Source organism: Sarcophilus harrisii, chromosome 2 (genome assembly GCF_902635505.1).
Source record: "Sarcophilus harrisii chromosome 2, mSarHar1.11, whole genome shotgun sequence".
NCBI classification, from domain to species: Eukaryota; Metazoa; Chordata; class Mammalia; order Dasyuromorphia; family Dasyuridae; genus Sarcophilus; species Sarcophilus harrisii.
This window is the reverse complement of record NC_045427.1, coordinates 169,143,774-169,215,862: the sequence shown is the minus strand read 5'-3', so window position 1 is coordinate 169,215,862 and position 72,089 is coordinate 169,143,774. Positions and strand designations below refer to the sequence as shown.

General features: G+C 35.9%; 1 protein-coding gene, 1 long non-coding RNA gene and 1 pseudogene across 2 annotated transcripts; 1 reads left to right on the top strand and 2 right to left on the bottom strand.

The window, feature by feature from the left end:
- Positions 1–16,454: 16,454 nt before the first annotated feature.
- Positions 16,455–36,567, bottom strand: LOC116421105. The gene is made up of 4 exons (XR_004231422.1): positions 36,538–36,567; positions 20,727–20,881; positions 18,892–19,068; positions 16,455–16,671 (listed from the first exon to the last, which is right to left on the bottom strand). It is a non-coding gene; the product is annotated as an uncharacterized LOC116421105 (long non-coding RNA).
- A 9,168-nt stretch (positions 36,568–45,735) lies between these two features.
- Positions 45,736–47,090, top strand: LOC100922267 (annotated as a pseudogene).
- A 4,629-nt stretch (positions 47,091–51,719) lies between these two features.
- LOC105749056 (neutrophil antibiotic peptide NP-1-like) lies at positions 51,720–54,127 on the bottom strand. The gene is made up of 2 exons (XM_012539922.2): positions 53,866–54,127; positions 51,720–51,924 (listed from the first exon to the last, which is right to left on the bottom strand). The coding sequence occupies exons 1-2, from the start codon at positions 54,035–54,037 to the stop codon at positions 51,812–51,814; spliced, it is 285 nt and encodes a 94-aa protein (XP_012395376.1). The 5' UTR covers positions 54,038–54,127; the 3' UTR covers positions 51,720–51,811.
- Between the last annotated feature and the right edge of the window lie 17,962 nt (positions 54,128–72,089).

The window sequence follows — 72,089 nt, the reverse complement described above, 5'->3', positions numbered from 1 at the left end:
AAAAATGTGCTTTCATGAAGACAATTTCTTCTACTGATATATATGCTTTCTTGATCTGGCAATTTGTTATTTATTTTGAATTCTCCCTGATGTTTTGCTGGGCACATAACAATGTTCTCTTTTGTTTTGCTTTATTTTGTTTTGTAATAATAATAATAAAGAAATTTTCAAATAGACTCTAAAATCATTCCTTGTAGACATCAAGAGATTACTGTTTGATTGGAACAGTGAACCTGTGAGATCATTCCAATCCAGGATATGTTTCTATAATTTCATGGATTTTTCATGGATATCTATATTTTTAATATAAGTGGAAGAAAATCCACTTCCAGCAAAAATTTGTGAAAAGTTTTAATATTAGTTTTTCCATCATTTGTTTTGGAAAATTCCATTCAAATCAATTAAACCTTTGTGACAAGAGTGTGTTTTTGAGTGTTTAATAGTCAACTCTCAGGACATGTTTTTTACATTTAATCTTTATCATTAACATTTTCTTCATCACTTGCTAGAGTCTAAAAGATAGAACAGAGCTTAATTTTGGTAATGATTCTCAACTTCAAATTGTAATTGTTCACACTTAAAATTTAATAATTGGTTCCCATGAACCTTGGCTCTAGTATATGCCTGCTTTAGAGAATCTCTTGCCTTCAATTTAATGTGGTGGATAGCTTAAGTGCTATAAAGAACAATTAAGTAGAAATTAGAAGATTTAGGTTCTCATTTCTTTTCTTTAATCTTAGACAATTTATTGCATCTTTCTGACTCCCATGGCTTGTTCTGAGAAATCAAGTAAGTTCATGGGTTCGAAAATTCAAAATCTGGAGTTGGATGAGATCTTAAAGGTTATCTAATCCAATGTCACATTTTACAAATTAGGAAAAAGAAGTCTTCTAGACTTTCTCATGGTAAGAAAATTGATAAGAAACAATGTTGGGATATAAAACTTAACTTTTCTGACTCCATGTTAATAAATTTAAAATGAACAGTAAACTATAAAATTTGACACAGATTGAAAAGATTATTTTTTCTTCTTCTTTTGGGAAAGTGTCATTTTGAGTAGGTGATCAAATTCACAATGTAAAAGAAAAAAAAATTAAAAGAAAAAGGTAAGTGTCAAGATTGAGTTTGCCAAATAGGAGAGGGAGTAATATGGTTAAAGCATTTCCCATTTGGTTGTGGCTGGCAGAACATTGTGCTTGGAGTATGAAAATCTAGTAGAAGGAAGAGGGAGGTTTGGGGAAAATAGCAAGCTTAGAAAGAAAAATGTTGATGACTGGTACATAAAAGGGAAAAATGAGAAATAACATTGGGTTTGAATCCTATCTCTAGACTTACTAGTTATGTGACCAGAGATCCATTATTTAACATTTCTGAGTCTCAATCACTTTATCTGAAATATGGAGGTGATCTGATACAATAGGAAGAGTGATGGATTTGAAATCTGGAGGTTAGGGTTGAATTCCCATTGTGCCAAGTATTATCCATGTGATTTTGAGCTAATACTTCATGGAGTTCATTTTCCTATTCTATCAAATTGGGAATCACACTGGATGATGTCTAAGTTCTATTATCTGACTTAAATGGGGATCTTCACCTGCTTCTTTGTGAGAAAAGGGCATTCAATATCTTTATCCAAAGGATTAGGGAAAGAGTCTCTGACCAGAAAGGCCAAGATTTCTAAGGGAGAATAAAATGTCAATGGTCCACTGAGATACCTAGTAAACTTTAGAATGATAGGACTTCCAGAAAATAGCTTGTATAGTGGCCACACAAACACAAATCTCAAAGGATGGTATTTTAATTGTATGAATAGAATTCAGAAGAGTGGCAAATCAATAAGTAGATTCCCAAGGAAATCCAGATAAATCCACATTGCTCATTGCTCTAAAAATCTTAGGGAAAGCAGCAAATAATGTATCTTTGGAGATTCTGTAAACAATGGCCTCTCCTCATTTCCACTGGACAGATTCTTGTGCAGGTACAGCGTAGGAAGGTTAGCTTTCTATTTTGCCCTGTGTGAAAGGAAAAGTTTGTCACTGTCATCTTGAAATTCAGCCCAACCGTTCCTAATTTAGCTCCACACAACTGTGGAGCTTGCTGCCTGAGGTGCCTTATCATAATGTATGGTGCACAGAGGGACTGAGGTATAGTAGATGGAGTCCTGGAGAGTTCAGATTCCACCTAAGATATTTATCAAGCTTTGTGAATTTGTTTAAATCACATAGTCTCAAGTTCCTCATCTTAAAACTGAAGGCATTGGACTAGAAAAATTTTAGGCTTTCTTCTAGCTCTAAATCACTTATCTATGATTATTAAATATTTGATGATTGATTGGTTATCTTGAGTCTGTTCACAGACTATCGAAAGGCCCAGATAATAATACTGACAACTCACCTACCCATTAATATTTTCCAAAGCCATTATGTGTCAAACAACCCTTTATACACCTAGATAGAAGTCAGCTCACTGGCCTGACCCCTATTCACGTTTCCTTTTCTGTAATCTTATTGGAGATATCAAAGATGATGTTGGCAGACTTCTCTGAAAGTCAAGGTTCTGGAAATTCTTTGGTCATCAGGACATTTAGGGAAGTTTCCCTGTAGGATAGCATCCTTGTTGAAGGTTTTCCTAAGAATAGGACTTTGAAAGCTCTTAGAGCTCAATGGGCTGAATCTTAACAAAGCAAATCCTGAATCCAGAATTTCTGATACCAGATTCCATTTTCCTCAAGTTGTATGTTGCTACTCTACAAGATGCATTATTTCATGTGTGGAATAACAGGAGGAAATGACTCTCAAGGAAGTTGGGATTGAGAATGTTCCCAACTATCTATATTACCTTGATCATATACTGGGCCCTAAGATAGGAGTATGGTATGCAGTCCCAGTACAACCTCATGGTAGCACAGTCCAGGCCCAACCCCAGCAGTTAGTAAAGGAGGGACAAAATCTCACTGAGGAAAATAATAGAAGCATAGTATTAAGACTATTGGGAGGAAGTGGAGCCAAGATAGTAGAGAAAAGGCAGGAACTTACTCAACCTCTCCCCCAAACTGCTCCACATTCCTTCAAATAATGATTTTAAACAAATTTTAGAGCATCAGAACATCTCAAAGGATGGAGTACAACATTTTCCAGATGAAGACAACTTAGAAGGTGAGCAGAGAAGGTCTGCAACATCACCAAGGGCGTCCAGCATGCAACTGTGATGCAAGCCATGACAGCACAGCCCTGGGCCCAGACCCGGTCCCTGATGCAGTACTGGCCTGAGTCCAACTTTTGGCTGCTGGTGGCTTCCAGACCTCTCAGTCCAAAGATACCAAAGAGTACCTAGAAGGTCAGCAGAAAAAGTCTGTGCAACCAGGGCAGGAGCCCAGCATGCAATTTTAGCATGGACTACATCAACATAGTCCCAACCCTATCCTGGCCCCCAGCATCAGTGAGGTGAGACCTCTGAATCAGCAGCAGTTCTGGAGGCTTTTGGACCATTTAGCCAGGGGACACAAGAAAGAAGGTCTTAGAAGGTCAGTAGAGAGGATCTGTGGCAACAGGATGAGAGTATGGTATGCAGTCCCAGTATAACCCATGGTAGCACAGCCCAGGCCCCAACCCCAGCAGTTAGTAAAGGAGGTACAAAATCTCATTGAGGAAAATAATTCTTTAAAAAATAGAAGTGAAAGCCAGCTAGATGGCACAGTGGATAGAGCATCGACCCTGAAGTCAGGAAGAACTGAGCTCAAATCTGATCTCAGACACTTAAACACTTCCTAGCTATATGACCTTGGGCAAGTCACTTAACCCCAATTGCAAAAGGAAGGAAAGGAAGGAAGGAAGAAAGAAAGAAAAGAAGGAAGTAAGAGAAAGAAAAGTAAAATTGAACAAATGGAATTTAATGACTTTAGTAAAAATCAAGATACAAAAAAGCAAAACCAAAAAAGAAAATAACAGTAAAAAAAAAAAAAATAGTGAAATGGAAAAAAAAAATCCACAAAACAGAACAACTCTTAAAAACTCAATTAGAACATCCAGTCATTCTGGAGAGCAATTTGGAACTATGCTCAAAAAGTTACCAAACTCTGCATACCCTTTGATCCAGCAGTGTTATTACTGGGCTTATATCCCAAAGAGATTTTAAAGAAGGGAAAAAGAACTCTATATGCAAGAATGTTGTGGTACCCTTCTTTGTAGTGGCCAGAAACTGGAAACTGAGTAGATGCCCATCAGTTGGAGAATGGCTGAATAAATTGTGGTATATGAATATTATGGAATATTATTGTTCTGTAAGAAATGACCAGCAGGATGATTTCAGAAAGGCCTGGAGAGACTTACACGAACTGATGCTGAATGAAATGAGCAGAACCAGGAGATCATTATATACTTCAACAACAATATTATATGATGATCAATTCTGATGGACGTGACCTTCTTCAACAATGAGATGAACAAATCAGTTCCAATAGAGGAGTAATGAACTGAACCAGCTACACTCAGTGAAAGAACTCTGGGAGATGACTGTGAACCACTACATAGAATTCCCAATCCCTCTATTTATGTCCACCTGAATTTTTGATTTCCTTCACAGGCTAATAGTACACTATTTCAAAGTCCGATTCTTTTTGTACAGCAAAATAACTGTTTGGACATGTATACTTATAGTGTATTTAATTTATACTTTAAAATATTTACCATGTGTTGGTCAAGCTGCCATCTGGTGGAGAGAATAGGGGAAGGAGGGGAAAAAATGGAACAAAAGGTTTGGCAATTATCAATGCTGTAAAATTACCCATGCATATAACTTGTAAATAAAAAGCTATAATTAAAAAAAAAAAAGAATCAGAGTACCAAAAGGAGAAGTGAGGGCAAAATAAGGGGAAGTTCAGAATGAACACTGAGGAAAGGATCCTTCATTGAGGCATTAGAAGATTTTTGTAAACCTTGGAGAGGTGTGTTGAATAGGAAGCTAGACTGTGAAAAACTGAGTGGATAATGAGCAATGTGGGAAATGGAAGGACCAATTTTTATAAAAATATCCATTTTCAGGATAGAGAAGATACAAGTGTTTTTTTGTTTATGTTTTTGTTTTTTGTTTTTTTTTTTTTGTATAATAGGAAGAGACAGTGTATAAAGTTCTCTATGTCCTTTCATAAGGTGGAGACCAGAAATGAACAAAATATTACATGTGTGAACGGTACTTCACTTGCATAAAAAAAAAATTAACTACATCAGGAAAAAAATCTAGCAATTCCAAGGTTTTTATGGATGACTTGCTCTCTGAATAATGTAAAGGAAATTACCTAGGGTTTTTCTGTTTAATCTGAAAGATCAGTCCCAACTACATAGGAAGCAAATGCTCAGGCAGATGGGGAACAAGCATAAAATAAACAAATGAGAATTTGGCAAATATATAGATGGATCTATGAGATCAGAAGGATATCAAAGCAGGCTTGGTAGAAAATGAATGACATCAGACCCACCTGTTTCCAGGAACTCTTTATCTTTCTCTTCTTTGTGGATTTCAGGCTCTGATCCTGCTTGCAGAGGTCTGGTATAAATAAAGGATCCATTTTTTTCTGCTCACTAGAGACAAGCAGGCTGCTGCTATTTTATTGGAGATTCTGAAGCACCTGGAATCTTCAAGCCATGAAGACATGCTTTCTTTTCATAGTGTTTGTCTTCTTGACCATCCAGGTCCAGGCTCAGATAAGAGAACTGCTGCTGACTCAGGAAGAGGCTATGCCTGAGAACCAATTTCCTGAAACAAAAGGTTCCGATATAATGGCTTCAGGTAAGAAAAGGATACTGACATGGAGTGGGAAGAGCACCAGGGACAGAACAAGGACAGGGAACTTAGGTTATAGTCTCAAATGGGTCACCAAGTATCTACTGGACTTCGTTCAAGTCCTCTTCTTATTTTGGGCTTTGTTTATTTTCTTTTTTTCTTTTGGTCAAATGATGGGCTGGAACAAATAATTTGTGAGATCCTACCAGTTTTGTCATTCTTTCTACAGCCTATATTTTGAAACTTACCAGATCTACACAAAAGTCAGACTGATGTCTATGAAAAGTTGTTTCCTAGTCCATGTAAAAAGCCAAAGGGAAAAAGAAACAATCCCACATTATTAAGGAAATTCTCAGGCTGTAGAATGAGAATTGAAATATTCAAGAGGAGATGAAGCACAAGAGGATGTGGGTGGAAGTGGTAGGCAAGACTGGGACAGTTGGGTTCTTTCTGAGAACATCAGAAACATGGTCTGTTTGCATGTAACAAAATCAAGAAAAGAAGAGCTGAGTCAGAGTCAGTGATCATAAAGGTCACTGAGATATGGAGGGATATCTTGGCAATATTGGCAAGCAAACTCATTGGGATCAAATGAGAAGACCCAAGTTGAAGCTCTTCTCTGATATTGATTGACCAAGTGACATTGGAAAAATCATTTGTTAGTTCTGTTTCTCTCCTAGTTTTGGGCCTAGGGGTACAGCTGAAGTAGGTGACACATCAGAGAATGATATGGATATTCCATATTGCAAAGCATATCTGTGCTTAAACCTTGGTGCCTAGCATACTGAAGAGTACATTTGGATCTAAATGAAATCTCCCTATGGAAGAAGAGCAGAACCTGGGATGGTGCCATTTAATGAAGAGTTTTAGGGACCAGAAATAGTTCGTATTTGTTCCTAGTTATAGAGCTGCAACTATAGAGTATCCCTGGAGGTTATTACAAGGGAGGTAGAGGGTAGCATGGTCATACCTGCATATTAGGAAGAACACCAAAATGGGAGTAGAGGATGAACTGAAGTAGGAAGAGAACTGAAGTAGGGAGACCAACTAAGAACTTATTATAGGAGAACTGAGAGCCTGCCCTGGGTATGTGGTTTGACAATGGAGACAAATTGATATAGATATATTATAGAGATAGAAATGGCAAGATTTTTAAGTTTATTGGATACATGAGGATAGTAAAAGTAAGTAGCAAAGGATAATATAGATTTGAATATGGATAACCAGGAGGATGGTAGTGTCCTCATAAGAGGAATAGGGAGGATCAGAAGAGAGATGGATTTTGGGTAAAAGAGAACATGTTCTACTTTTGACATGTTGAGCTTGAGGTGCCTTTGGGATATCTAGCTCAAAACAGACAGTTGGTGATGCAGGTCTAGAACACAAAAAAGATGGTCTGGATGTATAGATCTGGAACCTAAGGAAGTTGATGAGACAATGGCTTTCCGCCTGATTATAGAACTTGTAACATTCTTATAAGAAGGACTGTAATCCTTGACATTTAGCACAAACCCTGAATTTATAACATGAATAAATTAATGTCCAATGAGGAGAGATTCTTTGCTCCCACTCACACAATTAAGGATTGTCAGGGCTGGGAGAACTCTAGTGTCTTGATTTTCATTCTAGTCCTAAAGCATTTTTACATTCTACTGTGTGTGAGACAAAGGGTATACTGGACTGGAGGAGAATCCTTCTTTCACCTTACCTGTGCCACATAATTTTGTGCCCAAGTCTGAAAAGTCTAGTACACAGATTATCAATATGATCATGTTCTCATATACATGAGAACATATCGTGTTCTCTTGGAGTGGGGGGGGACTGGTGGCATGCAGGATATCAATATGATAACTGTCCAGGTTTCTCTTGGCCATGTAAGAGAAAAAACAGAGTGAAAGAGAACATCCATTTCTGTGGGAGGTCCCTCAGGTTTTCCAGTAATGTTCATTGATTCTCTTCCTTTTCTTCAGATGCTCAGCAGAGAAAAACTGTTACCTGCTATTGTAGAATTAGCTGCCTTTTCCAGGAAACAAATTTTGGAACTTGCCAGATCAATGGTGTATATTATCCACTATGCTGTAAATAACTCAAAGAACTTCTTGAACCAACTGAAGTATTGAGAAGAGAAGAACTAATAATCCTGATAATCCCCTTTCTCTAACACAAATATAATTCTAGCATAAAGTTCATACTGTGTCTGGCTTTTGCATCTCTATGGATATGTGGATCCTCCTTTGGATTATTTCTCCATAATGATCTATGACATTGTGCCAAGTAAGAGAGTGAATACTATCTGATATAGTAAATGATACCCTAGAGTTGTTTTTTTATTTCAGGAAGTGTGATGAAATTCATGAAAAATTTATTTAGATTGTACATATCCTTTAAGCCTGAAATACCACTTCTTGGTCTATCTCTCAAGGAAATTAAAAAAGGGAAGAGAATCTATTTGTATTTTTGTAATATTTATATAAACTCTTTATGTAATGATGAATTGAAATTTGAGGAAATGCAGCCCACCAATTGGGGAATGGCTGAACAAGTTTTGCTGTATGATTGTACTGAAATATCATTTCGCTGTAAGAAACAATAAGCAGGATGATTTTGCCAACACCTGCAAGAAATTAAAACTTTGTTACTCTAAGAGAAGTAAGAATATATATATATATATATATATATATATATATATATATATATATATATATATATATATATAGACAAAGGGTGTTGATATAAGGTGATTGCTAACGGTGTTTGCCAAAAAAACAGAACAAAGACTTGAGAGAGAAAGTTGAACTGGAAGAATAAGGAAAAAGGAGAATGAATGAGCTACATCCTCTTATATAAAAGAAGAATGAAATATCTACTGTGCTGGATGTGAAAGGACAGGACACTAATGGTAGACAAAGCTAAAACCTTACTTTCATCAAAAAATAACATACATATTTAATTGGCTATAGAAATTTACATAATTGTATAAATGAGTAAAAAGAAACAGGGATAATAGAAATTGTAGAGGAAATTTTTTAAAGGAGGACATATTGGGGAATACAGTGATCAAAAGTAAAACAACTGAAAGGATAAAAAGTGGAGGCTAAGAGAGAAAGGGGGATATATAAGTAAAAAATAGTATGGAGAAAAATACACAGTTATCATGCCTACAAAAAGGAAATTGATAAACTCACCCATAAAATAGAAGCAGATAGCCAAAAAGCTTAAAAATCAAAAGTCCACAATATATTCTTTACAAGAAACATATTTGAAACAGAGAGATTCACAAGGGGTTGGAGAAGAATTTATCATGCTTCACCTGACTCAAAGAAAGTAAGGGTAGCAATCATGGTCTCAAACAAAGTGAAAATAAAAGTATGTCTAATTAAAAGAGATAAAAAAGAAAGTCATTTCTTGCTGAAAGATACCGTGACAATAAAGTCATATCAATACTAAACATATATTCATGAAATGGTATAGCATCTAAATTTTTGAAGAAGTTGAATGAGACTCAGGAACAAATACATAATAAAATTATACTAGTGGTGGACCTCATATTTCCCCTTTAAGAAGTAGATAAATCTAACCAAAAAATAAACAAGAAAAGAGTTAAGGAGGTGAACAAAATTCTGGAAAAGTCAAATATGTTACATTTCTAGAGAAAACTGAATGGGAGTAGAAAAGAATATACAGTAAATGGGACATACAAAAATTTTCACCATGTGTTAGGCAAGAAAACCTCATAATTAAATTCAGATAAGCAGAAATAGCAAATGCATCCTTTTCCAATTATAATGAAATAAAATCGTATGCAATAATAGACCATGGAAATAAAGATTTATAATAATTGGATATTAAATAATCAAATCTGTTAAAAGTTGGTCCAAAACAATACATAAACATTAGTTTCATTAAAGAAATTTACAAAAATAAGACAACATAGCAAAATTTAAGGGATGAAGCTAATGTAATGCTTTAGGGAAGATTTATATTTTTAATTGCTTACACTATTAATGTAAATGTAATGTAGAGAAAAAGCAGATCCATGATTTGGGCATGTAAGTAAAAATGTAAAAAGAACAAAATAAAAATCTCCAATTAAACATTAAATTGAAAAATCTAAAAATCAAAGGAGAGATTGTTAAAATTAAAAAATAAGAAAATGATTGAACTAATAAATAAAATTGACATTTGGTTTTATGAAAAAACAATAAAATAAATTAATCATTCTTTAAGTTGATTTTTAAAAGAAAGAAGAAAACCATATTATTAGTATTAAAAATAAAAGGGGCAAATTCAGCAATTAAGATGAAATGAAGACAATGGTTAGAGTATTTTGCCCAATTATATGCCAGTAAATTTGACAATCTAAATGAAATGGATGAATATCTACAAAAATATAAATGCCTCAGATTCACAAAATAAATATTTTGCTTAAATAATCACTTTTTGGAGAAAAAAAACTTGAGCAACTCATAGATGAACTTCACAGGAAAAAATCCCTAGTCCCTATTGGATTGACAAGTAAATTCTACCAAATACTTAGAAAATAATCAATCCCAATAAAGAAGAAAGGAAGGAAGGGGAAGAAAGAAAGAAAGAAAGAAAGAAAGAAAGAAAGAAAGAAAGAAAGAAAGAAAGAAAGAAAGAAAGAAAGAAAGAAAGAAAGAAAGAAAGAAAGAAAAACAGAGAGAGAGAAACAGAGAGAACGAGAGAGAGAGATACAGAGAGAACGAGAGAGAGAGATACAGAGAGAGAGAGAATGAAAGAAAGAAAGAGAGAAAGGGAAAAAGAGAGAAAGAGAGAGTAAGATGGAAGGAAAGAAGAAAGGAAGGAGAGAGGGAAGAAGGGAAGGAAAGAAAGAAGCAGGGAAGGAGGGAGGAAAGAAAGAAAAAAGGAAGGAGAGAAAAGGGAATGAGTGAGGGTAGAAAGGAAGGAAGAAAAGGAAGATGGGAGGAAAGGAAGAAGGAAGGAAGGAATGAAGGAAGGAAAAGAAGAAGGAAGGAGGAATGGAGGAAGGGAGGCAGGAAGGCAGGAAGGAAGGAAAGAAGAAAAGGAAGGAGGATTCTTTCCATTCAGTGGATTCTTTCCATTTCTATTTTACCTTATAGTGCCAAAATATGACAGTTTTCCTTGATAACTTCTTGAAAGTGATGTCTAAGTTCTTTTTTTTTTAATCATGGCTTGCAGATAGTCCAATAATTCTTAAATTATCTCTCCTGGATTTTTTTTCCAGGTCAGTTGTCTTTTCAGTGAGATATTTCATGTTTTCTACTATTTTTTCATTTTTTTTTTCTGCTGAGGCAATTAGGGTTAAGTGACTTACCCAGGATCACACAGCTGGGAAGTATTAAGTATCTCAGATCAGATTTGAACTCAGGTCCTCCTGACTTCAGGGCGGGTGCCCTATCCACTGCACCCCCTAGCTGCCCCCTCATTTTTAAATTTTTATTGTTACTTGAAGTCTCAAAAAGTCATTGGCTTCCATTTGCTCACTTCTAATTTTTAAGGAATTATTTTCTTCTGTGAGCTTTTATACCTCGTTTTACACTTGGTCAGTTTTGCTTTTTCACAAAACTTTCTTCTCTTTATTGGATTTTTGTTTCTCTTTAACCATTGACCTGTTCTGTTTTTTAAAGATGTTGCTTTCCTTCAGTAGTTTTTTTGTTCTTTCATTACCAAGCTATTGACTGTTTTTCATAATTTTCTTATATCATTCTCATTTCCCTTCCCAGTTTTTCCTCAGTCTTCCTTATTTGGGTTTTTTAAAATCCTTTTGAGTTCTTCCATGGTCTGGGGCCAATTCACACTTTTCTTTGAGGCTTTGGATACAGATTGTTGTCTTCTTTGGAATTTATATTTTAATCATCCCTCTCACTACAGTAAGTTTCTATAGTCATAGAAGTATGTAGTCAATATATTTTTCTGCTGTTTTCACATTTTTCTAGCCTATTTGTAGCCTAGACTTTTTACTCCATTTAAAAGTGGGATGTTATTTCCAGGGTGGCAGAAGCACTGTCCCAAACTTCAGAATATCTGTATAGCTGTTATCAGAGATAATTCTAAATATTCAGTTTTTCCAAAGAGATGTGATCTACAGAAAGGTTAGTTAAGTGCTCTCCTGCTCTGTGCTCTGGTCTGTAAGTGACCCTAAGAATTTTTTTCCCACTCTAGAACTGTGAGCAGGGTCCCTGATCCTCTGTGACCACAAGCTCTAATGTGCTCCTCTTTGCCCTGGGACTGCCATACAGAACTGTGATCCAGATCCTAGTGTGGGCAATATGAAAGAATCCTGTCCCTATGACAGTAAAAGAAACCCTATAATTACTTTCTGATCAATTGTCTGACATCCTTATCGTCTCTCCCATCTTCACTCTACTTCCCTGAACTGGTTCTTGAAGAATGAGAAGGAAGTGAATGCTTGAAACTATAGAAAAGGATATTATAGACAGAGGAAGCAATATGAGCAAAGGCATAGGAATAAAGAAGGACTGGAGCAGTACAATATAACGAGAAAAGTACAGGACTCATAGAACAGAATCGGGTCTAAAGGGGATGGGCTATATTTTCCAGAATGCTGTGAAATACAAAGCTATTAATAATTTTTAGACATTTCTAGGCCTCCATTTCTTAGAAGAAGATGTACCTATTGATTCAGGTAATTATGTCTTAGAAAGATGATAGGGGGATTTTAGACTGGAGATAGGCATTTTTAGTTCCTACTATGTGCTAGACATTATAAAGAGAGGTTTGACAAATATTATCTCATTCATTCTTCACAAAAAACCTGAAGATGAAGATGATATTTTTATCCAATTTTTTAAATTTAATGAACCTAAGGCAAATAGAGATTAAATGGCTTACTGAGGTTGGATTTGAACTCAGGTCTTCTAATTCTAAAGCCAGGCTCTAACCTCTTTGCCAAGAGCTATCTTACACAACAAAATAGGATTATAGATTTAGGACTGAAAGGACCTTAGAGACCATCTGGTCCACCCCCTCTTACAGATAAGAGAAATCCAGACTCGGAGAGGTTAAATAACTTATCCAATGGTCAGATAGCTAGGTAATGCCATAGGTGGAATTGAGAATTTCCTGACTATTTCTACCACTTACATGTATCTGAGTGAAGGTTTCAGACTTCAGAAAGATCATCTGATAATGAGGAGGGATAGACCAGTGACCTGCACTGAGAGCTAGAAGAAATGGATGCTGAGACTTGCAGACAAGAAAAAAATCCATTGTGGTAAATAAGTCTTCAAAAATGGTACAGAATAAGATAATATAACAATGATAAAAAATAAAGTCATAAGAATAAAATAGTTGACATTTACAAAGAACTTACTATGTCCCAAGTACTATGGTAACCATTTTATAATAATTAACTCATCACAACCACTCTGAGAAGTAAGTGTTACTACTATGATACAGATAAGAAAACTGAGGCAAATTAAGTGCCTGGGGGTAGATTTAAATTTAGCTATTCCTACCTTCATATATGGACCCTATTCTACGCCATCAAATTCTCCTGTCTCTTAATAAAAGGACTCTGACGTGTCTCAGACTTGGCACTCAGACTATAGAAAGTTACTGTGGTGAGAGGGATGATTACAATGACTTTGGGCATGAGGAGTTTCAGAAAGAAGTTCATTCTTAGCCTTGCTTAGCATGGCTGTCCTTCCAAACTAACCAAAAATCTTTCTTGGTGATTTTCCCCACATTTCTTCTCTCTGTGTGAGGAAGTGCAGCTAAGAGTAACTGAGTTATGGAAAGTAGGTTTCTTTGAACAATGGCTCAGGATAGATCAGGCCTTCCCCAGAGGATTTCTCATGTTATATAATGTTTAATCATAGACAAGGTATGTGCTAAAGGACCAATGGTCCACAAAGGACACTGAGTGTACAGGCAGGTGCCTCGTTAGGATAATCTCTGTTTCTAAGCCCCAGTGCCTGATCAGGCCTGGATTCTCAGATGACCTGACAAGGACTGAACAGACTATTAGAACTGCTGGGGCTGAAGAAGAATATTTCTGAAGAATGGTGTGTTTCCACTCAACATTTTGTCTTCTTTTTTGTTTTGTTTTGTTTTATTTTCCTTCTCTCTCCAAATCTCAGGCTATCCCTGTTCTTATCTATGACCTTGTGTTTGGCTCCTTCTGGAATCCCAACTATGAACATGAATATTTTACTTGGGGGAACACAAAGTATGAGTGTGGCTGTGGGAAAACTAGTTCATTTCATTTCAACAAAAAGAAAAGTGTTAACAGCCTCAACATGGAAACATGGGACTTTAAGAGATGACTTCATAAAGCTCCTATTTTGTTTCTTCAAGGAATTTGTGTCTGGAATATCTATGCTGTCAGTCATTCACTTGAGCTAATTACAAATGGGAGGAGCAGAGAGAGCATATGAACAACTGGTAAAAAAGTGGCACTTCTTCTGTTGACAATTCAAGTAGCCGTGGTAGAAAGGGAAGTATTTGTCTTTAATGGACCCTCAAGGAGATCAGTATCGAGAAGTAGAACAGCAGCTGTCCAAACTGAGAGTCTGGACACTTGGGTTCTAGTCTCTGCTCTATGATTTCCTTCCTATATAGTCATGAGCAAGTTCCTTGTCCTCTTGGAGAGGAGATTTTTGCCTCTGCAAAATGAAGAGATTAGTACACACAATCTTTGAAGTCTCTTTCAGTCCTGACAGTCTATAAAGCTATGGAAGGTTAGTGGCACAGGGGACAAGAGACTGGGCCTGGAATCAAGAAGACTTGAGTTAACATGTGACCTCAGGGCCTAGTCAAGTCACTTCACTTCTCTCTACCTGTTTCCTCAACTGCAAAATGAGAAATAATACCCCCTAGCTGATAGGATTATTGTGACAATCAAATGAAATAATTAAAAAGTATTTAGCACATTATATGATATAGAATATTTTCCCCTTATTCCTTATAAGAACAATTATTCTTAGAGGAACAATTCCCCCAGAAGGGAAGGGAAGAAGTAGCTGAATATGTACCTAGAGGCAGATGGGCAGTACAATTGACAAAGTATTGGACTTGGCACCCAAAATACCTGAATTTCAATAATGCTTTAAACTAGAGCTATATTAGCTCTGGCAAATCACTCAACAATCTCTCAGCCTCAGGTTGGTCATCTGTTAAATGAGAATGAGAATAGCCCCTATCTAATAGAGGTTCAAATATAATATAGTGTTTTATGTGTAATAGCTGTAAGAGTCAGGTGGAAAACAGAATAGGAACACAGAAATGGTATTTTAAAGAGATGATCTAGACCACCATCATGGGATAAGAAAAGAGTCTATTTTAAGAGAAGGGTAATGCAGGTCAGGAAAGCATAAGTAGAGCCTCTAGAATTGTGTGGGACAGTAGAAAAGCATCTTGTACTTTAAAAAGAAGACAAGGGCTTAAATTCCAAGTTTGATAGTGATTATCTGTGTGACCTTAGGCAAATCATTTAACTTTGCAGGGACTCAGTTTCTAGATCTGTCAAGTGAAGAAGCTGAATTTGGTGGCCAACAAGGTATCATCTAGCTTTTTATCCATGGTCTTATGCATGTAATAAAAAAAAAAAGCACATAAGCAGTCAAGTAAATGCCCAAATGAAAGTGAGACAGAGAGGAAGCTGCAATAGAAACATACCTTTAAATACCACCAGGGTATATTAATATTCAGAAGGATGGTTGGTGACCTTACCTTTTCAAAAAACAAGCTTAATGCTGCTTTTATTTAAATATGTGGTGGTAGCACACTGGTCAGACTTAGTATTGAGCTAAAAGGGGATTAAATCAGAGAAGGAAGAAGCATCTTACAAGCCTTAAGAAAGCAGGTAGGTCTTGATTATTATTCACAAGGCTACCTCAGAAAAATTTTTTGAATCCACAGAAAAAGTTCAAACAAGTATTGACAAATTATATCTGTGTTTCAGTTGATTGGGATTGAATTTGCATATTAACTCAAGACAGAAGGAGAACTTATCAACTGAAAATGGTATCTGACAAAGGCAATACTGAAGAAGAAATGAAAAACTGGATTTTTAACTTCTTGAAGTGAAGGAAATGTGGAGTTGGGGGGAAGGGAGCAAGTTATCACTCATGTTGCTTAATGGTATCTAAAAGGGAGGAATGAAAAATAATTTTGGTTTTATTCCTACCTTGGGACTAATTAATTGTGTAGTCAAAAGTCCATTATTTAATCTTTCTGGGTCTCAATTACTTTGTCTGAAATATGAAGGTGATCTGATACAATGGGAAGAGCAATGGATTTGAAATTAGGAGACTAGGGTTAGAATCCTCATTGTGCCCACCATTACATATGTGATTTTGTGCAAACATTTCTTGCCTTTGGAGTTCATTTTCTTTCTCTATGAAAGGGGGACCACACTGGCTGATATCTAAGTTCTGTCATTTTACTTATATGGGCAGCTTCACTTTCTGAGAAGAGAATATTCCATACCATAGAAATGGGGACTTGTATAATTTGATTAAAGTTTAAGAGAAATGCCTGCTATTATCTTTATCCAAAAAATTAGGGAAGGAGCCTCTGACCAGAGAGACCAAGAAATCTAATGGAGAAATAAATGAATCAATGGCCCACTGATAGACCTATTGAGCTTTAGAAGTGACAGGACTTCTAGAAATAAGCTTATACAGTGATGACACAGACACAAATCCCAAAGAATGGTATTTTAATTGCATGAATAGGGTTCCGAAGAGTGCAGAGTCAATAAGTAGATTCCCAAGGAAATCCAGATAGATCCATGTTGCTCATTGTTCTAAAAGCCTCAGGAAAAGCAGCAAATATAAGCAAACCGTAGGCAACGGCCTTTCCTCATTGTTACTGGACATTTTCTTCTGCAGGTACAGCGTTTAAGGGTTAGCTTTCTATTTTGCCCTGTGAAGAAAGATTGGGAGAGTTTGTCTTGCAATTCAGCTCAGCCACTCCAAATGTAGCTCCATACAACTGTGCTTGCTGATTAAAGTGCCTAACCATCAAGCATGATTCACAGGGTGAGTGGGGTATAATAGATGGAACCTTGGAGGATTCATATTCCACCTAAGATACTGACAACCTTTGTGACCTTGATTAAATCATATAATCATATAATATAATCTTTATATTAAATCATATAACAAATGATCTTTATTTACATATAGATCATATAAATTAAATCATAAACTTTGTACCTCAGGTTCCTCATCTTAAAAATGAAGACATTAAGCCTAGAAAATCTTTAACATCCCTTCTAGCCCTAAATCACTCATCTATAATGATTAAATATTTGATGATTAATTGACTATCCTAACAATCTAATCATAAGACTTCTGAAAGTTACAGATCATAACACAGATTGATACTTTCTAAAACAATTATATTTGCTCAGCATCCTTTTATGAACCCAGATAGAAGCTGGTTTACTGGCCTGACCCTTATTCATTTGTGACCCTGTACGCCTTCATCTGGATACTAATTCTAGCTGTTGGTGTTTAGAATTCTGGAAAGATTATAGAAGCATAGTAGCAGGATCCTCAGGTCTAAAAGATATTTTAAAGACCATTTAATTCAGCCTCCTCAGTTTCTTTATGAGGACACTGAGGCTGAAGGGGATAAAATTGTTTGTTACACAGCAAATTAATGGAAAAAATCTAAAACTACATCCTATGACCCTTGGAAGTAGGGTTGAAGGTTCTTCATGGAGTTGTATAAACCAACACTTTCCCAACAAGGATCAGGCTGTACAAAATTATACCTTTTGCTTTATTATTCTGAAGTGAAAACTGATTGGATTAAAATCTTGCTCCTCTTGGTGAGAGAAGATATGACTTTAGATTCAGGACTGGAAGGATCATGGAGACCATGTAGTCCAACTCCCTTATTTTACCAATGAGCCAGAATGAGGTTAGAGGGATTGAGTGGTTAGCCCAAGATTTCCCAGGTCTGAAATACTAGGACAGAGTACTCAAGAAATAGTGGAAAGGCTTTGGGGTAACAATGAGAATAATAAAGAGAGACAAAGAGAGATCTTCACCAGCACACAACTAAAATGGGGCATAAATCGGGATATCTATGTATGTTGTGGTGGGAGAGATAGAGACCAACTGCCCAAGTGGATTAGAAAATTCTCCCTATTTGAGGATCCGCTAAAAATTCTGTTCTTATCAATATTTCTGAGGTCAGAAACCCTGAATCCAAGTCCTGGTCCTGATGTTTCCTACCTGTTTTTTTTGGGCAACTCATTTAATTTCCTGAATCTCATGAACCACTTTTCTCACTCAAATAACTTTTGAGGTCCATTCCAACTCAAGAACAATGTCTCTATGCAGATGTGGACTCAGAACATGAAAATCCACATCTACATGCAGACTCTGATTGTGTTGAAAGAGTTGGGGAAGGATTATTTCTTGGTAATTCTTGTCTTATCTCCAGATAAAATAGGGTCATTTTTTCATTTTTATCTCTTCATCTTATACACTGAGGCCACCTTGCCTTCTCTCTATCTTTCTGTCTCTCTCTCTCTGTCTATGTATGTGTTTCTCTGTGCCTTTTTCTCATTTTCTCTTTGACTCTCTGTCTCTCTCTGTCTCTTGCTCCTCTATCTCTCTGTCTCTGTGTCTCATCTCTCTTATCTCTCTTCCTTTTTATGTGTTTCTGTCTCCTTCCATTTCTCTCTCTTTTCAATTCAGTTCTCCATTTCTCTTTCTCCTTGCCACATCTTGTGTGTGTCTCTCTCTCCATCTTTTTTTCTTCCTCTCTCATCTCCCTTCTTCTCTGTGTGTTTCTCTATCTCCTTCCATCTCTCTTTTTCACTCCCATCCTCCCTTTCTCTTTCTCCTTTCTACCTTTTGCTCTAAAGAAAGCATGTGAATGGACAATTAGGAATATTCTCCAAAGATTATAACTTTTCTAATTGAGTAGGTTTGCTCTCCAGTGGAAAAAAAAATCTGGACCCTGTGAAAACCAGTCAAAAAGAGATTAATATAAAGACCATCATTTTTTACTCTTATATGCCTGTGTGAATCCACAAGAGACGTACTTACCTTTCCCTCTATCTTGAAGGTTTAGTCATTCCTATGTCCACATTTTCCTAACTGACCTACCACAATGTTCTCTCACCTTGAGTGGACAAGAGGAAGTCTTGAGGGCCATCTTCATTCAGAATCAGTTGATCAGCTTCCCCATCCTCTTCTTCCTTCATTTCTCTTCCAGGTGCCATTTCTTCCTCCTGAAAACTGAGTCCTCTATATTCTTCTTCGTTTATGGCTGTGGCTTTTGCAGCCAAGAAGAAAATGCCTAAGAGGAGACAGAGAGTTTTCATGGTACTGGTCAGACTGGAAATTCTGAGTCACTGAATAAAAGTAGGAACTGAAGTTCTCCCAATAGTGCTGATGGAAAAGGCTCATGGCTATATTTATACAGATCTTTTAGATGTAGGACAGTGGCTCAGATGTTGACAGGAGGTAATGACTGATACCTGTCCCTTTGATGTTCCTTTGATCTGTTTCCTTGACACTTTCTAGACTTCATCTAGAAAGAACTTGTAAAAATTACTCATTCCCCATCTGGCTCCTTATCTGCTGGTAGAGCCATGTCTATGGGCTCTTTGTGCTTCCTTCTTAAGACAGATGTTGCCTCCCTTACTTCTTCCTGAAACCCAATTAGTATCTATTGTTACCAAGCTCTCTCCCTTTCCTCTTAGTTTGGCATTTGATCTATGAGAATTCATCAGTATAATATTCCCCAGAGGACCTAGTACATACTGGGGAAAGAGGACTGAATAAGGTGACAGATAGTTCTGAGCTGTGCCACTGGCCAGGGTGCTAATCAAATTGGGACACTACCTGTCTATGGTAATCAAATTTCTATCACAACAACCAAGTCAGGTAGGAGCAAAGAAGTTGTGATGTCAACTTAGAAAGTTGGGATGAATGTGTCCTGAGGTGACTTGATTTGGGACCCAATTATGATTAAGAAAAACTTTTTTTAATATTTGGGATTTTGGTATTTTGCATCCAAGATCTCTGTGAACTGCCTTCTCAGATACTTTTCATCTCCTTGCTGAATACTTTTATCTTCCTAAACTGTTATTCACTGTCTTGGACATCACATTTACCTGAGAGTGGGATTGGAATGTGTATTTAAGGGACAGATTAGTTTTTGGAAACTTCAAGCTTAGAGTCTACCAGAGACTGAAGAGCACATTGGGGTTCTTCACCTTGAAGAGTGAAGACTTTGAGTTACTCCTTCAGGCTGTTCTAGGCTTTAGCATCTTTAGATGAAAGGTCGATTGTTATACTTGTTGGTCTGCCTTGAAAAGTATGATGAGAACTGTCTAACACAGCTGATCTAAATTATTTATCATAAATACAAAGCACTGTGTTTAGAGAGTTTCAGCCTTCTGGAGCCATGTGGTCTGGTTACCTGTGATCAGAGGAGTTATAGATCAGGCCCCATTACCACAGACTTGGGAGCATGATCCACATCAATTGTACATACAGGCTGATGTTTGCCTGGGTATCTAACATGATTAAGTTTACCTCTCTACTGCTCCCCACCCGACTCTCCTGCATATTCTATAAGGAAAGGGTATAATGGATTTACTCTTGGAGTCAGGAAAACTTTATTTCAAAATCTTCTTCAGATATTTCCTAACTCTATAACCCTGAGCAAATAACATCTTCTCACTTTCCTTATTTGTAAAAAGGAGATAACAAAACTATCCCAGTATAGCTATGAAGAACACATGAGGTAATATTTGTATGATGTTTTGCAAATGTCATAATTCTCTACAAATATTAGTTTTTATTATTCCCACCTTTTAGAGTTTGCTAACTTTTGATACCATAGTGACCTCTACTTCTTACTACCACCTTACCAAATTCTACCAACCCTTTACCATCCAAATTACTTCTTAGTACCTCCCTGGAAACTTTAGCTCTACTTGGTCTCACCTTTCTTGATCTTCTGCAGGACTGAGAGTTTGGAATCTCCTTCTCACCAAAAACAAATCTTTTCATTTTTAGCTCATTAGTTTTAGTGTGTTTGGTTATGCTTCCCAACTAGATTGATGGATTGATGAGGGCAGAGCCTGTGCCTTTTAGTGTCCCTAGAATGGAAAAGGGCACAGAAAAGTGTTCAAGAATTTGACAAAGTAGTTATATTTCAGGATTTTTGATGCAGAAAAATACTTAAGACAGAATATTTTAGGATCTACCCTTCTGGGTGTATTTGGGGTGCTCAGAAAATTCTGTGTGGCTTTGACCACATTTGACTCCAAGTTGGTTTACATTAGGAGTAACTCCAGTAGGATTTCAGTCCACAACATAACTTGTACAAGTGATCCATGATCACTCAAGTATTTCCTTTTGAATTTAATCAAATAACGTAAGCCACAAAAAATATATTGTCTTTTTCTAAGTTATCCTTTACTAGAGTATTTTTTTTCCTTAAGCAGTAGCTTGAGAGGGCATCTCAATTTGGATTCGCTATAATGGAAGTAGCATTACACAAAGAAGTCAGAAGCCAAGGGTTTCAGCCTCAAGTTATACTTTTTCCGTATCACTTTTCTCATTTTAAAGCTCCCTATTTAGGTTACCTCAGTCGTGAAGGAAAAAAATGAGTCAGAACAATGAAGAAAATGAGGATATTTAGCCTGAAGAAAAGAAAACTTAGGGAAAGTATCACAACAACTAAACCACTGAACATAGGCAGGACCCATAACCAAAATGTTCTCATGATTGGATTTTCTCTTACACCCAATTTAACAACTATAAAGGGCAGGAAGTGAAAAAAAGAGGGAGTAAAATCTATAAAACTAATGAGGGAACTAATACAATTAATCATATGAGAAATGATGAAGTTCTAACAAGGATTGAGGTTACTAAATTGAGAGAAGGAGAAAGATAGGAAAAAATATTGTGAAGAGAAAATAATGAGCTTTGGTGACTGACTGAGTATGGGATTCATAAAAAGGAACAGTCAAGGATGATTTCAGGGTCATGCACCCTGAGTATATGGAAGGATTATAGAACCATCTATCAGAACATGTCTGGAGACGTTATGGATATGGCAGACTTTGTTAAAAGATATGTTTTGGACTTTTTAATTTGAAATGTCTGTAATGTTCATATAAAAATACCCAGTGTGCTACTGATAATTTAGGGATGAAATTCAATAGAGATATTTAGGTTTATATGAATAGATTTGGGAATTTCCCACCACTATTTCTTTAGAGAGATGATCAAAAGAGAGCTTATGACAACTTTGAGAGATGTTCACATTTCAGGATGGCAGAAAATTTGCATAAAAAGGGGACTTTCAGAAGTCCTTGGGTCTGAGATATACAAGTGATAAACCAAGCATCAAGGATACAAAAGGAGAAGTGAGAGCAAAGAAAGGAGGAATGGATGCTGAAAAATGTTAATCTCATTTTAAATGAAGCCTAAGGAAAAGCCAATTCATTTAGATACTAAAATGTTTATTGTGAGCTTTGGAGAACATGGTGAATTGAGTGATATCATAGGAAGATAGACTGGGGAAAATGTAGAAAAGAATGAGCAATTGAGAAATGGAGAAATAAACTTTTATAAATCTTCATTTTTCAGGGTTTTCAGGGAAGATGGGAGTGTTTTTTGGTACTAGAAAAGATAATGTATAAAGATGTCGATGTTCTTCCCATAAGATGGCAACCAGAAGTGAACAAAATGTTATGAGTGAACAATACTTCACATGGAGATTTAACTATATTTGGAACAAAAACTAGCAATTCCAAGGCTTTCATGGACAACTTGGCCTCTGAATAATGTAAAGGAAGTTGGCTGGAGTTTTTCTGTTTAACCTGAAGGATTCCTAAGATGTGTCCTGGCCATGTAGGAAGCAAATACTCAGGCAGATGGGGAACAGGCAGAGAATAAACAAATGAGATTCTGGCACATATGTGGATGGATCTATGTGATCAGAAGAACATCAAAGCAGCTTTAGGAGAGACAAGATGACATCAGACCCACCTGTTCCCAGGAAATCTTTATCTTTCCCTTTTTATGCATTTCAGGCTCTGATCCTACCCCCAGAATGCTGATATAAATAGGGGATCCGTTTTTCTCTGCTCACTAGAGACAAGCAAGCTGCTGCTATTTCACTGGTGACTCTGAAGCACCAGGAACTTTCCCATCATGAAGACCTGCTTTCTTCTCATAGCTGTTGTCTTCATGACAATCCAGGCCCAGCCTCAGAGAAGTGAAGAAGAGATGTTGTCTCAGGAAGAGATTGTGGCTGAGAACCAGTTGCCTGAAGCAGAAGGTTCTGACATAGTGGCTTCAGGTAAGAAAAGGATACTGATGTGGAATGAGAAGAGCTCTAGCCTGGGGGACAGGAGGCTTAGATTCTAGTGTCACCTGGGCCCAAAGTTGGAGAGTATTAGGGAAGAAGGGCTGGGACTGGAAAAGTGCCAGTTGGTGAAGGGTTTTAAGTAGCAGTCATGGTTTATGTTTGACCCTAGACAAACCCTAGAGACACCACCTAGGGAGCCCCTGGAGCTTACTAAGAGGGAGATAGAGGGTCCTGATCATAACCACAGGTTAGGAAGATCATGGAGAATAAATTGAAACAGGAGAGAACTGAGGCAGGGAGGCCAATGAACAGTCCAGGCAATTAGAGCCTCCACCTGGGTGTGGTGGTGATGACAGTGGAGAAAAGTTGATATAGATGTGTTATAGAGATAGAAATGGCAAGAGTTTCAGTTTATTGGACACATGAAAAGAGGAAAAGGAAGCAGTAAATGATACCATAGATTTAAATGGGGGTGACTAGGAAGAGGGTACAGCTCTCATAAGAGGAATGGGAGCATCAAAAAGAGATGGATTTAGGGTAAAAGAGAATGTATTCTACATATGATGTGTTGAGCTTGAAGTGCCTTTGGGACATCCAGCTCAAAATAGGCAGTTGCTGATGCAGGACTAGAGCACAGCAAAGAGCTTAGGCCTGAAGGCATAGATTGGGAATCACTGCATAGATTGGGAATCACTGCATAGAAATGTCTTATGATCCTAAGCGGGTTAGATGACACAGGGGCTTTCTGTCTGACTGTAGGACTTGTCAGATTGTTATAGGAAGGATTGTAATCCTTGCCATTTAGTGCAAACCCTGAATTCATAACTGAACAAAATGAAGCCCAATGATGGGAGAGACTTTGCTCCCACTCACATAATAAGGATTGTCAGGGCTACAACTCTAGTCTCTTGATTTTCATTCTAGAACTGGAGTCTTTCCTCCCTTTCCTTGTGGGTCAGGGAAAGGTGCAGTGCAAGGAGGAGAATCCTACTTTCATTTGACCTTTGCCACACAATTTTGTCCCCTAGTCTGAAAGACTGGTACAATGATTGTCACTATGACCATGTTCTCATGTATGGGCTCTTGAGTGAGGGGAAAGGTGGAATGCAGATATCAGTGTGGTAAATGTCCAGGCTTCTCTTGGCCTTGTAAAAGGGAAAACAGAGTGGAAGAGAATGCCCTCCCTGTGTGAGGTCGCTCCGACTTCCCACTCTTACTCATTGTTTCTCTTCCTTTTCTTCAGATGCTCAACAGAGAAAAATTATTACCTGCTATTGTAGAAGTATCTGCTATTTCCTGGAAAAGCTTTCTGGGACTTGCCGAATCAGTGGTATATATTACCGGCTGTGCTGTAGATAAGTCAGAGAACTTCTTGAACCAACTGAAGTATTGAGAAGACCATCACTATTAATCCTTGTAATCCCCTTTCTCTAACCCAAATACAATTCTAGCATCAAGTTCCTGCTGTGAATCTGGCTTTTGCATATTCTGTATGTGTGTCCTCCTTGAGACTATTTCTCCATAATTATCTATGAAGTTGTGCCAAGTAAGAGAGTGAGCAGTCGTTGAGATGGTGAATGATTCTCCGGAGTTGTTTCTTATTTCATGTAGGATGCTGGACTTGCAAATAAATGATACCCTCCACCCATACATACACATTTGCTCCTAATTTATCCGAATGTACAAACTACCCATCCTCTTATTTTATTAGGAATTTGTTGTATTGCTTCACCTACCCCCACTTTCCTCTATAAAGGAGAAGGGGAGTAGAAAAGTGAATGTCCTGGGATACCTATTGTAATCAACCCTAACCTGATTTCCATTTCAAGTATGGCCTTGGAATTTAAAAATAAGGAATAAACTACTCTTCACTCTCTCACATCCATTACATTCCACATATTCTCTTGATTTACAGAGATGAACTCTTTACTTATTTTATTTATTGTATTCTATCTTACTATTCAATCAATTACTGGATTTCTGTTTATTCTTTCATGAATTCCATTCCCCTCATATACCATCATGAAAATGGGATAATTAGAGGAAGAATACAATTAGACCTATAGACCTCTAGTGACCACACTTACATGTTTAAGCCTTTAATATCTATCTGGCTGAATAATCTGACAAAAAAATGGAAAATGATGCATACAAGAAGAGCTGTGGGAAAACCACTGTTGATGGAGTTTTAAACTGATCCAGCCGTTGGAGAGAACAATTTAGAATTATGCCCAAAGGACTATCAAACTATTGTATAGTTGTACTTTGATCCAGCAATTGACTATAACCTTGTGAAAGGATTTCACCACATCTCAAGCTGATCAAAGCTTCTTACTAGGCAAACCAAACAGTGAACATTTCTCCAGCACATAACCCCCAAAATGAGTGGTTAGTGTCTCCAGTGGAGATTCTTTGCTGGCATTTATGATCTTTTATTTACTGAAAAACTAAACAAAATCAAAAATACTGATTAAGCACATGTAATCTTAATAGTAGCTAATAAGAATATGGTGCTTTACAAATATCTCATTTGATCCTCAAAACAACATTGGGTCAGGATTAAGGACATATCAGACAATTTCTGTTTCTTTTGGAAAGTTCTCATTTCCTTTCCTATTTTTCTTCTGTCTTTTAAGGTCCTTTTTGAATTCTTCCAAAGGAGCCTTTTGAGTTGAAGACAATTCATATGCTCTTTGAGACTTCATATGGAGACTTTTTGCCTTTCGTTTGAGGACTGTTCTTCCTGTCTCCATAACAGCTCTTTTTTTCTTTTTTGTTTATTTTTGAAAATTGAGATCTATTCCTAGGGTAAAGGGGAAATTGTTCCTCTATCCAACAACAGGGATTTTACATTGCTCTGAGGCTGGTGCTGCCTCTTCCCTTCTGGATAGGCATGTCCAAGTCCCACTTGTTTTGCTGGGATTCAGGGGCTCACTACTTGCTTTCTGTGGCTGCACTAAAGGTCTCAATGCTAGTCTGCTGTTTAACTGGCTTCTGATCCATGACAGAGTAGCTAGCACTGCTAGTTAGACTAAGAGCCCCTCACTAGATTCTCCATGTGGTTCCTCTCTGCCCCAGACCTCCCTGCACTGTGCCTGTGTTGGGGCTCACCCCCATCACCATGCTCAAATAAGAACAGACCTTTTCTGAAGTCCTTCCAATCTATCTTCTGCTGGAAATTTGTTGCACTCCAAAGATTTGTAGGTTCTGTCACTCCAAAATCCATTCAGAGGCTTGATCTGGTGGTAATTATGAGAGAACGCAGGAAGAGCTCAGGCAAACTCCTGTCTACTCTCCACCATCTTGGTGCCCTATGACCAGTTATCCCCATCCTTTTACAAAAGATGCAGACTAAGTCAATTGCTTATGTATACCCAACTGATCAGTGCCTAAGGCCGAATTTGAAGTCAGTTCTTCCTGATTTGTGGTCTAATAATCTATGTAGTGTGCCATCTAGCTGCTTGTATGGAGGTGTTCATGCCCCAGCTAATAAATGGTCAAAGGATGTGAACAGGCAGTTTTCAGACAAAGAAATCAAAGCTATCTCATCATATGAAAAAAATGTTATAAATCACGAGTGAGAGATGCAAATTAAAACAAATCTAAGTTTCCATCTCACACCTATCAGACTGCCTCATTTGAAAAAAATAAAGGAAATGTTGGAGACTGAAGGGGATGTGGGAAAACTAGGATATTAATGCACTATTGGTGGAGTTGTGAATTTCTCCAACCATTCCAGAGAATAATTTGAAATTATGTTTAAAGGGATATCAAACTGTACATATCCTTTCATCTAACAATACCATTCATAAATCTGTGATTTAAAAAGATTTAAAGAGATTTTAAAAAGGAAGACATCCTACCTGTACAATAAAATAGGATTATAGATTTAGACTTGGAAGGACATTAGAGGCCATCTGGATCAGACCTCTCTTTTTCAGATACAGAAATCAAGACTCAGAGAGGTTAAATAACTTATCCAATGGTCAGATAGCTAGGTAATGTCATAGCATGGAAGTGAGAATTTTCTGGCTGTTTCTAACACTTGCATGTGGTCTGCATGAAAGTTTCAGACTTCAGAGGGATCATCTGATAATGAGATTTCATAGAACTTTGCACTGACCTCCAATGAGAGCTAGAAGAAATGGATGCTGAGACTAGTAGACAAGAAAGAAAAACATCATAATAGCAAATAGAGTATTGAAAAAAGGTTCCAAATAAAATAATATAACAAAAATAAAAATAAACTCATAAAGAATAAAATAGCTAACATTTATGGAGAAATTATTATGTACCAGACACTATGATAACCATTTTATATATATATTAACTCATCACAACCATTTTGAGAGTCAAGGATTCCTATTATATTATAGATGAGAAAACTGAGGCAAATTGAGGTTAATGACTTACTAGGGTCATAATAGTAACAAGTGGCTGGGGTTACATTTACATTTTGCTCTTCCTGCCTTCATATTCAGAGCCTTTTCTACCCCATAAAATTCTCCTTTCTATTAATAAAAAGACTGATGTTTCTCAGACATGGGATCCCACTATAATTATAATGACTTTGGGAATGAGGAGTTTCAGAAAGATATTCATTCTGAGCTTTGCTTAGGATAGCTGTCCTTCCAAACTAATCAAATATATTATTGGAATACTTTTTCCCAGATTTCTTCTCTCTGTGTGGGGAAGTGCATCTAAATGTCAATGAACTGTAGAAAGTAGATTTCCTTGAATAAATGGCCCAGGCTAAGTTCAGGCCTTCCCTGGAGGATCTCTCATATTATATAGTGTTTAATCATGAACAATGTATGTGCTAACGGACCAATGTCCCCTAGAAAAAACTGAGTGTTTGGCAGGGGCCTCTTTAGGATAATCTCTGTTTCTACACCCCAATGCCTGACCAGCCCTGCATTCTCAGATGACCAGATAAGAAGTGAATAGACTGTTAGAACCAAATATAGCACTAATATATTATACAACATTTTGTTTTCTTTTTGTTTGTTTGTTTTTGTTTTGTTTTGTTTTTCCTTCTCTCTCCAAATCTCAGAATATCCCTGTTCTTGTCGAGAACTTTATATTTTGCTCCTTCTGGGATCCCAACTATGTACATAAATATTTTATTTGGGGGAACACAAAGTATGAGGTTTATCACAATGTGGCTGTAGGAAAATTGGGTTCCTTTCAATTCAACACAAAGGAAAAAGTAACAGTCATAATACACAGACATGAGCCTTTAAGAGATGATTGAATACACATAATATGTTATTTCTTCAAAGAGTTTGTCCCTGGCATATATACTCCTATGTCATCAGTTAGCCATTAATTTGAACCAATTCCAAAGAGGAGCAGTAGAGAGAGCAGTTTTGTACAACTGTTAAAAAGTAGCAAGTATTTATCTTTAATGGAGCCTCAAGGAGACCTGAATCAAGAAGTAGAATGGCTGCTCTCCAAGGTGAGAGTCAGGACACAAGTGTTCTACTATCTGCTAGATATAACTTAGTTCCTATATAGTCATGAGCAAGTCTTCTCTCCTCTTTCTCCCTAAAATGAAGAGATTAGCACACACAATTTTTAAGGTCTCTTTCAGCTCTGATAATCCATAAAGTTACAGAAGCTTGATGAAGGCTAAGGTAGGTCAGGAAAGTAAAGAGAAGACCATCTAGAATTGTGTATGACAGTAAAAAACATCTTAGTCTTTAAAAAGATGACAAGGGCTCAAATTCTAGGTCTGATATTGATTACCTGTGTGTTGTTAGGCAAATTATTTAACTTTTCAGGGCTTCAGCTTCCAGATCTATCAAATGAAGGAGCTGAATCTGATGGCCTACAATATCTCTTTTACTTTTTATCTATGAAATAAGCATAACAGCAGGCATATAAAAGCCCCAAAACAGTCAGCCAGAAAGAAAGCTACAATAGAAGCCTACCTTTAAATACCACTAGGTATGTTAATGTCCAGAAGAAAGTTTAGTGATTATGGTGACAATAGCTTTTCAAAAAGCAGGCTTCCTGCTGCCTTTGTTTGAATAATAAGTGATCAGAGCTGGTCTTGAGCTAAAGGGGATTAGGTCAGAGAAAGATGCAGTTTACATGACTTAAGAAATCAGGTAGGTCTTGACATTATTCAGGACAAGCCCAAAATAATTTTTTGAATCCATAGAATAAGACCAAAGAAGTGTTCCCAAGTACTATCTGTGTTTGGAAAGTTCTACTTGTTTGAGATTGCATTAGCATATGAACTCAAGGCAGAGGTAGATGTTTCTTGTCAAGTGACAATGGTATCTGACTAAGGCAGTGCTGAGAGGAATGAAAAACCAAAAATTTTAGCTTCCTGAAATGAATGTGGATTTTAGGGCAGAGCAAGTTCTCTCTCTCTCATGTTGCTTGATGGTATATGAAAGGGAGGATGAAAAAGTATTTTGATTCTAATCTGACCTTGGGACTTATTAATTGTGTGGTCTAAGGTTCCTTCGTTAACTTTTCTGGGCCTTAATTACTTTAACTGAAATATAAAGGTGATACGATATCATAAAAAGAGCAATGGATTTGAAATCAGGAGATTAGGGTTAGAATCCCATTGTGCCAAGCATTACACATGTGATTTTGAGCAAATATTTCATGCGCTTGGAGTCCATTTTCCTCCTCTATCAAATTGGGGGTCACATTGGGGAATGATGCTTAAGTTCTGTTATCTTAATTATAAGGTCATCAGCAGCAGCAGCTTCTTGTGAGAAAAGAACATTCAATACCATAGAAATGGCAATTGAATAATTTTATTAAAGATTTGATAATTAGCTGTTGTTTTTATCCAAAGGATTAGGGAAAGAGCCTCTGACCAGAAAGCCCAAGATTTCTAAGGAAGAAAATAAATGAGTCAATGGCCCATTAAGAGATGTAATGAGATTTAGAAGTGACAGGATTTCCAGAAAATACTTTGTTCAGTGACCACACAGACACAAGTCTCAAAGGATGATATTTTAATTGCGTGAATAGGGCTCAGAAGTGTGGTGAGCCAATCAATAGATTCCCAAGAAAAGCCAGAAAACTCTGCGTTGTTCATTGCTCTTTGAAGTTCAGAAAGAGCAACAAAGATGTCTTGGGGGATACACTAAGCAAAGACCTCTTCTCATTTCTGTTGGACAGCTTTTTCTGCAACAACAGCGGTTAAAGATTAGACTCCTATTTTGCCCTGTGCATAAAGAAGATTGGGAGAGTTTGTTTTGCAATTCAGCTCAGCCTCTCCAAATTTAGCTCCCTCCAACTGTGCTTGATGACCCAAGGTGCTTAGTCATAAAGCATGGTTCTTAGAGTGGGTGGGGTATAGTAGATGGAAACCTGGAAGGTTCAAATGCCACCCAAGATACTTACAAGTTTTGTCATCTTAATTAAACCACCTAGCCTCTCTGAGGCTCAAGTTCCTCATCTTAAATATGAGGCAATGGCTTAGAAATTCTTTAAAGTTCCTTCTAGCTCTAAGTCACTCATCTATATTATATGTTTGATGATTAATTGATTATTCCAAGAGCCTAATCACAAGACTTTTGAAATCTCCTGATAATAAGACAGACTACAAACCACCAGGTGATATTTCCCACAGCCTTTATCTCCCAACATCTCTTTATGAACCAAGATAGAAGTTGGTTCACTGGCCTGACCCCATTCACTTGTGGCTAAGTAAGCCTTCCTCTGGAGACCAACTCCAGCCCTTGGCGTTTGGAATTCTGGGAAGATTGTAGAGGCATAGCAGTAGGATCATCTGGTCTAGAAGAGATGTTAAAGTCCATCTCGTTCAGCCTTCTCAGTTTCTTTATGAGGCCACTGAGGCTGAGAGAGAGAAAATGATTTGATTCAAAGCAAGTTAGTGAGTAGCAAAATGAAAAACCAAATCCTGTGACTCTTGGAAATTCCTCAATGAAGCTGTATAAGCCAACACTTCCCCAACAAGGACCAGGCTGAAAACAGTTATACCTTTCACTTTATTCTGAAATGAGGAGTTGAGTAGATAAAGAGATTGGTCCTCTAGGTGAGAGACTATAGGACATTAGACCAAGGAATAGAAGGAATCATATATTCCAAGTCCCTTAGTCTACAGATGAGCTAGAAGGTGGTTAGAGAGACTGAGGGATTAGCCCAAGATTTCCCAGGTCTGAAATACTAGGACAGGTTAGTCAAAAAATGGTGGAAAGGCTTTGCGGTGTTAATGAGGACGTTAAAGAGAGAAAGAAAGATCTTAACCAGAACACAACTAAAATGTGGATACACCAGCTTATCTGTCTGTGTTGTGGTGGGATAGGTAGAGACCCACTGCCCAAGTAGATAATGAAATGCTCCCTATTTGAGGATATGATAAAAGTTCTGTTCACATCAGTATTTTTGAGGTCAGAAACACTGAGTCCAAAGCCTAGTTCTGATGTTTTCTACCTCTTTGTCTTTAGGCATATCATTTAATTTCCTGAATCTCCATAACTCTGCTTCCTCGTTCAAATGACCTTCAAAGTCCCTTCCAACTCAAGAGAAATGAGTCTATGAATATGAAACCTGAGAATAAGAAAAACCACATCTACATGCAGAATCTGAGCAATGTTGGTTGGACTAAGGGAAGGTTATTTCTAGTTATTCCTGTCTTACCTCCTGGTAAAATAGGTCACTTTGACATTTTCATGTCTTTATCTCATATACTGAGGTCACCTTGCTTTATCCCTTACCTCTCTCTACCTGTCTATGTCTCTCTCTCAATCTCTGTCTCTCTGTGTGTCTATCTTTATGTTTTCTTTCTCTCCTTCTTTCTGTCTCTCCCTCCTCCCTCCCCTTCCCCTTCATAACCTTTCTCTCTCTCTTTCTCTCCCTCCCTCCTTTCTTCTTCGTTTGTTTCTCTGTCTCCTTCCATCTCTATCTCTCTAGTCCTTGCCAAAAGCCAAAGGGAAAAAGAAATAGCCCCATATTATAAAGGAAATTTTTAGGCTCTAGAATTAAAATTAAAATATTCAAGAGAAGAAGCAGCACAAGAGAATATGGGTGGAAGCAATAGGCAAGATTGGGGCAGTTGGGTTTTGACTGAGAACAATAATTACATGGGCTAATTGCATGGAACAAATATCAGAGAAAAAGAATTGGGTCAGTCAGTGATCATAAAGGTCACTGTAATATGGTGGGGATTCCTTGGCAATACTGACAAGCAAGCACATTGGAATAGAGTGAGAAAACTCAGATTCAAGCTCTCTTCTTTGATTGACAAATGACTTTGGACAAATCATTTCTTAGATATGTTTCCCTCTTGCTATTGGGCCTCAGAGTACTGATGAAGTGGGTGGAACATCAAAGAATGATATAGATATTTCATATTGTTAAATACATCTATGCTTAAACCTTAGTATCCAGCACACTGAAGAGTACATCAGCACCCAAAATTTGGAGAGTATTATGGAAGAAGGGCCAGCGTTGGAAGAGTACCAGTTGGTGAAGGGTTTTAAGTACCAGACATGGCTTATGTTTGACTCTATATATAGGGACACCAACATGGGAGCCCCTGAGCTAATTAAAAGGGAAATTGTAGAGGGCCAGAACTATGAAAAAGTATACTTGAAACAAAGATACTTACAGCAGATACTTAGTCAGTGTGACTGATGGTATAATGGTTCTCTAGTTAAACATATACTTAACGTGATGTAGTGATGTAATCCCTCTCTTTAGCATATATTTATTGTGATACAGTTGGCACATGCTCAGTTGCTGTAGTGATGTAATATGGCAGTATTTAAGGGCTGAGAGGACTGGGAATTTGAAGTCTCAGACACAGACACAAAGAAGTTTCAGACACAGACACAGAGAAGACTCAGACATGGACACAGAAGAGACTCATGGCTCCAGGTTTCAGATGCCATCTTTGACCAGTCTCATGATGGTTCTCCTGTCTTCATCACTTAAAGACCACGGCCCGTCCAGAGAACCTCCAGAAAGCTAGTCCAGATACTACATTTTGGCACCCAATGTGGGACACTGAAAGTCAAACACTACAATTTGAGGGTCTAGACATAAGGACCTATACTCAGCAGTTCAATGGAAAACTGATACACAGTGTGGGTAGAACAATGGCCCTTACAAAATGAAAATTTCAGGCTTTATTAGATTTAGTACAGCAGCAACTTGACCAAGGACAATAACCTTCTCTAACTCCTTGAAATTCACCTGTATTTGGTGTAAAAAAGAAATCTGGAAAATGGAGGATGTTGACTGATTTAAGAAAAGTAACTGAGCAGATGGAAACTATGGGAACTCTTCAGCCTAGATTTCCATCTCCTAGTCAATTGCCTAGAGAATGGCCTCTTTGGGTTACAGACATTAAGGATTGTTTCTATTCAATCCCTCTAGGTAAGGAGGTTATGAAAAGTTTTGACTTTTCATTGCCCAGTATTAATTTATCTGAGCCTTATAAAAGATATGAATGGACAGTTTTGCCACAGAGAATGAAAAATAGCTCTACCATGTGTCAAATGTATGTGGCTGCTACTCTTACTCCAGTAAGAAAAGCATTTCCTAATCCACAACTTTAGCAAAGTTGCAAGATACAAAATAAATCCACATAAATCATTAGCATTTTTATACATCATTAACAAAATCCAACAGCAAGAGATACAAAGAGAAATTCCATTTAAAATAACTATCAATAGTATAAAATATTTTTATTTCATCTGCCAAGAGAAAGTCAGGAACTATGAGCAAAACTACAAACTACTTTCCACACAAATAAAGTCAGATCTAAACAACTGGAAAAATATTAAGTGCTCTTGAATAGGTCAAGCAAATATAATAAAGATGACAATACTCCCTAAACTAATCTATTTATTTAGTGCTATGCCAATCAGACTCCTAAGAAGCTATTTTCATTACCTAGAAAAAATAACAACAAAATTCATCTGAAAGAACAAAAGGTCAAGAATTTCAAGTGAAGTAATGGAAAAAAAAATCAAATGAAGGTGGCCTAATTATACCTGATTTAAAATTATTTTATAAAGCAGCAGTCACCAAAATCATTTTATATTGGCTAAAAAATAGACTAGTTGATAAGTGGAATAAATTAGGATCACAGGACAAAATAGTCAAGAACTATAGCAATCTAGTGTTTGACAAACCTAAAGACCCCAACTTTTGGGACAAGAATTCACTATTTGACAAAAACTACTGGGAAAATTGGAAATTAGTATGACAGAAACTAGGCATTGACCCACACTTAGCACCGTACACCTAAATAAGATCAAAATGGGTCCATGATTTAGGCATAAAGAACGAGATTATAAATAAATTAGAGGAACATATAAGAGTTTACATCTCAGACTTGTGAAGGAGGAAGAAATTTGTGACCAAAGATGAACTAGAGATCATTATTGATCACAAAATAGAAAATTTTGATTATATCAAATTAAAAAGCCTTTGTACAAACAAAACTAATGCAAATAAGATTAGAAGGGAAGCAACAAATTGGGAAAACATTTTCACAGTTAAAGGTTCTGATAAAGGCCTCATTTCCAAAATATATAGAGAATTGACCCTAATTTATAAGAAATCAAGCCAATCTCCAATTGATAAATGGTCAAAGGATATGAACAGACAGTTTTCAGATGATGAAATTGAAACTATTTCCACTCATATGAAAGAATGTTCTGAATCACTATTGATCAGAGAAATGCAAATTAAGACAACTCTGAGATACTACTACAAACTTCTCAGATTGGCTAAGAAGACAGGAAAAGATAATGACGAATGTTGGAGGGGATGTGGGAAAAGTGGGATACTGATCCATTGTTGGTGGAGTTGTGAACAGCTCCAACCATTCTGGAGAGTGATTTGAAACTATTCTCAAAAAGTTATCAAACTGTGCATATTCTTTGATCCATCAGTGTTACTACTCGGCTTATATCCCAAAGAGATATTAAAGAAGGGAAAGGCTCCTGTACGTGCAAAAATGTTTGTGGCAGCCCTTTTTGTGGTGACTAGAAACTGGAAATTGAATGGATGCCCATCAACTGGAGAATGACTGAGTAAATTGTGGTATATGAATGTTATGGAATATTATTGCTCTGTAAGAAATGACCAGCAGGATGAATACAGAGAGGCCTAGAGAGACTTACATGAACTGATGAAATGAGCAGAACCAGGAAATCATTATACATTTCAACAACAATACTATATGATAATCAATTCTGATGGATGTGGCCCTCTTCAACAATGAGAATTACCTATCAATTATAATCATTATATGACATTTTAAGGGGAGACAATGCTTTAAATTCACCATGCCAGCTTACAAAAGAATCTCAAGAGGCTTTGAGAGAAGTTGAATTGGCTTTATCCAATGTGGTTCAGAGAGTTACTGAAAAACCCTTGGAAATATCAGTTTTTGCTACAAAAAAAGGCACCCACAGCAGTCCTTTATCAAGGAGATAGTGTGATAGAGTGGGTGAACCGCCTAGAACAACCAGACCAAAGGTTTACTCTTTACCCAATGCTTGTGACTAGAATATTATTAAAGGCCAATAAGCAAGTTGTACAATTATTTGAGATAAAACCTGACAAGATATACACCTTTTATAGCAATGCACAAATTAATGCGTGCTGTGAACACATCCCAGAGTGGCAAATTTTATTGGCCTCAGCTCCAAATTTTACACATGGGTCTCCTTTAAAGATAACTCAGCTATTATATAATTGGCAATGGATTTTTGAAGAAAAGGTTTCTAAGGTTCCCCTTAAAGGAACAACTATCTTTACAGATGTGTCCAAACATAACATTTGTGCTGTAAAGATAACCATATAATTACCATATAATAACCATAATTGGCAAAGGATTTTTGAAAAAAGGTTTTCTAAGGTTCCTCTTAAAGGATCAACTATTTTTGGATGCATCCAAACATAACATTTGTGCTGTATACTCTCATGACTTAACTATAAAGAAAGTAGTCAAAACTCCTTTTCAGTCCATTTGGCAGAATGAATTGAATGCAGTCATTCTAGCTCTTATTATCCAGGAGATATAAATATAATATCTGATTCAGCCAATTCAGTAGAATTGCCACAGCAAAAATAAAATTTGTAGCTTCTAATATATATCAGCTCTTTAAGAAACTTCAAAAGCAAGTAAGAAAGTGTCAAGGTTCTATAAGAAATGACCAGCAGGATGAATACAGACAGGCTTGAAGAGACTTACATGAGCTGATGCTAAGTGAAATGAGCAGAACCAGGAGATCATTATATACTTCAACAACGATACTGTATGAGGATGTATTCTGATGGAAGTGGATTTCTTTGACAAAAAGATCTAACTCAGTTTCAATTGATCAATGATGGACAGAAGCAGCTACACCCAAAGAAAGAACACTGGGAAATGAATGTAAACTGTTTGCATTTTTGTTTTTCTTCCCGGGTTATTTTTACCTTCTGAATCCAATTCTTCCTGTACAACAAGAGAACTGTTAGGTTCTGCACACATATATTGTATCTAGGATATATTGTGACATATTTAACATGTATAGGACTGCTTGCCATCTGGGGGAGGGGGTGGAGGGAGGGAGGGGAAAAGTCAGAACAGAAGTGAATGCAAGGGATAATGTTGTAAAAAAAAATTACCCAAGCATGGGTTATGTCAATAAAAAGTTATAATTATGGAAAAATAAATAAATAAGAAAGTGTCAAGGTAAGATGTATATCTTATATGTCCACTCTCAAAGTGGACTTCCAGGTCCTATTTTTTGTGGAAATTGAAAGGCAGATAGCCTTCTTATCATATTAGCCCATACTACTTTATTTCAGGCAGCCCAAGAATCTCATTCTAAATATCATTAGGCTGCTTGAGCTTTACGTTTGTAATTTGGGATAACAAAAGAGGAAGCTAAGAGCATAGTAAAAGGCTGTAACAGCTTGCCTTCCTTTCCATGATCCTACCCTCCCTTCAGGGAAGAACCCTTGTGGTTTGAGACCCAATGAAATTTGGCAAAAGGATCTAACCCATTATAAATCTTTTGGTTGTCTGTCTTTTATCTGTGTTGCAGTAGACACTTTTTCAGGATTTACTTTTGTAATACCAGCAGCAAAAGAGACAGCCTGAGTGGTCACTGAATTCCTGATACAAACTTTTGCAATTATGGCTATGCCGTAAGCAATAAAAATAGATAATGGACCTGCTTGTACTTCTAAAAATTTTGCACACTTTTGTGTGTGTGCAAGTATCAGAAAATTTTACACGCCACTGGCATACCTTTTAATCCTCCTTCCTGTACCAGGAAAAGGGTGCAGTGGATTGAAGAAAGAAAACATATTTGTATGAAATATTTATATTAGCTTTTTGTGGTGATGAAGAACTGGAAATTGAGAAAACGCAGCTGATCATTTGGGGAATGGCTGAACAAATTGAGCTATATGATTGTTTGAAATATTATTGTGAGACAAGAAATGACAAGAAGGATGATTTTAGCAACACCTTCAAATTACAACTTTATTATTCTGAAAACAATCAGAAGGACAATATATAGACAGAGAATGTTGATATAAGGTGATTTTTTTGGTAGTATGATAGTTTAAAAAAATAAAGGGGTAAGAGAGAAAATTGAACTGGAAGAAAAAGGAAGAAAGAGATTGAATGGGTTAAATTATCCTACATAAAAAAGGAATGAAAAACCTATTATTATGCATCAAAATGGCCCAAAGATAATAACATACATATTCAATTAATTATATAAATCTACATTTCTGTATAAATAAGTAAAAATGACAGGGATTATAGAAATTAGAAAAGGTATTTTTTAAATGGGAGGACATATTAAGAAAGGCAGTGATCAGAAATAAAACACTTGGAAGGAGAAAGGGTGGAGGTGAATAATAGCATGGAGGAAAATACATAGCTATCATATCTAGACATGTGAATTAGATGAACTCACACATAAAATGGAAACACCAAAATGGCTTAAAACCACAAGTGCACCGTATGTTTTTTTTACAAGAAACATATTTATACAGAGAGATTCACACAAAGTAAAGATAAGGGGTTGGAGAAAAGTTTCTTATCTTCAGCTGACTCAAAGAAAGCAGGGGTAGTAATCATGGTCTCAGACAAAGCAAAAACAAAAACATGTATAATTCAAAGACATAAAGAAGGATGCCATTTCTTGCTGAAAAATACCTTTAACAATAAAATCATAGCAATACCAAACACATATGCATGAAATAGGATAACATCTAAATTTTTGAAAAAGAATCAGTTTCAAGAATAAACAGATAAAAATACTATAGGAAGGGATTTCAACTTTCCCTTTTAAGAACAAGATAAATCCAACCAAAAAATAAATAAGAAAGAAGTTAAAAAGAGGAATAAAATGTTGGAAAAGTTCACTGTGCTATATTTGTAGAGAAAACTGAATGGGAAGAGAAAAGAATACACCTTTTTTCAGTAGTACATGGCATCTATATAAACATTAATCAGGTGTTAGACATGAAAATCTCACAATTAAATGAAGAAAAGCAGAAATAGCAAATGCATCTTTTTCAGATTATAATGCAATAAAGTTATATTCAATATTAGACTATAGAAAGGTCTAAAATAATTGGATATTAAATAATCAAATCCTTTAAATGATACAAGGAATGAATTCATTAAAGAAAATAATAATGACATAGCAAAATTTAAGGGATGCAACCAAAGCAGTACCTTAAACAAGATTTATATTTTCAATTGCTTACATTAATAAAATAGAGAAAAATCAGATCCATTATTTGCACATACAACTAAAAATCATTGAAAGAACAAATTAAAAATCTAACATTAAACATCAAATTCAAAATTCTGAAAATCAAAGGAGAGATTACTAACATTAAAAATAAGGAAACTGTTGCACTAATAAACCTGAGAATTAGTTTTATGGAAAAAAAAACAATAAAATAAGGCATTGACTAATTTAATTTTAAAAAGGAAAGAAGAAAACCAATTATTAGTATTAAAAATGAAAGGGGCAAATTCACCACCAATAAAACAGGAAATTAAAACTATTGCCCAATCTTATGTCAATAAGTTAGGCAATCTAAATGAAATGGGATGAATATCTCAAAAAAATATACATGCTCCAGATTTGCCTATATATGTGTGTATATATATATATATATACATACATACATATTTGTATATATGTGTGTGTGTGTGTGTGTGTGTGTGTGTATGTTTGTGTGTGCGTGTATGTGATTTAATAATTGCTTTTTTTGGGGGGGGGAAGAACTAGCACAAGTCATCAATGAATTCCCTAAGAAAAAAATTCTTGGCACCTGGATGATTGACAAGTGAATTGACAATTATTTAAAAAACAATCAATCCCAATTATTATGTTAACTATTTGGAAAAATAGGTGAAGACGTTCTACCATACTTTTTTTAGGATAAAAATATTGTGTTGATACCCAACCCCCAAAAACACAAAACTTGAGAAAGAAAATTATAGAACAATTTCCCTAATGAATATTGGTGCAAAAATTTTAAATAACATACTAGCAAAGAAATTACAACAATATAACATGAGGACCATACACTATGACTAGATGTGATTTATATCAGGAATGTAGTTTTGGTTCAAAATTTTAAAAACTATCAGCACATTTGACAATTTCAATAAGAAAATGAATGGAAATCATATGATAAATGCAGAAATAGATTTTTTTAAGATACAGCATTTATTCCTATTAATAAAAAACACTAAAGAGCACAGGAATAAATGGAACTTACCGGTAGGTGGTTTTACATAAATATTACACTAAAACCACCCACAAGCATTAACTGTAATTAATCTATAAAATTAGAACTTTCCCAATAAGATTAGGGGTGAAGCAAAAATATACATTATTATCTCTGTTATTTAATATTGTACTTGAAATGTTAACTATAGCAATAAGAGGAAAAAAGAAATTAATGGAATTAAAACAATGAGGAAACAAAACTATCACTCTTTGAAGTAGATATGATGTTACACTGAGAAAATCCTAGAAAGTCAACTAAAAATTATGAAATTATTAAGTTGTAGTTGTGTAAAATAAGCCCACATAAACTACGAGCATTTCTAGATTATTTTCACAAAGTGCAGCAACAAAAGATATAAAGTTTCTTTTAAAATAATTGAAGACAATATAAAGTATTTGAAAGTCTATCTGCCAAGAGAAATCCAAGAACTCTATGACCCAAATTACAAAAATTGTTTTCAAACCAATAAGGTCATATCTAAACAATTGGAAAACTACTAATGACTCATGGGTATTGAGCCAGCATAATAAAAATCACGATTCTACCTAAATTAATTTATATGGTTAGTGCCATGTCAATCAAATTATCAAAAGTTTATTTCATATATATATAAATGATAACAAAATTTATATGGAAAAATAGAAGTTTGAAGATATCAAGGGAATTCTAGAAAATCAATGAAAAAATGTAAAAGGTGGTCTAGCCATATCCAATTTCGAATTGCATTATAAAGTTCTCACTATCAAGATGATCTGGTACTGGCTAAGAAATAAAATGGTAGACCATTGGAAAGATAAGATACAAACTACTTTATATTAAATGACGAGACTAATCTAGTATGTGAGAAAACCAAAAATCCAAGCTTTTGGGGAAAAAATTCATCATTTGGACATAATCTCTAGAAAATCTATAAAACATTGTGGTAGAAACTAAGTATACACTAACATCTCACACAGTATATCAAGATAAAGTCAAAATGGGCACATGATTTAAGAGAGTATGGAATAGTTTATCTCTCAAATTTATGGATAAGGAAATAATTTAAGACCAAAGAAGATGTAGAAAGAATGACAGAAATGTAAAATAACTAAATTTTATTACAGAAGATTAAGTTTGTTTGTTTGTTTGTTTTTTACACCAACAAAACTAATGCAACCAAAATTACAAAGAAAGAAGAGAACTGGAAAAATGCAACTGGAAAAAAATGATAAAGGCCTCATTTTTCAAGATATAGAGAACTAAATCAAATGTATAAAAATACAGATCATTCCCCCAATAATTAAATTGTAAAGGGATTAAAACAGTTTTTAGACAAAGAAATCAAAGTTCTCTGTAGTCATATGAAAAAATCTAAACTACTATTGATCAGAGAAATACAAATAAAAATAGCTCTGAAGAACTACCTCACACCTATGACTATGTAACATGACCAAATAAAAGAAAAAAAATGAAAATGTTGGATGTTAGAGTGCATGTGGGCAAAGTGGGACACTAATGCACTGTTGGTGGTTTTGTGAACTGATTCAACTATTCTCAAGAGCAATTTGAAACTATGACCAAAATTCAATCAAACTGCATATCCTCTAATCTAGTAATACCACCATGAAATCTATATTCCAAAGACACTGATCAAAAGAGGGAAAGCCTTACATGAACTGATGCTGAGTGAAATGAGAAGGACCAGCAGATCATTATACACTTCAACAATAATACTTTATGATGATCAATTCTGATGGACCTGGCCCTCTTCAACAAGGAGATGAACAGAACCAGCTACACCCCAGCGAAAGAACTCTGGGAGATGACTATGAACCACTAGATAGAATTCCCAATCCCTCTATCTTTGTCCACCTGCATTTAATGGTACACTGTTTCAATGTCCTATTCTTTCTGAACAGCAAAATAACTGTTTGGACATGTACACTAATATTGTATTTAATTTATACTTTAACATATTTAACATGTATTGGTCAACCTGCCATCTGGGGGAGGGATTCAGGGGAAGGAGGGAAAAAATTAGAACAAAAGGTTTGGCAATTGTCAATGCTGTAAAATTACCCATGCATATAACTTGTAAATAAAAAGCTAAAAAAAAAATTTTAAGAGGGAAAGCACCCCATTGTACAAAAATATTCATACCAGCTAGCTGTTTTTGTGGTGGCTAAAAATGGGCCATAAAAGGAATACCATCAATTAAACATTAATGGTTAAACAAGCCATGGTACATGACTATAGCAGAATAGGATTGTGCTATAATAAATGACAAGCAGGATAATTTCAGAAAAACCTGGAAAGACTTGCATGAACTGATGCATAGGGAAGTGAACAGAACCAGGTGAATATTGTGTCACTAACAGCAATATTATTCCATGAAGAATTGTAAATTACTTACTTCTTCTTAGCAGTACAATGACTCAAAGGACTAAAGATGAAACCTATTATCTGCCTCCTGAGAAATAATTGATATTGATTGAATACAGGTGGAAGTATGCCATTTTTTCACTTTCTTTCCTCTTACTTATTTAAATTCAGCTATTCCTATCTTCATATACAGAGCCTTTTCTACCCCCATCAAATTTCTCCTGTCTCTTAACAAAAGGACTCTGATGTGTCTCAGACATGAGACCCCAGTATAATTGCAATGACTTTGGGCATGAGGAGTTTCACAAAGAAGTTCATTCTTAGCCTTGCTTAACATGGCTGTCCTTTCAAACTAACCAAAAATCTTTCTTGGTGATTTTCCCCAGATTTTTTCTCTCTGGGTGGGGAAGTGCAGCTAAGAGTAATTGAGTTATGGAAAGTAGGTTTCCTTGAACAATGGCTCAGGATAGGTCAGGTCTTCCGATTTCTCATGTTATATAATGTTTAATCATAGACTTTGTATGTGCTAAAGGACCAATGGCCCACAAAGGACACTGGGTGTACAGGCAGGTGCCTCATTAGGATAATCTGTTTCTAAGCCCCAGTGCCTGATCAGCCCTGGATTCTCAGATGACCTGACAAGGACTGAACAGACTATTAGAACTGCTGGGGCTGAAGAAGAATATTTCTGAAGAATGGTGTGTTTCCACTCAACATTTTGTCTTCTTTTTTGTTTTGTTTTATTTTCCTTCTCTCTCCAAATCTCAGGCTATCCCTATTCTTATCTATGAACTTGTGTTTGGCTCCTTCTGGAATCCCAACTATGAACATGAATATTTTACTTGGGGGAACACAAAGTATGAGTGTGGCTGTGGGAAAACTAGTTCATTTCATTTCAACAAAAAGAAAAGTATTAACAGCCTCAACATGGAAACATGGGACTTTAAGAGATGACTTCATAAAGCTCCTATTTTGTTTCTTCAAGGAATTTGTGTCTGGAATATCTATGCTGTCAGTCATTCACTTGAGCTAATTGCAAATGGGAGGAGCAGAGAGAGCAGATGAACAACTGGTAAAAAGTGGCACTTCTTCTGTTGACAAATTCAAGTAGCTGTGGTAGAAAGGGAAGTATTTGTCTTTAATGGACCCTCAAGGAGATCAGTATCAAGAAGACAGCAATTGTCCAAAGTGAGAGTCTGGACACGGATTCTAGTGTCTGCTCTATGATTTCCTTCCTATGTAGTCATGAGCAAGTCCCTTCTCCTCTTGGACCTATTTTTGCCTCTGCAAAATGAAGAGATTGGCACACACAATCTTTAAGATTTCTTTCAGTCCTGACAGCCTATAAAATTAGGAAGCTTAGTGGCACAGGGGATAAGGGACTGGACCTGGAATCAAGAGTTAACATGTTACCTCAGGTCCTAGTCAAGTCACTTCACCTCTCTCTACCTGTTTCCTCAACTGTAAAATGGGGAATAATAATAGTCCCTATTTTGCAGGGTTTTTTTGAGAATCAAATGAGATAATTGTAAAACATTTAGAACATTATATGATATTTAATATTTATTCACTTATCTTTTATGGAAGCAATTGTTGCTCTGGGGATAAAAAGGAAGGGGAGAATCAGCCTACAAACTACCCATACTTCTAGTTTTTTCTACTACTACACCCTCCCCCACTTTGCACCATGAAGCTCAGTGGAGGGGGAGGAGAGGGGAAGAGTAGAATAGGACACCAAATGTAACCAAACTTACCTGCCTTCCACTTCCTGCCTGAAATTTTCAAATAAGGGTTAAACAAAGTACTTCCCACTCTCCCATCCCTATTAAATTCAACATATTATTTTGACCAACACAGATGAAATGTCTTCTTACTTTACTATTCAGTTACTGGATTATTCATTGTCTTATGAATATTTTATTATTCAATATTTTAACTTATGAAGTTCATTCTTATCATGATTCCCAGTCTCCCCCATAAAGAAGAGTGAAAATGTAATAGTAAAAGGAAGAATATTATTAGGCCATACAGCACATCTGGAAGCACATCCTTAAGAAAGACAGGAAGCATTGATCACATGTGGATAAGCAGCATGCTATTCAGTATTTCTTTCCTTTTTTTTTTTTTTTTTTTTTTTTTTTTTTTTTTTTTTTTTTTTTTTGCTGAGACACTTGGGATTAAGTGACTTGCCTAGGATCACACAACTAGGAAGTGTTAAGTGTATGAGGCCAGATTTGAGCTGAGGTCCTCCTGACTTCAGAACTGGAGCTGTTCAGTACTTCTTACTAGTCATTTCAACCAATGACCATGTCTCTAGGAATCATGCCCAGTCCCCAAGACCAGAGTCAGCGTCTTCACTAGAGATTCTTTGCTAGTATATATAGTTTTTTAGTCATTAAAAAACTAAACAAAAAATATTTATTAAACACATGAAATAATAATAGTAGACAGAAAGAATATGGTGCTTTACAATAACTCATTTAATCCTCATAACAATTTTGAGTTAGGGCTGAGGGCAGGTATTTTATTATTCCCATTTTTACAAAGGACATGTCGAAAAATATTTTTATTTTCATAATTATTAATATGATACATGTAATTAATATATTTATAATCTATATTTTTCAGAGTTACCATTTTCCAGCAGACTCTGACTTGGGAATCATAATGCAGCTTGAAATGATCAATCAGTTCTTGACAATTCTCTTTTGTATATGTTAAGTGAAGTAAATCAAAGACTCTTAGACCCTGCTCCAATCACAAAACTCTGGTCCTGCCCCCCACCAAGTAATGATCCCCAGTATTTGAAACTATCACTTCAGAACTATTCTCACATGGCTGGAAAATATCCATATCTATCCTACTGGCATGAGTTTGCCATGGGAAATCACTCAGAGCCTGAAAATGATTGTATTGTAACCCACTTTCCTTCCCCACCTTCTCACTTTTCACTTATGATAGGTATTTAAAATCTCTATCTTTTCTGCAACAGAAGGTGGTCTCCTGCCCAGAACTTTGTTTGCAAATTGTATTCCTCACTCTTAAAGTGATTAAATTAAATTGATACTTGATCTCTAAAGCCTGTTTTTAGGCCTGCTTTTGTACCTCAACTATTCAGAGTTTGGAAGTAAATAAGCAGTAAAATTCTGAATCAAACAGATTCAGTTATTTACCTAGATTTACACAGTTGATTAGTATCTAAGGTTGGATTTGAATCCAGTGTTTCCTGATTTGTGATCCAACATCCTCTGTACTGTGTCATCTAGAAGTCTCTTTGTGGAAGGTGTTAGTAGTATATGTAAATAAGAAATGCCTCCTGCCTTCATGGAGCTCGAAATGTGTTTGAAACTATAACAGTCTCAAAGCTCCATGAAAACTAAAATCTGCCACTTAAAAAGGGGGACTAAAATATGCAATTATAGCTATTCCAATATCATATTGACAATCAAATTGAATAGGCAGAGGTTGTTTATATGCCTAGAAGAATGTCTGTACATATACAATATTCCTGAAATGAAGATACTGCATACAATCAGGAAAACTCCTTCTAACCCTGCAGGTTTGTGTGCCTTGTCAATAAACAATGATCATTGTTATCTGGCTTATCCTGGGAGTGCAATTATCAGGGAAGTTCAAGTCTGACACAATTTGAGGGCTGCTAATATGATACCAGCTCATGATAGTCCCCTAGCAGCCTTGGCTTTTTTTCTTTTTTGATGCAACTAGTACCAAATTTGCCACTGTTTCCGAGAAGGGAACTGTGATGAGAATATTTTCTATCCCAGAAGGACAGAAAGAAGAAAAAGAGTAAAGGTGTGTGCAAGCATTTGCTCTTTGGCCTTCAGCATGGATGGAATGTTCCTCTCTGCAACCAGTAACACTGAAACAGTTGCACATCTTCAAACTTGAGACTGGAAAAGAGAATCCTCAGGAGGAGCCTGGACTGGATACTTTGGGAAAGTGCTTATGGCCTTGCCCTCTCAAGTAACAGAAATGTTTAACCAGGATAGAGCATTTGCTACTGTCCGATGACCATTCTGTGGTCACAAAAAATCTCTGTTTATTTGCTGCAATTCAGAAGATTTCCCTGATGATTAATGGGACCTTCTGATGGATACTTATATATGTACAACCTGGACCATCAGAAAGAGGGGAATGCACTCTGATGAAACACAAGTTGGATGGCAGTATGGAGCTGACCAATGAACTTAGAGTCTTCATTCCATGACCCTCCATTAGTAGCTCAGACGTACAATGCTGCTGTGACAAGAGGTTACTTATGTATCTTCCTTACCTAGGAGACCTACATAGAGGACCTGGATGCAGTAGGTGGTACTTGTCCAGAAAATGAAACCAATATACTAAGATTGGATGAAGGCAGCAAGCATCCTCCCATGATTCTTCGAACTGACTGAACTTTATCAATCTGTGAACTCTAACTCTTTGGAGCAGAGAACCCTGGCTTGATAGTTCTTTGAGGACTCTGTGTTAAGCTGCTAGGAACTTTGACATGATTTAGGGAGACAGGATGGCAGAGACATTAAATTGTAGTCATAGACTAATATGGAAAAAATATATTGTTTTCACTTTTGTGGCTTTTAATCTTATCTATTTTCACTTTCTTGGTCCCCCCCCCCATTTTATTTTCCAAAATCAGCTATTTGCTCGATCTTTACAACCTCCTCACTTTGCATACCTTTATGTGCCAAGCTAGCTAGGAGAGAAGCCACTTTATAATAAACTAAAGTTTGCATTTCCTTTTACACATGTATATAATAGTAAGTATGTATAAAGAAAGTGTGAGGATATGATTCTTAATGCTGAGGTTAGTTCTGCACTGACGAAGGTCCAGAAAGTTTCTTATGCATGGGCTTATTGGTGTGACATCCTTTTTCTTCTGTTCCTAGTCATGGACCATTTTTTTAAAAATTATTTTATTTTTCATTAATTAAATTCCTCCTGAATATTGCTTATTTGTGGGACTTCTTCTGTGGTGGAATTTTCTTTTGTTCTTGGTTTTGTTCTGTGGGAGTAGGACAAGGATAATCTGTTTTCAGATCAAAAGCCAACTCCTTCCCCTCAACACATGAAGTTTAAAAAGAACTTGGAAATATCTAGAGAATAAGATGGCATGTGCAATTAAATCATCTGTTTCTTTAAAAAAAAATTATAACATACCATTAATCAACAAACATTTATTGATCATTTACTATGTGCCAGATACTGTATTAAGCAGTGGACATTCAAAGAAAAAGCAAAAACAAGCCCCAATCTCAAGGGATTTACATTCTATTGGGGAAGACAACTTGCATAAATCAGAACATGATTTATGTTCATGATTCATGATTTTCATATGAATATGAAATAGATGGAAGTTTACTTTAGGATTGATAGTCCTAGTACCTGGAGAAAGGAACTAATGAACAAAAAAGGTCACTGGAGGATATAAAGCTTGAACTGAGCCTTAATGAAATCTGGGATGGGGTGGGGTTGTGGGGTAGAGAGGAGGAGAGTTGGAGGTTAGAAGTAAGAACATTCCAAGCATGGGAATTTCGAATACAAAGGAAAAGGGGCAGAAGATCAGCATTGTGTGTGAGGAATAATAGCAAGAAGGCTGTGCTTCCTAGATTGTAATGTGTGGATGGGGAGTTAGAAGATTTTAAATATACCAAGAGTAAATATTAAAATTGCTAACTAAATGACTAAATTTGATCCTAGAAGTGACTGGGACTCACTGGAGTTGAATTTGGAGAATAATATACACAGGTCTACTTTTTAAGAAAGTCAATTTGGCAACTGAAGGGAGTATAGGAGAGATCAGGGAGATGAGGCAGAGAAGATGATTAAAAGGTTTGCATAGTTTAGTTGAAAGATGATAAGGATCTGAACTAGAGTTGTGGTTATGTGATGGCAAGAAGGGGAGACTCACTTTGAAGAATGGTCAGGCAAGAGAACCAGATAATATCATGAAAATCCATAGTAGAGAGAATATATGAGAGAAAGTGATCAAAATTGTAAGGCTACAGGGAGGTCAAGAACGATGAGGATCAAGAAAAGATTATTAGATTTGGAAATTCAAAGACAACTGGTAACTTTGCAAAAGCCCCAGGAAGGTATTGAATACCTATTTTCAAAGCTATAGAGGAAAACACATTCATTTTTTAACCAAACTAAGCTTAGCTGAAATGAGGCCCAAAAGATCCCAGACTTCTTAGATGCAGACTGAGATGAAAAGGAACGTACAAGGCAGTTCCCTTACTGCCTTGCACAAATCACCCCACCCTTTTAGTATATCATATAGTAAGCATCAGAGCGGGAACTAAACATAGGATTCCTGATTCCCAGGCCAGTGATGTTGTAGGCAGAGTATTAGAATTTCCTTCTCTAAAAACACACTAGTGCTTCTAGAACATCAATTCCTGATCTCATGATTCAGGATAAAAAGTTGAAGAAGGGAGAATGGGGTTGGGGGGAGGGAGTAGCTGTTAGGCAGGCACTTTTGAAATGTTCCAAATGTATTCTGGTTCCAAGTTGGCTCAGCCTCCTCCCCTTCCCTCCTCCCATCCTCCATCCCTATTACTGTGAGTTTGGGGTGGGAATAGGGAATTGTGGAGGTAGAGACTGTCCCACACCTTAGCCCAACGCCAGCTCCTTGCCTTCTCAGCTGCCTAATACCAATGCTTCCTCCTTTATCTAAAAGAATCATATTCTCCCAACTCTCCTTTCAACATCCTGTCACTCTATCCCCACCCTGACACAGCTCTACTATGCATACTCTCCTCATCAACTAGATTTTCCCTTCCCAGACTTATTTCTTGTCCTTACATAAATATTCCCCCTTGGGCAAAACTCAGCCCTGGTTTGGAGTTCTGTTCCTCAAAGAACTATTAGAAAAGATAAACTATGAAGGAACAGAGAAACCAGAAAGTAGGAGCTTTATTGGTTCAAAGGAAGGAGAGGTCATTTCTGGATTAAGGATCAATGAAGGAGGCTTCATGAAGAAGATAATAAACTGTTCTTAAAGAGTGAGAAGGAAATGGATGCTTGGAACTGTAGAAAAAGACATAATTGAGAGAGGAAACAGTATGAGCAAAGGCATAGGAACAGGAAAGCTCTGGAGCAGTCTAGTATATAATAAGTAAAGTACAGGACTCATACAAAAGAATAGTATCTAAAGGGGATGGATTATATTTTCCAGAATGCTTTGACCTACAAAGACATCAATAATTTGGAGACATTCCTAGGCCTCCATTTTCTATAAGAACATGTACCTATTGGCTCAGGTGATTGTGTCACAGGAAGATTATAGGAGAAGGATTCTAGGTTGGGAATAAACATTTTTTAACATCAACTATGTGTCCCTCACTATGCTGAGAAGTTTCACAAAACCCCTGAGAAAATGATCTTATTGTCCCCGTTTTGCAGTTTAAGAAACTAAGGCAAACAGAGTTTAAATGACATACTCAGGGTACACTGTTAGTGTCTGAGGCTGGATTTGAACTTGGGTCTTTCTGACTCTAAGCCCAAGGCTCTTTTACCATGTCATCAGCTGCTTTTCACAGGATCATTGAATCATAAGATTATAGATTTGGACCTAGAGTGGACCTTAACTCATTAGATCCCCATCCCTATTTTACAGATAAAGAAACTGAGGCAAATAGAGGTTAATAACTTGCCTAGGGTCACATTAGCAGTAATGTCTGAGGCTGGATTTGCATTTGTGTCTTTCTGACTCTAGAACCAGTACACCTATATTTTGGAAGTTTTTTCATTCTGTTTCCAGAGAGAAAATCTTGCAGATTAAAATTACTTTCTCCAAAGTCACCAATGATCTTTTTATTGTTCAGCTCAGTGACCTTATTTTTTTAGTCCTTTTCAAACTTAAGCACTTCCCTGTGCTTGTTGACATTGTTAATCAAACAAACACTCTTTTTGGATATTCTTACCTTCTTGAATTTTCATAAGATTTCTCTGTTCTGTTTCTCTTCATATCTACCAAATACAAGGAGGGGTCTCCTTTGCCAGTCCATCCCTATACTTGGGGGTACTCTGGGCCTCCATCCCAAGGTCATCACTTCTTTTCTGTTTATACTCTCTCCGAGTGACAATAGTTCTTATGGATTTCATGGCACTTGTCACATTTTTTTTACTATGCTCTTGCTATCTGCACCTGAACATTTATTTAGGTTTAATATATTCAACACAAAATTCATTATATTATCCCCACACTCATTCTCTTTCTTTGTCAAAGTCACCACAATCTTTCTATTAAATATGGTTTCCAAATTAAGCATAATCTTACCTTTCTATACTCTAACCCCCATAACTAAACAGTTGCTAAATCTTTGGGTCCTTTCTTATCTCATCACTTCAACATCTCTTGTCTGAAGCCCCATCTTTCCAGTCATACCATCTCAACCACAAGCTAAATTCTAATTATCTTTTATCTATTCTACAGTAATAGCTTCCTAAGTGATCTCCAGGCATCCGGGGTCTTGTTTATTGAATCCTTTCTCTGATATCTACAAGAAAGGTCTGATATGCAACTTTTCTGCCCAAGATGTTTCAGTGGCTGCTCCCCTTTACCTTTTAGAAAAAGTACAAACTCTTCTGTTTGGCATTAAAAAGTCTTCACAGCCCAATTCCAGTCTATATTTCCAGACTAATTTCCCCTAATTCAGCTTCATGTTTTTTACACTCCAGGCAAGCTGGCTGACCTATTTGATATTTCCAACTGCAGCCCCTGTGTCTTTGAAGAGATTTTTTGTTCCCCAAACCTAGAATGTTCTGTCTTCAGCTGTCTCCTGGAACATCTAGCTCCCTTCTAGGTTCAGCTCAAAGACATCTTCCTTCAAGGAGTTTTTCTTGATTCCCTCAATTTTTAGTGCCCTTTTCAGTTACTATGTATTCATTTTGCATATTTCCTGTGTTCATTTGTGAACTATACCTCCATAGCAGAATGGAAGCTTTTGGAGAACAGGGAGCATCCCACTTTTTTCTTTATATCTCCAACAACTAGTATCGTGCCTGACACATACTTCACCAATGCTAGTTCTATGACTCAGGGTTTCTTTGAGCATCAGTTTTCTGCTTGTATCAGATTGAAGTTTGAACCAAATGACTTCTAAAGTTCTTCCCAGATACCAGAAACCAAGATCCTATTTGCATTTGCCTCCCTCAAATGTTTTGAAGTGCTTTGTAAAACTTCAAGCACCAGAGAAATATGAACTTGTAAGAGTATATGAAGGGATGCAAAAATGTCATCTATTTTCTTTTCTTTTCAAAACACAGAGAAGGGACTGATACGTGCTCAGAAAAACAAAAACAAGCAACAATAAAAATGCCTCCCAGATGATCAAACATGAACCAAAGCAGCCCTCATTTTCCTTTCCTTCCCTTGATTCCCCTTCCCTTTTCTTTCCTCCATAGGACTATGTTTAATTTAAGAACCCGCCTGCACAATTACATCACAGACACGGATCTTAATGCTCACAAGGATGGTGTTTAATGGCACAATGCAGTAGGGAAGAGTTGGCTGTTAAAGAGCAGACACCTGCTGGCATCTAATGAGCAATCATCTACATCTGCAGCAAAGAAGTTTGTTGCCACAGGAGCCCCATCGACTTTCCGCATAACCACAACGCTGTTGGCAGAAGCAACTGCAGGCAGTTAACCCCCTGGTTCGACCTAGAAGGAGAGATTTTCAGTTACTTTCCACTATCATGGGATACCTAAAAGCTGCACTGAAGTTTGATCCACTGAATTGTCCCCCCATTACCAAAGGCATGTAATCCCAATAACATAGTCATAGGACTAAATGAGATGAATACAAACAATGGGGATGGGAATAAGGGTGATACTGATGAAGATAAAGATGCATTCACATTCACAACCTTATTGTACTCTACAATATATACACTGTCCTATCAATGCCCCTAAAGGAACCCAGGTAGAAATTGCCTCCACCACCTAGCATCTCTTTACTTTCTCTCTTTCTTAACCTTCTCTTAGGATACAAAGGATACTCCAGTCCTCCTGAAGATCAAAATTACTGTTAGACTGCAATAGAACTGGCAACTGGTTTTCAGGCTGTTAAAAGAGGATGCCCTCCAGTGCTGAGATTGCTGGGAAAGGATCCCTATGTGTGAGGAAGGATTCCTAGATATGAAGTTCAGAATTTTTGGGGCTGACTGGATTTTCTGACTCGTGACTTCTTTTCTTTTCTGTGATTTGCCACTCCTGATGAAGGATTATCTTGCATTTGATACCATTAGAATGGACTAAGAAAGAACTAGGGAAGGAACACTACAATCAGCAAGTAGGGAGAAAGGCTGGGAACTTTGGGATGCAGCAATATATGCCAGTCCTTTTCCCAGAAAATCTTGGATATCCCAAGGCAATCACAATAAACTTTGCATAGAAAAGAGAACTACATCCAGAAAGGGAACTATAGCAATTGAGTATAAAATAACACATGATAGTTTATTTTGTTTTTGTGTTTTCTTTTTCTTTTGTGGCTTTTCCCTTTTGTTCTGATTTTTCTCTCCCAACATAATTCATAAAGAAATGTGCATTTAAAAGTTAATATACATGTATAATCATAAAAAATAAAATAATGGTTAAAAAAAACTCTTGGATATGAAAAGAACTGGAGCTTTGGCTGATTATCCTAAAGAAAGGAAGCTACAGGACAAACAGCTCAATACTCCCTGGGGTGCAAGTAGAAGGTTGGGACTCAGGTAGTCAAGAAATTGTGCAGATATCTGGGCTTTGATTAGAGGATAACTGGGAAAGGGAGATCTTACTCAGTACACATGCAGATTTTGTTGCAAAGCAGATGACCATGTAGATTTGATCCTCCCTAAGTAAGTATCATCTAGGTGAGTGGAGGTGAAAACTAATTACCTAGGACCATTATCTTATCTGAGACTCTGCTACAAGCTCTGCTTCCAAAGAACTAGTCATCCTTTACTGCTAAATTAGAGGCTGTTGGAAGCTGGTAGGTTTGATCCCTATAGTACTAAATTTAGGACTTACAGCTTTCTGTCTGACCCTAAAGAAGTAGGGTCACTAACTTACTTCCTGACAGAGAGCACAGAAAAATCCATAAGGAGACATATCTTCTCTCCAATTCCTAACAAAAATCTCTGATTTCATCCTTTACTTGCTTTCCCTTGAAGCACACAAATGAACCTGCAGGAAGTATCCTTGCAAAAGGGGTTCAACATTTGTCTGAAAATGTGAGATTTGCTATCCAGCAAAGAAAAAACTATAATTATGAACAAAGCAGAGAGAAAGGAGTAGAGATGTGGACTATCATTCCATGGTGGTGTTCCTCCTCTCGGTCTAGACGAGAGATGGTCAGCATGATATGGTAGAAAGAATTCTGATTCTGTAGTCAGAGGTCCTGGGTTTAAATAAATCCTACCTCTGAACCTTACTATCTGTGGGTAGGCCACAATCCCTGGATATCTACATTTCATGCTCTGTTTATTGAGAGAGTTGGATTTGATCCAAGATTCCTTCTAGCTCTGAATAAATAATCCTGCATATGATTACTTTACAGACCTGTATGATCATCCCCATACCTAAAATCTCCCAAGCTTCCCTCATACGATGTCCTCTTACCAAAAGTATGACTTGGCAGGAAGAATTTTTGTGGGCCATCAGAATTCACTTTTACTTGAGTTTGTTTTGCATCTTCAGCCTGAGAATTGAGCACTGTGTCTTCTGCTGGTTTCTCAGCTGTGATATGGGCAGCCAAGAACAGAAGAGCAAAGAGGAGACAAAGGGACTTCATGGTTGCGGCTTGGCTGGAACTTGGTTGTCAATGAAGTTCAGCAGGTAATGAAGTTCTCTGAACACTACAAGATGGAGAGGGTCCATGGCTATATTTATAAAGAATTCTTGATCTCAGATTGTCAAAGAGGAAGGAGTCCAGTCTCTTTGAAGTTCCTTTGATCTGTTCCCACTGACCTTCTTAGACTACTGGGTTTCATTCAGGATGTATGTGTGATAATACCTCTCACTTCCTATGTCTGATTCCTTATCTCAAGATGGAGACACGTCTGTGGGCTCTTTGTTCTTTCCAAGTTGGATACAGGTGCATCCTTTTCATGAAATTTATAGTACATTAGGTCAAACTTTTGGTTTAATGCCATGTTTACTAGTGAGAGAGCTGTAGCATGTCCTGGAGGGGATTTTTGGGAAGTGAAAAGATAATAATAGCTAGCTAGCTTTGTTTAGCAATTCAAGATTTCAGAGTGTTTTACATATATTTCATTTGATTATAACAACCCCTTTGTGTTACAGGTAACATTATTATTACCAATTCACAGATGAGGAAAAAGATGTGAAAAGTTTAAATATATTACCTGAGATCACATAAGGAGTGAGTTTCTATGTCAGAATTTGAACTCAAGTCTTCCAAAGTCCCACACAACATAGAAACCTAAAATCTAGGCCTCTGTAAGAATCTGCTTATCTTCCTTACATCAGAAAATCTCACCTGTGTCAATTTCCTAAATTGTAAAATGAGTGTAGTTTGGCCTATTTGTCGGCCTGTTGTGAGGAGATAGTAGAAATTGGGTTGTGGAGATCAAATAAGATAATGGTAGTAAAACATTTTGACAAATGTAAATTATTATGCAAACTGAATTGGAGCCATCTCTGTCAATCTGTTCACTTTCTATTATGTTTCAGGATAATTAGCCTATGAGGTCCTTTTTATCTCCATAAAAGAAAGGGATTAGGATAGGTGGTTTCTTGTTACAGATAACATTATAAGATTTAGAAGTGAAGTCCAATCTTTAGTTTATTGGCTAAGCAATCCAACATAGATTTTACATGTACAGTTCTTCAGAACATATTTCCATATTCATCATGCTATGCAAAAAAAAAATCATATCAAAAGGGAAAAAGCAAGCAAACAAACAACAAAAGGTGAGAATACTATCCTTTAATCTACATTCAGTCTCCATAGTTCTCCCTCTGTATATGGATTGGCACTTTCCATCACAAGTCTATTGGAATTTCCCTGAATCTTCTCATTGTTGAAAAGAGCCAAGTCCATCACATCATCACATAATCTCGTTTTTACCATGTACAGCGTTCTCTTGCTTCTTCTCATTTCACTGACTATCAGTTCATGTAAGTCTTTCCAGGACATTCTGAAATCAGCCTGTTCATCATTTCTTTTTTTTTTTTTAATTTTTTAAAGCTGTTATTTTCAAAACATGCATGTAGATAGTTTTTGACGTTCACCCTTGCAAAACCTTGCGTTCCAAATTTTTTCTTCCTCTCTTCCCCCCATTCCCTCCCTAGATGACAAGTAATCCAATATGTTAAACATGTGCAATTATTTTATACATATTTCCACACTTATCACTCTGCACAAGAAAAATCAGATTAAAAAGAAAAAATGAGAAAGAAAGCAAAATGCAAGCAAACCACAACAACAAAAAGTGAAAATACTATGTTGTGATCCATACTCAGTCCCCACACTTCTCTCTCTAGGTACAGATGGCTTTCTCCATCACAAAACCATTGGAACTGGCCTGAATCACCATGCTATTGAAAAACTGCTCATCATTTCTTACAGAACGATACTTGAATTTAAGATGTATACTTAACTACACTTCTAGGTGTCCCAAAGGCAATTGGAGGTAGGACACTAGATTCAGCAGAAAGGTAAGGACTGGATAGGTAGATCTGACAATCATTAATATAAGAATGACAATTAAATCCATAGCCATTGATGAGATTACCAACTAATAAAGTAGAGAGGGAGAAGAGAAGATAGTTCAGAATAGATCTTTATGGGACACACACAGTTAGTGGGAAGGGTCTGGATGAAGATTCAGTGAAGACTAAAAAGGAATTAAAAGACAGGTAAGAAGAGAACCTGGAAAGAGTATCCCAAAAATCTAGGGAGAAGATAATATTAAGGGGAAAAAGTGGATCAACAGTATTAAAAGTTATAGAAAAGTCAAGAAAGATAAAGATTATTAAAAAAAAAAAAAAGAAGAAGAAGAAGATAGGAAGGGTCAACTAGGTGGCACCCTGAATAATAGGGTACCAGCCCTAAAGTCAGGAGGATCTGAGTTCAAATGTGATCTCAGACACTTAACTTGTTCCTAGCTGTGTGACCCTGGGCAAGTCACTTAACCCCAATTGCCTCAGCAAATAAATAAACAAACAAACAAACAAACGAATGAATAAATGAATAGATAGATAGATAAACAAATAAATACGAGAAGAAAGATAAAGATCAAGAAAAGTCCATTGGATTTGGTAATTAAGAGATAACATAATTTTGGAGAGGGCAACTTTGAATGATGAGACTAAATCTCAATCATAGAATTAAGAAGAGAATGAAAAGAGAGGAAGTAAAAGAACCTGTTGTAGAGGGCCATCTCAAAGAGTTTAGCCCTAAGGAAAAGAAGAGATATGGAATAATAGTGAAAATGGAAGAATTGGGTGAGGATTTTTTTGACAGTGGGGAATTTATGAGCCTCCTTGCCTTCTTTCAAGACTAGCTACTAGTTCAATGAAGCTTTCCCTGATTCATTCACTTGTTAATATTCTCCCCTCCTCAAACTATTTTATATTTCATCATCTGTGTACATGCCATATCTTCATAGTAGAATATAATAAGCTCCTTGAAGGCAGAGGAAGTTTCATATTTCATTTTTTATATCCCTAATGTTATACCCATAATAATGAAGATACTGCTAATAACATCAGTTCTGAGAAATCCAGATATCTTCTATTCTTTAATGTCTCCTAATTCCCTGGTTAATAGGAAAAATGAGAACTTATCAAGTACCACATTTATTATCTTCTGCCAGTGAATCTTCTTTCCTTTGTAGTTTAGAAGAAATTGTTTGATCACAGATCTTATATTCTTGTATTAGATTAATCCTGTCAACTTGAGGCCTGACCAGTTTTACCCTTAGAAATTAGAAGGAGCTGAGGAAGGAAAGCAGTGTACAAAGGCCACAAATTGTAAAGAGCTTTAAAAAAGAGCTTATTTGCTTTGACCTTTGCTTTCATTCCTCTTTAATTGATTCAACATGATATACCTAAACCTCATCTCCATTTTGATTGGAGTCTGTTACTAACCAACAAACAAGAATTGATTAAGCACTTACTATGCGTTAGATACAATGCTAGGTGCTGAGGATATAATTACAAAGAATAAAACCATCCTTATTCATTGAGCTTATATTCTAATAAGGGAAGCAACAAGTATGTGTATACACACATATATGTATAAAGAATAAACACATAATACAAAATATAGAGAATAAATGTGAGGTAGTTTGGGAAGGAAAGCACTACATTTAAGGGATCATGAAGGTCTTCAAGCAGAAGATGGTATTTGAAGCAGTATTTTAAAGAAGATATATATGAGGTGGAGGTAGGGAGGGAATGCATTTCAGGTATGTAAAGCCTACTGCAAAGCCATGGAGATTCAGAGAACTGAGTTCAAGGAACCAGTTTTCCTGTATTACAGAATGCAGAAAAGTGAGTAATATTCAATGAAACTGAAAAGATAATTGGGTCCAGGTTGATTAGGGTTTTAAAGAATAAAAAGAGAAGTTTATATTTTTTTCCAGAGGCAATAGAAAACCATTGTAGTGACTGAGTAGTGTGATCATATGAGCATATCTCTTCTTTAGGAAGATTACTTACTTTGGCATTAGTGTTTCAAATAGACTAGATGGTGAGATGGTGCTCCTCCACTGAACTATTTTGTTTCTTTAGGTCTTAATTACCTCAGTTATAAGACTGAGAGATTTGGAAGAATTGATATCTAAAGTACCTTTCAGTTTGTACCTTTTATGATTATATTAAATTCAACAGAAACACTTAGGACATGATCTTTTCTTTGTCCTCAACATATCAGAAGCCCAGAAGCATAGAACCTAGGGCTCAAAAAAGAATCTTGGAGGTCAGATGGTTCATCTTGCACCTGATGGAGAATCTATTTTACCACATCGCCCTAGCCAGCGATCTTCCAGTTCTGACTTGAACTGACAGTGAGAGAAAAATGGCATTTCTGGATAGCTATCTGCTTCTCTAAAGTTTGCCTGCCTTTTGAGGCCTGAAACAACCACCCTCACACATGAAGACAACATTCACATGGCTCCTTATACCTTCCTCAGGCTAAACAACCTCAGTTCCTCCCACTGATCCCTTATGACACTATCTCAATTTCCCACACCTTCCTGATCCAACTCCTCTGTGTGTATTGAAATTTCTCAATGTCCTTAATAAAATGTGTGGCACCTTGAATTAAGTAGATAATTCCAGATGCAGTCAATACCTTTACTATATGAAGATGGATATGGAGCATAAGACAAAGATCAGAGAAAAAAACCTAAGATAGTGTGAGAGGGTATGGACGTCTTAGAGATCATAGAATCATATATTTAAAGCTAAAAGAGATTTAGAGATCATCTGATATAATTCCTTCATTTTACATATGAAAGAACCCAAGAGCAGAGAAATTAAGTGACTTGCCTAAAGTCACACAGACAATTAAATGATGATAGTACCAAAATTTAAATGCAGGTTCTCTGACTCCAAGTACAGCAGTCTTTTCACTGCATTCATGCTATTATGAGACGAGATATTGACTAGCAAATGTAATAGGGTTGGAGTGATACAACTTGAGTTTTGAATCACTTCTAAAATTTAATAGGCAAGTGTTTGTACAAATGCTTTTTTTTTTAGCTTTGGTTCCTCCTTTTTTTAATTTTTTTTATTTTTAGCCCATGCTCCCCCCAGTGGTCATTGCTGATTTTTTGAGGAGTCTCTTCCAATCTTTGATTCCTGTTACTTAACAAACACCACAGGACTCAGCATAATTTGTCTAGTGGATGCTATCAATATTTGACATACCTTTTTAACTTCTCAGTGCATGACCCAAAGAGGAAGTGTGTTGATAAGTGTTTTGAGCCCAAGTCAGCTTTTTAGGCTTCATTCAAAATGTCATCTAATAGTAGACAAACCTTCAAAATTCATAGGTATAATTGATTTGCTCACAATTACACTTCTAAGTGTATATATGATCATTTCCCTTCTGACACCCTGCCATTAGGCAATGGCATATATATCTATCGTTGCTTTTTTCCAGGAAGTTTTTATTATTCTCCTCAAATGCCTCTCTCTTATTGCACTTACCATCATCTTTTCTCCCTGCTCTTCTTTTTCTTCCTTTTCTTTTCTTCCCATACCTTCTCTCTTCTTTACCTCACTTACTATCTGATCAGTCCCATTTTCATCCTGTGAAAAATCAATACTATGACCTTAAGGTTCAACTATAGATAAACTGGAGTTTTTGATTCATCAGGGAAAATTACCTATGTATAAAATGTTTAAGGTTAAGCTTCTCTGAACCGAAATTTTCAGATAATGTTAATCCTTGAAAGTTATTACCCTATTTGTGTCTATACAATTCCTGGCACATAGTAGGCATTCAATATTTGTTGATTCAATGACTACCTTCTTTGGATATAGTTCCCATTTAAAACCTTTTCACTATAGGCTTGAACCTTGAATTTACTAAAATGTCCCTCATTGCCAAGGTAGCTTTTCTAATCTTGAAAATAGATTCATATTAGGTCCAATAGATTGTCTTTGTAATCCTAAAGCCACTAAATTCTCTTATTTTGTATTATTTACATTAAATGTATTATTAGCTGGATGGAAATCTGGGTCTCAGTTTCATGTGCAATAAATATTTTCTACAATGTTATTTTTATTCCATAAATTTAAAATAAAATAAAATTTAAAAACAAAACAAATAATAATAATGAAAACCTGTGTTTCAATCAGAATGGAATACAGAAGTAGAATATAAAATATTATCAGTACTATAGAAGAAATGTTAGAGATCATCTTGGCCAAGATCCTTTTTTATAAAGCAGGAAATGAAGTTTAAGATGATAATTAACTTCCCTTAGAACATATAGTTGAGGATTTACAAAAGTGACACTACTCATTTCCTTCACCTCCTCAGTTTCTTCAAGAGCTCTCTCGTTCATGGTGTTTGACAGATAATGGAAGTTCAGTAAATTTTAAGAGACTCCTCTAACTTCAACTAGGATCACATAGCTTATTCCTCATTCAAAAAGTCAGGAACAATACTTGTCATTCCGATTTCTGGGTCATTATAGAAATAGCCCACTAGTGAGGTTATTTTGCTCATTTCTCCTCTCATAATGCATCAACTCTTCTAATCCCCAAAGGCAACATCAATTTGACAAATGTTCAGTCTTTTAGGATTTCTGAGGCACTATCATAAGTACTTGGATAGGTACCCTGTGATATTGACTCTCTTCCCATTTTTTTTAAAGAACCTTAAAAGAGAAAAACCACTATATGTTCTTGAAAATATCATAACTGCTAAGACAGGGAAAAGTCTTTCTGAAGCAAACTGAATCAATAGTGGATATTATCACCTTTGCTGTTACTAAACTCAAAGAAATTCAAGAACCAATTCAAATGTTCAGAAAAGAATCCCTATCAATTCTTGTAATCCCATTTCTATAGTTCAAATACAATTCTAGCATCAAGTTCATAATGTCAGCCTGAATCTCTGTATGTATGTCCTACTTTGGATTATTTCCCCAAGATTACCTATGAGTCATGCCAATTAAGAAAAAGAATAGTAGCTGGTATGGCAAATGATATACCAGATTTGTCTCCTATTTCATGAAGAATAATAGAATTTACAAAGGATGTCTGTCCCCATACATATATATAACTGCCCCTAGGTTTTCCCATATTACAAATAATCCATCTATTTTATTATTGTATCCCACCTCCATTTTTCCTGCATGAAGTAAAATGTGTGTCTTGTGGGAGACAATAGTGGAAGCCAAAGAACATGGATGGTAACCAAGCTTATCTGCTAGAGCAAAGGAATGCTAAGCATGTTTTGGATATTGAAAGAGCATATACCCTGCTGACCAATACTGTTGCCCAGTCACTTCACCCATGACCATATCCCTAGGAACTGTTTTACACCCCCAAACTTCTGACTTCAGTCTCTAGCAGAAAATTGTTGCTGGTGTTCCCAGTCTTTCAGGAATTAAAAAGCAAAAAAGTGTTAATTATGTAGATGGATGATAGAATATTAGATGCTAGGAGAATTATAAAGACAAAAGAAACATGGTCACTGCTCTTGTGAAACTCATAATGTAGTCAAGTTAGTTGATATATATATATATACTCTAGAGTCATGGGATTTAAGTTTGGAAGGAATCTTGGAAATAAAATTTTGTAGAGGAATAACTAAGATTAAGAGAAAAGTGGCTAGACCAAGGTTTTATACGTAGTTTTAAGTAACAGATTCAAAATTAAAGCATAGCTTCTACTCTTCAAAGTCCTCAGAGTTAATTCCACCATACATACTATGTTCTGGATCAACCATAAATGAATGAAAGAAAAAGCACTTCTTAAGCATTCACTATAGACTAGACACTTAGCTATGCCCTGGGGAAACTGACACTAAAATGAAAGAGATAAAACTTTTTAATGGCATTTTATTTTTTTCAAATGCATGCAAAGATAGTTTTCAACATTCGCTGTTGCAAAACCTTGCATTCCAGATTTTTCTCCCTTTCCTCCCCTTGACCCCTACCCCAAACAATCTGATATAGGTTAAATGTGTTCAATTCTTCTAAACATATTTCTACATCCATCATGCTGGGCAAAAAAAAAATGGATCAAAAGAGAAAACAACACAAGAAAGGGAAAAATAAACAAACTGACAAACACCACCACAGTGAAAATACTATGCTTTGTTCTGCATTCAGTCTTCATAGATCTTTCTCTGGATATAGATGGCACTTTTATCACAAGTCTATTAAAATTTCCTTGAATCACTTCATTGTTGAAAAGAGTCAAATCCATCCCATTTGATCATCAAATAATCTTGTTACTGTGTACAATGTTTTCTTGGCTCTGCTCGCTTCATTTAGCATTAGTTCATGTAAGTTTTTTCAGGCTTTTCTGAAATCAACTTCCTTAAAAGATGAAATTTAATTGAGAAAGGTAGCACATATAGAGGAACTTTAGCCAAAGATAAAAGGTTTATTCTGGACAAGACAGAATGTGAAAGAGATGTAGAAAATGCTATGCTAAGTTGGAAGAAAAATTACTGTTGGATTCAGTACCAAAGAAGTTTCATGGAGTTGACATTTGAGTAGGTCTTAAAGAATGAGAAAGAAGAAAACAAATCAATTGGGAAAGGCCATTGTAAGAATAGGAAATTAAAGATACAAGATGGGAAATTTTCTATCATAGTACTTAGCAAAGAGGCTGGCCCATAGTATTAATAAATACTGTTTGATTGACTGACTAGCCATGAGATCATGTGGCATAATGGAAAGAATATCAAACCTAAGAAATCCTACATTGGGTACTAGTTCTAAGACTTACTATTTTTACCATTCTGGAGAAGACCTTTATTCTATCTTACCTTTAATTTCATCACATGCACAGTGGGGATGAGAAAAAGTATGGTGTTGCTGTTAGAGATATGACTTCAGAGTCAAGGCTCTAGGCTTAAGTCTTCCTTCTGATGTATAATGGCTGTATTACCTTAAGTCAATTGCTAAACCCTTAAGTGTCCTGGCAGCAATCTATGACAACTGAGTTTATTCATAAGGTGCTTCCTATGCCAATCAAACCAAACCAGGTTTTACCACATGCCCCAAAATGATAATAATCATATCTGTACTATCTACCATCTCATGCAAGTTTTGAAAGTAGTTTGCAAACTTAAGGACTGTATAAAAATTTATATTTGGCGTATTCTATTTGGCTAAATGATTCTCACTGCATTGTTATCCTCCTACAACAGATCAGATGACAGTTTAAGCATCTAGTTAATGAGGATAGTAAGTTGAAATAAAATGCTAGCTATTGATAGTCCCTTTCCTGCTCTGCTATGGTTCCTGAGTTGTCCTCATCTTCCTCAAATATTGGGCCTTGTGTCAGCAAATACCTCCATTCATCACCCTAATGCCATTTGCTCCAGAAGCCAAGATAATTTCTAGTTAGGATTCAAATGATCAAGATAAAAGGCTGTGTTTAAGCAAAGGCTAATTTCTTTGTTGAATAAAAGTATGAACAAACATACAATTAATGGATTTTGTTTTGATTACTCTGAAAGATATGGAAAACCAGAAGAATTAGTTTTGATTTGTGGCAAGATTGTTTTAGTCTGTTCAGATCAGGCTTGAGTTAATGACTACAATTTTCTTAATGATATAGAATGGTTTAGGCAGGTAGAGTAGTACAGTAGAAAGAACATGAGCTCTCAAGAGGACCTGTTTTAGATTTCATCTTTGAAGATTGTTATCTATGTGACTTCCTTGGTCAAGTAACAAGCTCCTTATGCCTCATTTTCCTCATTTGTAAAATCATTAGCTTATCTATTAGTTTATGATTTACAAAGGGGTCAGAGTAAGCAAAGATCTGTAGAGGGAAGAACAATCATAAAGTTCTTTAACCCTGAACATTAAAAACAGAATCAAAGAAATATATTATTTAATTTATTCTTTGCTTATACTATCTTAACATTTTAAAAAGGACAACTGGTAGAAAATATTGATAGTAATATAACACTTCTTGACTCCTTAGTGTCCCTAAAGAGTTCTTTGTATCTTGATAAGCTTGACCTTATCATCCTACATATTAATTTAATTGCAGTTTAATTTATATATGAAGGGTACATTTTAAAATGTCAAGTAATACATGATGAGGAAAATTAACTAGCTGCAATATATAGTTCCAGTTTACCTCCTCTGAAATTCTATGACACTTTGGTCAAACATGGAATCATGGATCAAGAACTAGCTTTAACTCAGAGATCATTTGATCCTATTACTTTTACAGATGGATTTGGTATAAAAGTTAGATAGAGAATGAGAAGGTTGAGTTCTACTGTGAGTCTGACTCCCTTCCAAGTCTTTCCACCTAAAGAATTCTTAATTTATCTTGTCTTACATATGGGACCAGAAATTCAGGATTTTTGTAGCTATTATTTTTTATTTTATTTTATGAAGAAGTCTTTCAGTGGATATAGTGATTTCCTAAATTGATTTAATCTTATGAAGAATTCTTTCAGTGGATACAGTAATTTCCTCAGTTGTTATTCACTCCCCCAGTGACAATCTGTTGATAAGTTTCTCAGACCTTGGTGAAACTGATCATTGTATGATTGTCACAAAAGCTATTATCCAACCTATTAAAAAAAAAAACTTCATGCTTAGTGTAGAATGTACTAGAGCTTATATTCTGACACAAAATCTCAAGAGTCCAGGATCATCTTAATACCATTATGAGTCACTGAAGGAGGATTTGAGTAAAAATAACTAGTACCCTAGGATTATTGTAAATTAACATTAGATGTTTACAAAATATTTTGCTAACCTGAAATACTTCTATTAATAATAATAGCATTGTCAAAATATCTCATTCTTCTAAAAAATAGTGCTCTAATAATGATATATCTCACACACACACACACACACACACACACACTGTGTGTACCCCACACTTTAGCTTAAATGGATATCGACCTGTTTGTCTAACATTTCCCATGCTTCATCTCCTCCTTTGCTTATAATGGTTTCTCTGAAAAAATCCTCTCTCCCATATCTGCCTCTCAAGAGACTTCCAGACCTTGCTTAGATCTCCTCCTCCTATAAGAAAACTTGACAAAATGTCCTAAATTGATATCAGTACATAGAATTGTTGATTTAGAACTAGAAAGAATCAAGGAGGTTATCCAGTATAATTGCAACATTTTATAGATGAGGAAACTGGGAATCAATAAAGCCCAAGGCCACATAAGCAGAGTCAGGATTTAAACCCAAAACCTCATTATAAATACAGTATATTTTGCACTAATCTTTTCCTTCCTTGAACCTGCATACCATTGTATCTGCTCTGATATTTTGTTTGTATTTGTCATAATTGGTTCAATTGATTGGTAGATGGACTTATCTCATATCCTTTATTAAACGGTGAAAGCTGAAGCAATATCTTCATTCCTGATGACTCACACACATTGCTTGGGATAGAACCCTGTACACAATAAATATTTTAGAATTTAATTGTTATAAATATCCCCTTGTATTTATATGTTTTACAATTTGAAAAGTGCTTGCTTATGTGTTAACTTATTTCATTCTTATAGCATCCATAAAATATAAACAAGCAGAGGTATAATGTCTTGCTTAAGAATAAATTACTGAAGAAATGCAAATTAAGACAACTCTGAGATACCACAACACACCTGTCAGATTGGCTAAGATGACAGGAAAAAATAATGATGAGTGTTGGAGGGGATGTGGGAAAACTGGGACACTGATACATTGTTGGTGGACTTGTGAACGAATCCAACCATTCTGGAGAGCAATCTGGAATTATGCCCAAAAAGTTATCAAACTGTGCATACCCTTTGATCCAGCAGTGTTTCTACTGGGCTTATACCCCAAGGAGATACTAAAGAAGGGAAAGGGACCAGTATGTGCCAAAATGTTTGTGGCAGCCCTGTTTGTAGTGGCTAGAAACTGGAAACTGAGTGGATGCCCATCAATTGGAGAATGGTTGGGTAAATTGTGGTATATGAATGTTATGGAATATTATTGTTCTGTAAGAAATGACCAGCAAGATGAATACAGAGAAGCTTGGAGAGAATTACATGAACTGATGCTAAGTGAAATGAGCAGAACCAAGAGATCATTATATACGTCAACAATGATACTGTATGAAGATGTAATCTGATGGAAGTGGATTTCTTTGACAAAGAGACCTAATTCAGTTTCAATTGATCATTGATGGACAGAAGTAGCTACACCCAAAGAAAAAAACACTGGGAAATGAATGTAAACTGTTTGCATTTTTGTTTTTCTTCCCGGGTTATTTCTACCTTCTGAATCCAATTCTCCCTATGCAACAAGAAAACTGTTTGGATCTGCACACATACATTGTATCTAGGATATACTAGGACATATTCAACATATATAGGACTGCTTGCCATCTAGGGGAGGGGGTGGAGGGTGGGAGGGAAAAATCGGAACAGAAGTGAGTGCAAGGGATAATGTTGTAAAAAAAATTACCCTGGCATGGATTCTGTCAATAAAAAGTTACTATAATAATAATTTTTTAAAAATAATCCAAAAAAAAAGAATAAATGACTGATAAATGAAAAGTTTATATAATGGATTAGCAGGGTGCAAAGGGAAACTCTTGAAATGTTCTTTGAATAACCATGATCCTTGCTCCCAGAAGTAGACTTCTTTGGTTTCTTTATCAGTAATTTGTACAATATGGAAGCCACTTCTCTAACTGCTTTCCTTCTAGTCTTCCTGTCTCCCCTTCTGGAGAGAAACGTGTTTCTTTTCTGTTTTCAAATTAATAATGAAACAGGAAAAAAGCTCTCTGATCTCACAATTGCCTTAAGGAGTGCTGAGAATTTATTAGATTTATTATACTAATATTGAAGGTTTTCAAGCAAATACTAGATGATAACTCGTTGGAAATGTTGAAGAGGAAATTCTTGGTCAGGTAGGGATTGCACTGCATGACCTCAATAGTCCCTTCCATATGTGAGATTCCGTGGTTATGATCATAAAATCGTATGAATACTTTCACAGAAAAACCAGGATGGGAAATTTTAAAGGAGGATGAGGTGAGAGAGAGAGGACATCTGTGTTCCAGGCATTTTTCTCTGGAGTTTTACCACTCAATGCCCATCTCTTTTTCATTTCCAAGCTTCAATAGCCCCTCTCTATTTGCAAAGTTAAGCCTAACTAATAATTTGTGAGTCCTATTTCTGTCTAAACTTTTCCAGCTGTACCTCAGATTCATACTCTAAAAAGATGTTTACTCAAAGTCACTCACAAGTACAACAAAAATCAAGAACACTTAGTTCTCTACTTCTCTCCTCATCTCACATCACTCAAATATCTTCCCACTCACTATCTTACTCCTGTTTCTCTTGAAGAAGTATTCCTTCCCTTAACTAAAGAAAACTCTAAATGTATCCTGGATCCCATCTCCTTGACTTTCTCCAAAAGATTACTCTCTATTATCCCTACACTATCTCTGATCTCCAGTGTCTTTCTACCTATGGGCTTCTTTCTCTACATGCCTGTGTGTTCCCCATCCATTTAAGAAAAAAACTTTCACTGAATCCATTATATCTGCTAGCTAAGATAATCTCTCTTTCTTCTCCTCAACCAAACTCCTTGAGAAAACAATTCATACTAGAGGTCTCTGCTTCCTCTCTAAATATACTTCTAAAACTACTGCCTATCTTATGACCACATTTTCCAATTGAAACTGATCTTGACAAAGCCATGAATGATCTCTTAATTTTCAAATAGCATGGCTTTTTTTTTTTAACAGTTTCTTCCTTTTTAATCTTTCTGTAGCCTTTGACACTACTAATTACCTCCTTCCTCTATAAATTCTCTTTTCTCTAGGTGTTCATGACACTACTCACTCTTCATTCTTTCCTTATTAATCTGATTACTCTTTCTCAGTCTTCTTTGCTAGAGCTTTATCCATGTTATGCCCACTAACTATATCTATCTTTCAAAGGTCTGTCCATGGTATGGGTAAATTCTTCCCATTCATATTCTAACAATTAATGGTTTATTTTCTTCCTTCCTATTTTTTCCTCACAATTTTTCTTATCACATTTACTTCTGCCCACTATCTTGCCCTCCTGTTCCTTAACCAACCTAATCCTCTTAAAGTCCCTCTTCCCCCACCCTCTCTCTACCTCTTGCCCTCTTATTTCTTTCTGAATTTAGAAGTTTTATGTATACATACATATACATAATTTCTCTCTTTAACCCATTCCCAATCAGAGTAAGGTTCCAGGACTACTTGCTTCTCTCCTACTAGCTTCTTCTGTATCATTTTTTTTTCCTTTTATGTCTCATTTGAGATAATTATTCTTTTATCTCTTCATACATAGTTTTATTTTTTAAAATAATGCCACAATACTCAGCTCAGTTCAAACCTTTCTTTAAAACTACCCAAATAATGATGACAATTATAAGAGTAGTAATATTTTCACTTATATAAAGTAAACAATTTGCCCTTATTGAATCACTTGTAATTGGTCTTTAATGATTAGCTTAAATTTCCCCTGGATATCATATGTCAAATTTCCCCTTAAATTCTGAAGTTTTTGTCACAAAAAGCCTTAAAGTCTTTCAGTTTGTTAAATGTCCTTTTTCACTGAGGATTATACTTAACTTTGCTGTATAAGTTGCCTTACACCATAACTCCACTTTTTTTGATCTAAAGAATATAGCATTCCAAGACCTATGGTCCATTAACATAATAGCTTCTGAGTCTTGTGTAATTCTTTTTGTAGCTCCATTATATTTAAATTATTTTTCTTGTTGCTGCCAATATTTTCTCCTTAATCTAAGAGCTTTAAAACTTAACTATGATATTCTTGTAAGTTTTCTTCCTGGAATTCTTTCAGTTGATTATCAGCTGATTTTTTTTTTCTTATTTCTGCTTTGCCTTCTTGTTCTAGAGCTTCAAGTTTTCCTTTGATGATTTCTTGTAATATTATATCAAGATTCTGAGTAAAATCCTTGAGGGAAAAAATGAAAATTTAATGAAATAAAGAACTTTTGAGAATTCCCGATGAAAAGACCAGGGCTGAATAGTTCATCTGACTTTCATTACAAAACTCAAGGGAATCATAAACAAGTTAACGAAAGAAAAATTATTAGCAACTCAAATTAGCCACTCAATTAATGACATTTCTATATATGGAGTTGATATTTGTAATTCTTAAAAGCTTTATTGTTATTAGTTAAACCAGAATACAAGGTATGAATTGACTGTGATGAGATGATCTAAAAAATAAATCAAGTAGTAACAAATAAAATAATAAAACAAAATTAAGGAATAATAAAATAAGGAGTAAATAAATAAAGGACTAATAAAAAATTAAGGATGCACACTAAGAGAAAAGGGAAGAGTAAAAGAACAAAGAAAATTATTTGTCATTAAAGAGTCACAGGTGAAAGGAAAATTATGGGGAAGAGGGTGAAGTACTTGAACCTTAACACTCATCAGAATTGGCTTAAAGTGGGAATAATATATATATATATATATATATATATATATATATATATATATCAGTTTTGCTAATATAACAGAAAAGGAAAATGGCATACATTGGAGGAGATGTGAGGAAAAATAGTATACTAATGCACTATTGGCAAAGTTAAAAACTGATCCAACCTTTCTGAAGAGCAATTTGGAACTATGCCCAAGATATTAGCCCAGCTACCAGTATTAAGTCATTATCCCAAAGAGATCAAAGAAAAAGGGTAAGAACCTATTGGTACAAAAATATTTTTTGCAGTTATTTTAATGATGGCAAAAATTGGAAAATGTGATACCTATCAATTGGAGAATGGCTGAGCAAGTTGTGATATATAACTGTGACAGAATAATTTTGGACCATCAGAAATGATAAACAGGATAGGTTCAGAAAAATCTGGGGAAATTTATATGAACTCAAGTAAAACGAAGTGAGCAGAACCAACAAAACACCTTTCACAATAACAACAATATAGTATGATAATCAACTATGAATGACTTAGCTGTTGTGATGAATACAATGATAAAAGACAATTTCAGAGGGCTTTTTGATAAAAAATTCTAGCTATCTCCAGAGAAAGAACTGAACGTGACTGAATGTATATCAAAGCATACTTTTTTCACTTTCTTCGTTTTTCTTATTTTTGCAACATGGCTAACATGGAAATATCTTTTGCATGATTTCACATGTATAATTTATATCATACTTCTTTCTTTCACAATTTGTTTGGGGAAATGAGAGGGAGAAAAAAAATTCTGAACTCAAAAATATTTGAAATGACTCTTAAGAATAAATAGATATTTTCTAAAAACAGTTATGAGGAAAATGGCTTTCTTTCTGAACCATTAAAAGTCATGCACAGATACTTGGGAAATACAGGTGGACATAATTCTAGTTATATTCCTTTTGGAAACTGTAGAAAAAGCTACATATCTTTGTGGTTTCCTTACGCCTCCTTTCTACTCCATCCTCCAGCTATCTTGTGAGCAGAACAGGCATTATCTCTGGCTTTCATCTTCTCTTCATAAAAGGAATGGATTCTAGAGGCATCTTTCCCTATCCTTGTCATCTGCAAATTAGACATATCTTTAAATAACCCATTTGGATATGTCTATCTTCCCTCCGGATTACCAATAAAATATTTCTACCCATAACCTCAGACATATGCTTCCACAAAAATATACACACTATCCACAAGTTGAGTGGAAAAGCATTGCTTTATGTTTTTTGATCTTTTGTGATCAACAATGTTTCCGGAAACACCTCTACTAACTATATACACTTACAAAGCTTTCCCTGCTTCTAATTTTTGAATTTATATTAAGTCCTCAGCTGAGGTGCTACCTCTTTATGGTAGTGACCATTTTTTTAAACTTAAATCCCAGAATTCTTTTGATCTATATTCTTTAGAAAGACAAAACTTCAATACACTCAATCCTAAGGCTAGAGAAATAATATTAGCAGCTTTTCCTCTTGTAATGTAAGTGTTGCTGTTCACCTGAATTGAAATTGACCTTTCCTTTCTGGGAGGCTTACCCAGAGATGAAGAATTTTAAAACCAAAATTATCTCAGATAATTAATAATTTTGGAACCATCTGCATTTGAATTACCACTTCGTGCTCATAGTGAGTGGTAGGTTTGTCAGAAACCTTACTTTGATTTAGGGTTAGAAATTCTTTGCTGGGGTAGGGGAAGGAACTGATTTATTTCTGATTGCTAAACAGTAGTTCACATCCATTGAAAACTCTGCTAGCAATAGTAGCCCACATAGCACACAGAATTTTAAGGTTTGTGAATCACTTTATATAAATGATTTCATTTAATCCTCACAAACCAAGTAGATATTATTATCTTCATTTTTTAGATAAAAAACTGAGGCTGGGGTTGCCCATAAGATATGGATAGCTTATAAATGCACTGGGCCATGTATATCCTCTAGAGAACTTTTTATTCTTTATTCCTGTCTTACTATTTAATTTGACTTTGATTCCTTCTTTTGGGTGCCTTTCCTATCTGGTTCAGTATTGTTTTTACCAACTGATCCTCTGATACCTATTGATTAAATAAATTAGTAAAAAATAAAATTCTATATTCCCATAACTCCTTTCCAAATGAATTCCTTCCAGGAATTGAAAGAATTAGAACTGTTAACAAACATCAAAGAGATTAAATATAAACCTTTCCTTATCCAGATGAGGAAATTGAATTACAGAGCATTTAAGTGAGATGTGAAGTTGGAATTAAATGACTCCAACTTGTCCTGATTCTAAATCCTGAATTCCTTCCCATGTTATTAACTTCCTTACCTTTTAATATCACTCCTCCCTGTTGCCCCGCAATCAAGTTTTTACTGTTATTATAGGCTGGCCCATAAAAGAAACTCCTCAAAAAGACCTGAGTTTAAATACTGATTATTCCACTCAGAATTTTATATGAGACTACTAATAGTTAGAGAGATATTATTTCTTCCTAAGTGAGAGAAACATAAGATCTCAAAATTGGAATGGACCTCAGAGGCCAATGTCCATCTCTGAGCAATCGTCTCATTTTTGACATTCACTCTTGGCCTTCAAAGACTTTGCTAATGGTGTATTTTTTCTTTGTTGTTATTCATTCCTCGTGATTCTATTTGGGATTTTCTTGGCAAAAAACAAAAGGGGGGGTTTAGCCCTTTTTTCTTCA

Excerpts from the sequence above, each read along its gene's own strand:
- LOC105749056 (XM_012539922.2), bottom strand. The coding sequence starts at position 54,037 with ATGAAGTCCCTTTGTCTCCTCTTTGCTCTTCTGTTCTTGGCTGCCCAT. Across the intron at positions 51,925-53,865 it reads CCTGCCAAGTCATACTTTTG|GTCGAACCAGGGGGTTAACT; the intron begins GTAAGAGGACAT and ends CTCTCCTTCTAG.